At 43.3% G+C, this 72089-nt stretch overlaps 1 long non-coding RNA gene and 2 pseudogenes across 2 annotated transcripts; all 3 read left to right on the top strand.

The window, feature by feature from the left end:
• GTF2IP11 (general transcription factor IIi pseudogene 11) lies at positions 33821–35827 on the top strand (annotated as a pseudogene).
• On the top strand, positions 48242–55150 carry LOC101060224 (uncharacterized). Of its 2 annotated transcripts, none has more exons than XR_931261.3 (3): positions 48242–48422; positions 49295–49359; positions 54850–55150. It is a non-coding gene; the product is annotated as an uncharacterized LOC101060224 (long non-coding RNA). The 2 variants fall into 2 exon arrangements; XR_931262.2 differs by having other exon boundaries at positions 48242–48433.
• A 647-nt stretch (positions 55151–55797) lies between these two features.
• On the top strand, positions 55798–66388 carry LOC124902810 (putative uncharacterized protein FLJ44672; annotated as a pseudogene).
• Positions 66389–72089: the final 5701 nt, after the last annotated feature.

The following is a 72089-nucleotide window of genomic DNA, read 5'->3' as shown; positions in this document are numbered from 1 at the left end:
ACAAAGCCCTGAAGGGACCACCAAATAAAAAGACTCCTAATTCAAGGCAATAGTTTCCTAAAGTGGATGTGTAGGCTAGTGACATCTGAGTCATCTTGAGTACCCTAAAAATACATATTCCTGGGCCCGATTCCAAGCCAACAAAATCAGAATCAGTAATGGTAGGATCAAGAACCTGCATTTAAAACATATTCATCAGATGAAACTAACACAGTATAGGTTTGGTCCTACATATGCAAGAACTTCTCCATTATAGGTGACAGATATCTAATCCCAGCTGGCTTAAACCAAAAAAGGAATCCATCAACCTTAGTAACTGAGAAGCTCAACGAGGAGAATAGGCTTCAGGCACAGCTGGATCCAAAGGCTCAAACAATGACTTCAGAGATTGATTAGCTTCCTTACCTGTCAACTCTGCTTTCTTCTGCATTGGCTTTATTCTTATGCACCACAGAAAGTACAATCATATCAATAATAGAATTCTTACTATGTTTGAGGCACCACACTTTACCTGTATTGTCACATTTAGTTTTTATGAAGATAATATGAGGTAGGAAGTATTATTTCCACTTCAGAAATAATGAAGCAAGCTTAGAGGGGCAACATGATTTATCCAAAGTCACACCATGACCAAAAGAGATGGAAAGAATTGTATCCAAGGCCGATTGGTTGTAGCTCCCACTCTCTTGCCCGTACTTATGTACTCAGAGGTAAAGTAGGCCAAGGATACATAAAATGCTAAAAGAAAAATGAATGTTAGAAGGCAAAAGAAGGGCAAGAGAGTATAATTCAGAGGGAAATCCTTATTTGTGCTTATAGAATGTCCCATATGATCTTTCTGTAAGGCTATAATAGGCCCAGGAATCTGTACTTTGAATGTTTCTTCAGTTGGTCTAACTCACACAAGAACGGTGATTCATCATAGCTCAAGGAGATGTGCTGAAGTGTTTGCATCCATATACAGCGTGCACAGGACTATTGCTGAATTTCATTTTGGTAAAGAAGGTGTGGGGGTATCATCAGCAAAGGGGCAGAGAAAATTGTTCCAGGGCTGCTGGAGGCAGAAGGCTAACAAAATCTTTGTAGTTTCTGGCTGATAGGGGCTGATAAGACAGACTGGTGTTATCACTATAGAGGGGGTAAAGGGAAGACGAATGTAACACACAGAAGCAAGATTTAATAATTAAAAGCATATAAAGCATGAAGACAGCTGTTTATACAAAGCAAATATTAAAAATGGTTATAGGGGGTTGGGTGTGGTGGTTTACACCGTTAATCTCAGCACTTTGGGAGGCTGAGGTGGGCAGATCACCTGAGGTCAGGAGTTCGAGACCAGCCTGGCCAACGTGGTGAAACCCCATCTCTACTAAAAATACAAAAAGTAGCTGGGCGTGGTGGCACATGCTTGTAATCCTAGCTACTCAAGAGGCTGAGGCAGGAGAATTGCTTGAACCTGGGAGGCAGAGGTTGCAGTAAACCAAGATCACACCACTGTACTCCAGCTTGGGCAACAGAGTGAGACTCCAGCTCAAAAAGAAAAAAAGTAGTTTTAGGGGCCAATGAGTTCCAGATTATTTCTAACTCGGCCTGTCATAAGAAACTGTGGTGGACTATGGACCCCATAACCCATGACATCTGGCGTTCCAACTTTGGATTACTCTGAAATTGGACATATGATTTGATTTCATCATGAGACACATCAAATGAGCAGAGACTTGATAAGCACTTGTATATTAAGGAATGTCCTTTTGGAACTCTCCCTCTTGCAGTGTTAACTTGAGACTGCCATGCTGTTAGGAAGTTCAAGTTCACCACATGGAGATGAAATAAGATATCGTGATAAACATCCCCAGCTGATCCCAGCCTCCAGTGATCCGTCAACTACATATATGATCCTAAGTCACATGTGTGACCCCGAGCAAGATCAGCAGAACAATCACTCAGCCAACCCACAGAACCCTGAAAAAATATAAATCATTATAGTTTAAACCACAAGTTTTGGGTAGCTTGTTATGCTGCTATTGATAATTAAAACAAACTGGAATATTTTCATCTAGATGGCAATCTACTCAATTGTTGAATCCTTTGTGTTTCCCTCTTTGCCCTGGTTGGTAAGAATCTCAGAGCTAAGTTGCGTGTTCATTGCTGTGTCTTTCTTCAACCAGGAATTCTCATCACAGTTGTTCCATTTCTCTTTCAGATTTTTGTCTTTTATATTAATTGGTTTGGGTCTTACTATACCTCTGGTTTTCTTTTAAACTGACTAAAATTATTTGGAAAGTAGCCAGGTTACCTGTAAAATAATAAATGAAGGTTTGCAGTGGATGAGTAAAAGAATAATGACTGCTAAAAGGAAAATAATAGTAATTATTAATATGTGACTACAACAAAATATTAATATATTTTTAAGCCAGGCTCTATTGTAAAATATTTTCATGCATCCTATTATTTAATTCATGCAGCAATTATGAACAAGTACTGCTATCCCCCATTTTACAGGTAAAGAAACTGAGGTACAAAGTTGTTGTGGCTTGCCCCAAAGTCTCATAGCTAGTCGGTGGCAGTGCCAGGGTACAATTCAGGTCTGCCCAATGTCAGAGCCCACATTCATGACCATTATGGAACATTTCTTCACAAGGCTTTTCTGTTGTGTTTAGCCTATTTTGCTGTTGTACCACAATTTACAAGACTCATGATTTGGCTCTCTGTTTGTCTGTTATTGGTGTATAAGAATGCTTGTGATTTTTGTACATTGATTTTGTATCCTGAGAATTTGCTGACGTTGCTTATCAGCTTAAGGAGATTTTGGGCTGAGACAATGGGGTTTTCTAGATACACAATCATGTCATGTGCAAATAGGGACAATTTGACTTCCTCTTTTCCTAATTGAATAGCCTTTATTTCCTTCTCCTGCCTAATTGCCCTGGCCAGAACTTCCAACACTATGTTGAATAGGAGTGGTGAAAAAAAAAAAAAAAAAAAAAGACAAGGAATTATCTCCTGTTAACTTTTAAGTATAAAACTTGTCATCGGGTTATTTAGTCTTGTAAAGAAAAGATTCAAAAGTCGGAAATGGAGCAGCTGTTCCTGAATCAGGCAAACATAGCATTCAAAGAAAATTAATTTTCTCCACTTTCATAAAAGAAATGCAAGCCCTAGTTTCTGATGCCACAATCATTGCAGTTAAGAAAGCCATTTTAATAACCTCATTTTGTCCTTTGATAGATGGATATTCTTTCAAATGTGTATTCTCAGAGAAACTAGTCCTTTTGCAAGACTGTCTAAATGCTCTGAAAAAAGTAAACTACTCTCTAAATAAAGGGCGTTATTGTTTGCATGTGATCCTCAAACTGTACAACCAACATATTGAATTTAGCTTTTATGCTTTTATTATTAAATGAGTACAAATTGGAAAGCAAGAGTACTGATTCTAATGATCAAGTGTGTTGAAAATTAATGAAAACCGTAAGTTTGAAAGAAGTTATTAGGCATGCCTAATGCGAACTACTTTTAACCCCAGAAGGATTAATTTTACTCTTAGGTGGTCAATTAAGAAGGAAAGGAACAAAATTTTAAAATGTGTGTTATGGAGCTAGGTCGTTGCATTTTGTATCAAAAAGGTAAAATATAAATCAGAAATTTACAATTTTTAGTTTTTACTTTATGAACAGGAAGTTGGGAATTGCAGCATTCTTTTACTTTATGTCTAACACAAAAATTTGACAGCCTTAATGAGATTCAAAATTACATTTGTCAATTTCAATGTAAGTTCAGCCCTGAACTGTTATTTCATTAAAGTTAAATATGCCTTTTTGAGGGATATCTGCCATAGGATGGTCACTTTTCCAGTGTCTTTTATGTATATCCTGCCCAAAAGCAGGATGCTGGCCAGGTTGACCTCATGAGACTCACTCTGCCTGAAAGATTCCACTCTCCAATCAGTGAGACTGGCTTTCCATTCCCCAAAGTTAATTTGAACTTGAACAGTCCAGAAAAGTGAGGCGTTTCTCTGCCCTGATTTGTTCCTAATAACTATGTTCTCACAGGGCTAGGGCCCCTGCCAATCAGCAACCCCCATTCTGCCCCACACAAGTGCAGATACGAATCTGGCCCTACCTCTCTGGCTTTGTGTAGGCTGCAAGTGAGAGCTTTCACTGCACGAGGACAAAGCTTTCTGTTTCCTTTCAAATTGTCAATGACAAACACGCTGACAAAAATATTTTGGTACAGTTCTTTTAAATGTTCACTCTTAATGTAGTGTGGTAAGCTAATGTTTGCTAAAATAAACAAAGTGCTAAGAAAATTCTATCACTAGCAAAGCCATCACTCTATAGTTAATAATTCATGACTTGACCACCTCATAAATAATTGTTAGCCTTCTAATCTGAATGTGTGAATGGTGTGAAACAGGCCTTTCCCAAATCCCCCTTCGATATTTTGTCATCCCTGCTTGTGTGTTTTCTCCTCAGTATCATTAAATTTCAATCACCATGGATAGGGGGACAAAGTTCTGTTTACAAATTATTTCTTCTTCCCAAGGATAAGATAGTTCATGTAGGGAAAAGAAAGAGAAATCAGACTGTTACTGTGTCTATATAGAAAGGAAAGACATAGGAAAATCCATTTGGATAAAGACCTGTACTTTGAACAATTGCTTTGCTGAGATGTTGTTAATTTGTAGCTTTGCCCCAACCACTTTGCCCCAGCCACTTTGACCCAACCTGGAGCTCACAAAAACATGTGTTGTATAAAATCAAGGTTTAAGGGATGTAGGACTGTGCAGGACGTGCCTTGTTAACAAAATATTTACAAGCAGTATACTTGGTAAAAGTCATCGCTATTCTCTAGTCTCAATAAACCAAGGGCAAAATGCACTGCGGAAAGCCACAGGGACCCCTGCCCTTGAAAGCGGGGTATTGTCCAAGGTTTCTCCCCATGTGATAGTCTGAAATATGGCCTTGTGGGATGAGAAAGACCTGACCACCCCCCAGCCTGACACCCATAAATGGTCTGTGCTGAGGTAGTTTAGTAAAAGAGGAGCCTCTTGCAGTTGAGATAGAGGAAGGCCACTGTCGCCTGCCTGCCCCTGGGAACTGAATATCTCAGCATAAAACCCAATTGTACATTTGTTCAATTCTGAGAGGAGAAAAACCACCCTGTGTTGGGAGGTGAGACATGTTTGTGGCAATGCTGCCTTGCTATTCTTTACTCCACTGAGATGTTTGGGTGGAGAGAAACATAAATCTGGCCTACGTGCACATCCAGGCATAGTACCTTCCCTTGAACTTAATTATGACATAGATTCTTTTGCTCACATGTTTTTTGCTGACCTTCTCCTTATTATCACCCTGCTCTCCTACTACATTCATTTTTGCTGAAATAATGAAAATAATAATCAATAAAAACTGAGGGAGCTCAGAGGCCAGTGCCAGTGCAGGTCCTTGGTGTGCTGAGTGCTGGTCCCTTGGGCCCACTGTTCTTTCTATATACTTTGTCTCTGTGTCTTATTTCTTTTCTCAGTCTCTTGTCTCACCTGACTAGAAATACCCACAAGTGTGTAGGGGCAGGCCACCCCTTCAGTTCAAAGGAAGAGAAATATCACCCTGTCCTTATTTTTTTAAAGTAAGCTCCACTAGTCCCCATGCTGAAGAGAGCAATTTCTTATATTGGTGAAGAACAAATGCAGGAAAAGTTCAGTAATTCTCCAAGGTTGTTGACAGCTTTTGCTCCCATCCTAGAATTCAAACCACAACAAAGAACCACTCCAAAGTTACCAAACTAAAGAGTTCTCAAATTTTAGTTAATAAGGTTTCTGCCTATCCCAAGTCCACCGGGTACCAGAAAATGTTTCTGTAAATGAAAAAAATAACATTTTAAATATATATTCTTCTCCATGCCCCCTAAACTATTATTTACTTTCAACTAAGAGAGAAGAAAAGAGAAAACAAAGATAGACCCCCCCCAGACTTGATCATTTTTCTACATAGATTTGGGAACTGGTAGCTGAATACAGAACAAGATAATTTGTGAAAATTTTGCAGTATAAGTAAAGTCATTGACTAGTCAGTATCTTTTTCTTCTAAAATTATAGCTATTGTTTTCAGGGTAAAGGGCTCAGAAGTGGGTAATGAACTTCTAAAACTGCTATTTGGTGTGACTTGGCTAAACTGTAAAGCTGAGAAAAAAAAAAAATCCATGCAAGCAGGTGCTACTGAAATGAATGCCATAAATGTGAGAGCTTTAAATCATAATGGCAAGAGTAATTAAACAGAAAGGTGACCAACAAACTTAGAAAAGGGCCAGGGATACGATATAAATAATTTGTTTCAGCTGCTAGCTTGCTCTTAGAAGTGATGTGGCATGTGCTATTTTTATCTCCAAAGGGAGAGCTTTTTTTCATCCTGTAATTTTTTTTATCCAAATTGAGTATGAGAGCTTTGAGGTGAAAGGAAAATAAAAACTTGCCAATGACTCTCACAGCTCGATTTTCCTTGTACAGCCACTTCAAATTGGAGGTGTTTCATCTAACCCATCAGGGGCTGCGGGCAAATTTAGAAGTCTAAAATCCAACCATTTTTCTGGAACTAAAAAGCAAAGATACTATTGTTGAGCCACTCTTAGGGGAACAGACATTTTGAATTGGTTGGAAATACAACATAGACATACTTATGTTTGTTGAATCCTCTTTCTTCTCCTACCCCAATCCAGAATCCCCCAGAACCCTTCCACACACACCCTCATTTCCACCCCCAAACCCCACCACCCCTGCTGCAGACTCAGAAAATTGCAGCTGCTACAATGGGTCTCTAGTCACATAGAGAAAGCCATGAAGAAAAATGAAAGGATGTAGCTTTAAATCCCAGTTCTGCCTCCTCTTAGCTCTATAACATTGGAAGAGTCACTTTTTGAGCCTTGGTTTGTTGTTTGGAAAATGAGGAAGCCATAATTTCTAACTTTTGGAGGTGTTGTGAGGATTCAGTCACATGATCCACAGAAAGCTCCTGACATGGGCCTATTAGGTATGAGGAATTTCAGGTTGACTACTGATCCTAGTTCCCATCTCCCCTCATTTCCTAACTCCATTTTTGCCATCCCCAGCAACGCTGAAGTAGAGTTAAGGGAGAGTGTAGAAGAAAAGAAAAGAGAGGAAACAGGAGGGCAGAGCAAGGACACAGGCCCTGGAGCAGTCACCGTTCTTCTCCCTTCTTTTCACCCTCATGTTAACAATAGCAAACAGTAACCACAGCATTAGTGGTAGTTAACACTTTTTGAGCACTTAGTGCATTCCTGACACCACATGCAGTATCTCATTTGATACTCACGAGAAATATTATTGTTTGTTCATCACAGATCACATTAGATTTTTTGCAGCCCTGCCTATTAATTATTCACACTGAGTCTCCCCTCAGTCTAAACCTTGAAGTCTCTTCACTTCTTATACTTGTACAGTTAGTGTTAAGCATGTCTTCTGTATTGTCATTCAAGTCATTCATAAAACAGATCTCTTTCTAAACACTGTCAGCTGGTCTTTGTCCTTGTAGGTGAGTCCTTTTGGATCGCCAGTGGAGTTTGGGGGACAAATTCTATAATATATTCCCACCATTTGTAGCAATTGTCTGGGAACACCAGCTGGTCCACCTCAAGGTTCTGGAGACCTTGAGGCCAAATGGGACTTACAGTTACTCCTTGACAGAAGGGATACCCCAACTCCATTAGAAACCATATGCAGGTGCATCCCCTCCCAATGAGGGTTGAGAGGTCCTCCTCGGGTCCACCTGGTCCTTGCCTGGTCAGCCCAGACTGAGCTCTCACAGCCACATTTAGACAATTATCTAATCTTAAATACTTAAACAAGTTGAATTTCTAATGGTTTTCCTTAGCCCCTTAGAAAGAACTTATTTCTGCTTTCTTCCTTTCCTCCTACCATCACCTGCCTCTCTCTGTCTCTCTCTGTCTCCCCACCCCCTCTCTCTCTCTCTCTCTCTCTCTCTCACACACACACACACGTGCGCGTGCACGCGCTGTCCCTGTGCCTCTCTCACATCTCCATAATAGAGTCGCCTGCTCTGTGTCTCCCTTGGTTTTCCTTCATAAGGGTCTCTCTCTGCTTCTCAGGGATGACAGTGTAAAACCTGCCTCAGCTCTCCCTTTTAAGAAGACTCAGCCAGCTTTCCTTCTCCTTGTTTCCCTCTCTTGCTTTTTCTTTGAACACTCTCTCATCCCTGTGGCTGGTGTAGTTTCCAAACTCCAGACAGATACTAATATTAGGGATTTGGAAATAAGATCAAAATTCTCCAGAATACCCTAAATCATAAATTGTGATTAAAATACTTCCCATATTCCTCATGTACTAGTTCATTAGGAAGATCAAAAAATTGTTCAATAGGTAAGATACATTGGTTTAGTAAGACTATTTACAAAGAATGTAGTCTAGATTGAATATATAAGTACTAGAAAAGTTGAATATTATTGAGTGGCTTTTAAATGATGTAACATTCTAATCTTTTAAGATTAACAGCTCTACACAGAACCATGTGTAGAGATCAATTGAATAACTTATTTTGTTTTCAAAACTTTTTATTTCTTGGAACACCACCCATAGGTTTAGTAGAGAGGATAAAGGATAACATGTGAAGAACCTTAACATTCACTTTAATTGTAAAAATTTACCATTAGTGACAGACAGCATCATGAACGTGCATTTATTACATGGCTACAGCTATGAGCAAAAGTGGTGAGACAGTGATTGTTTCTCCTCTTCTTGCCCCTTTCCCAGTTACTTGAAATGTTGACTTCGACCTTCAACTCTGCATGTCAGCTTTTCCTGCTCTTGCTTTCTTCTTGACGTTACTGCATTCCTTTCAGAAGTAATGTCTCTAAGTTGAATGTTAATCTTTTATTCTCACAAGAGAATTGCAATACTTCCCCCTCTCCATTTTTCTGATTTCTAAAACCCATTTTTCTCAGGATATGGGACTCAGAAAAAAATATACAATTTTCCCAAGAAATGCCAGAAGGGAACCCTCCCATGGAAACTGTTATGATGATGAATATCTATTGTTTTGGCCTAACCAAGAATAATTTCCCCTTCTTTTAGAAGGAGCACTGTGGTTTTTGTTTGTGGAACTTCCCTTTCCCACTCTGTGTGGCTGATAACCTTGGTGCCCCACTTCCGCAAGTAGCAAACAGATCTACCACATCCTTTCTGATGGTTTCATCCCAGTCCATTGACTATGTGTACTATGGCATAGTTACCTGGTCCCTTATTCAGACATGATTCGAGACATTTAGCAGCTATTAGTTGTGGGTATGGAGCTCCAGCTAAGATGTAAAGACAAGGTCAAAGGTACTAGATGCTGAGTCTTCTCATTGGCAAAAAAAGACAAGAAGACAAGATTCTAAAAGTTTCATTGGTTGCTGCTCTGCCCAAATTCCCAGATGTTTGTGGCATTCCAATAAATTGTTCACTTTGCTTGTTAGCAAGTTATTTTGTTTGAACCAGGAAAACCTAACTAATTCCAATGGCTAGGAAAATAGTCTCCAGAACTACTGGCTTGGCCAAGAAAGGTTTGATCAAATGTCCATACTATATCTGCTCAAGACATTAGGCTAATTTTCTCTCTTTCATTTGGACTTGAATCTTTTTGCTCCCTATATACATTTGGCCTAAAACAGATTTATCTTACTAACAGATTAGATATCCAGGATTTTGTTGTGAGACTTCACAGAGTGACTCAAAATGTCCGCCAACCACATAGCTTTGGTAATAGATCCTAGATTAATTTTTAGCTCAAGCAACAGGAAATTTCTCTTAGGCCTTAGGGCCTTACCATGCAGAAATATTTTTGTTGGTGCATATATTAGTCAGGATTGCCCAGAGAAACAGAATCAATAGGAGATGGATAGATACATGATTGATGGATTGAATGATAGAAAGGTAGATAAAAGAGATTATTATAAATCATTGGCTCATGCAATTATGGAGGCAGAGAAGCCCCACATTCTGCCACCTGAAAACTGGAGACCCAGGCAAGCTTTTGATGTACTTCCAAGGCCTGAGAGCAAGAGAGCCAATGGGGAGCCAATCATAATCCCGAAAGGCACAAGCCCCATCACTAGAATCCTGAATGTTGAAATCCCAAGAGATCAAAATCCCCAAAATGTACTTCTGGAGAAAATTAAAATTATCTAAAATATTTATTTACATTTTTAAAGGAGGATTTATCTAAGAAACATAAAAACATGAATGAATACTTCATAGGCCACTTTATGTGATAAAATAAGCAATAATATGCATATGTTTGCAAGTATAAACACTGAGATATGCTAACAACAGTCACATGGGTATAACAGTTATGAGCAGATGTACTGTATTCATAAAGAGGTCAAAAAGGGAAATGTATAAACACATATCACTATGGTTGGTAATTGTGTGCACCTAGCTTTATAACTGAGGTCATCTGAAATACCATGACCAACCACCTAAGTCTTTTGATGGGACCAATCAAAACCATCATTTACACCATACCCCAAAGAGCTAAGATCTTGAGAAATTCTATCTTTCACAATGTAGATGTACAGAAAAGATATCTCTTTATTTATTGAAGAAGTTTCAGTATTTTTATGTATATGCATAATGTTTAAACACAGTCCACATTGTGATAATGTACTTCATGGAATCAAATTTGAAAACGCATAAAAAGTATCAGAACTGTCTAAAAGTTTCTACACCATTTACACCTCCAGTATTGAAAATGATACAAAGATGAAATGCATAGTAAGTTGTAAAAATAGTACAATTTAAAATAGTAAAAAATATACTAAGAAAGAAAACTAAAACTAAAATTTGACATATGAAAAAGTGTATTATTACAAGGACAGATTGTGGGCAATTGCACAGAGACAATCCCTAAGAACTGGCGGACTTTCATGGTCATTAACTATATTTTGAAGTCTTTCATCACAATGAATATCTGCTTTTTTCTTTTAGGGCATGGCTCTCTTCAGATAATATGTTTACGTTCATTTCCTATGTGGCACTGCTCTTTTCAAAATTCTTCCATGATTCTATGTATACTGATATGAGCATTTCCTATTAAAGCTTTCTACCTTCTGTGCCATGCTTCTACGTTGTTTAGGGTTCACAGAAATCCATTTCACGTGCCCTCATAGACAGAACACAAGTTTGGCAGAAACAGTGCTGGTGATCGAACAGCAATGCCATTGTGAACATTACATCTTCTTATCCTACTGTGCACATAATAATTTTTGAACCAGTCAGTAAGCTTTACTGGCTTCTTCAAGCAAATTCAGCTTTAATTCATTAAAACCTCCTGAAATGTCATTAGTAGGAAGGTAAATGATGCATTTTTAAACTGAAGTTTTATTTGTTGCTGTATGCTGTGGCTAATCCACTCATTTGACTTTTCCACCAAATGCAAATAAAGACAATAAGAAGATAATAATTTTGCCTACATGATGTAACTATCCTGCATACAGCTTCCCAGAATTTGGCTTTCAGGATTTCAACATTTGGGATTTTAATCTTTTGGGATTGTGAATTTCACAATTTTAGACATTGGGAATTTTGATCTTTCAGGATTTAAACTTTTGGAATTTTGATCTTTTGGAATTTCACCATTCAGGATTATGGCATTTGGAATTGTGTCTTTCAGGATTATGATCCAAACGCAAGCCACTGATGTAAATTCCAGTCTAGAGCTGAACAGCTGAGACCTAGGAGTATCGAAGGCAGGAGAAGATAAATGTCACAATTCAGGAAGTTAGGCGGAGTTAATTCAAACTTCTACATTCTTGCTCTATTCAGGCCCTCAAAGGGTTAGATGATGCACACTCAACATTAGAGATGGCCATCTGCTTTATTAGTCCACCAGTTCAAATGCTATCTCTTCCAGAAACACCATCACAGACACTCCCAGATATTTTAACCAGGTATTTGGCCCCCTGGGGGCCAGAGAAGTTGACATATAAAATTAAGTATCACAGTGTGCATAGTATTTTTACTTTAAAATGTTGTGAAACTTAGCTTGTTAATTAAAAAGTCTGTGGATTCTACTTTTAAAAAATCTGGATTTCTATTTTCTTTTAAACAGGTAAAAATATCAAGAAATGCTGAGGCCCATGTCCCAGAACAACAGTCCTTTAGGTGGATCACACATTCTCCACTACACCAAGCTCTACTCAGTAAGTTTTGCTTCTTTGCACTTACCTGCCCAGCCCCTGTTGGTGACCAGGTTTGCAACATTTGCTCTGCGTGATCCAGTGGAGCAGAGAACTAGAGTTTGAAACTAAATCCTCATTTACATATACAATTTTCTTGTGCACCTAAAAGGATAATAGATGGCTGGTAAAGAATGGGATTCAAAAATTCAGTATTCTGGGTCCAGGTCAACTTCTAATTTTTCCTCAGATCCGTTAGGCATGTGATGCATGCTGTAGGTAGCTCCTCTCCACTAAATTACCCGAGCATCCATGGGTGGATACTTCTTCCTTCTTCCTTCTCCCATGGTGCTCTGTCACCCTCCAGTGTGTTTCTCACCTACCTAGGTAAGAATGGTTCACACTATGTATCCAAGTTCCTGTTCATGGTGAGGAGGAAAGAGAGAAAGTAAAGAGGAAACAAATTGTATTTAAGGAGGTGGCTCAGCAGGTCTGCCTGTCACTTCCACTCTTGCTCCATTGGTGAGAGCTTAGTCACAAAGCATCGCTTAGCTCCTGGGAAGCATTTCTAATATTTCTAATAGGCAGCCATGTGACCTGCCAAAAAGCAGTGAGGGGCTATCACTCAAAGGAGAAAAGAGCAAATGCAAACTGGAGAATAATTGCTGTTCCCTGCTTTAATGGTCCTTTAGGGGGAAAAAAGGGGAGACAGGCCTTTTTTTCTCAGCAAACCCTTGAACATATATACACACACACACACACGCACACACACGCACGCACACACACACACACACACACACACACACACACATAACCACCACAGCCAACAACATCTATCTATATGCCCTGAATATTCACCATTTTTTTTAAACCAAACTGCAACAAACAGTGAAATTATGAGGAAATTATTTTCTTATTAACTTCATTGGACAAGAAACTCTGGCTTTCAATGCCTCTTTACAGTTCTTCCTTTTATTTATTCACATAATGGGTAAGACTTCTAATTTAATCAGTATGAAAATTAGACGTTTCCTGAAATGTTTGGAGTTGAAGAAGTCCCTCCTCATTCAATGTTTATATTTAAAAAAGAACTGACCTTAAAAAAAACCCATAAAGCTCTAGTCTATAGATAAGTACCCATGTTTGTGTATTTAAATAGAGCCTGTCATATCCATTACATCCATCAGAAAAGATGAGAGAGAAAAGCATAGTCAGGCAGTGATCTTTAATTGTTTCTTCAAATCTTTGATTAGAATTGCCTAAAATCCTTTCTCACCCAATACCATACCTGCATACAACATTTATTTATTTATTTATTTATTTATTTATTTATTTATTTATGAATCCCTAGTTTTCAGGGAAACTCAGACAAACATATAAATATGAGTAAGCACTGTGATAAGTGCTGTGTATGGAATACTGTTGAATTAGGGTAAGGGAATGAATAATTAATTTGTCTGGGTGAACATTCCATTGTACCATAATTTATTTTTAATTAATTATTTATTTATTTATTTAGTTTATTATTATTATACTTTAAGTTTTAGGGTACATGTGCACAACGTGCAGGTTTGTTACATATGTATACATGTGCCATGTTGGTGTGCTGCACCCTTTAACTCGTCATTTAGCATTAGGTATATCTCCTAATGGTATCCCTCCCCTCTCCCCCAACCCCACAACAGTCCCCAGTGTGTGATGTTCCCCTTCCTGTGTCCATGTGTTCTCATTGTTCAATTCCCACCTATGACTGAGAACATGCGGTGTTTGGTATTTTGTCCTTGCGAGAGTTTGCTGGGAATGATGGTTTCCAGTTTCATCCATGTCCCTACAAAGGACATGAACTCATCATGTTTTATGGCTGTGTAGTATTCCATGGTGTATATGTGCCACATTTTCTTAATCCAGTCTATTGTTGTTGGACATTTGGGTTGGTTCCAAGTCTTTGCTGTTGTGAATAGTGCCACTATAAAAAATTAATTCAAGATGGATTAAAGGCTTACATGTTAGACCTAAAGCCATAAAAACCCTAGAAGAAAACCTAGGCAATACCATTCAGGACATAGGCATGGGAAAGGACTTCATGTCTAAAACACCAAAAGCAATGGCAACAAAAGCCAAAATTGACAAATGGGATCTAATTAAACTAAAGAGCTTCTGCACAGCAAAAGAAAATAGCATCAGAGTGAACAGGCAACCTACAGAATGGGAGAAAGTTTTTGCAACCTACTCATCTGACAAAGGGCTAATATCCAGGATCTACAATGAACTCAGATAAATTTACAAGAAAAAAACAAACAACCCCATCAAAAAGTGGGCAAAGGATATGAATAGACACTTCTCAAAAGAAGACATTTATGCAGCCAAGAAACACATAAAAAAACATTTATTTTTGAAAACATACAAGCTACCACCTATGATTTTTATTCCACTGGAAACTTTTAAGGAAATTTTACATTTAAAGCCAGTTTTTTTTTTTTGTTATACTTTAAGTTTTAGGGTATATGTGCACATTGTGCAGGTTAGTTACATATGTATACATGTGCCATGCTGGTGCGCTGCACCCACTAACTCGTCATCTAGCATTAGGTATATCTCCCAATGCTATCCCTCCCCCCCTCCCTCCACCCCACCACAGTCCCCAGAGTGTGATTTTCCCCTTCCTGTGTCCATGTGATCTCATTGTTCAATTCCCACCTATGAGTGAGAATATGCGGTGTTTGGTTTTTTGTTCTTGCGATAGTTTACTGAGAATGATGATTTCCAATTTCATCCATGTCCCTACAAAGGACAAGAACTCATCATTTTTTATGGCTGCATAGTATTCCATGGTGTATATGTGCCACATTTTCTTAATCCAGTCTATCATTGTTGGACATTTGGGTTGGTTCCAAGTCTTTGCTATTGTGAATAGTGCCGCAATAAACATACGTGTGCATGTGTCTTTATAGCAGCATGATTTATAGTCCTTTGGTTATATACCCAGTAATGGGATGGCTGGGTCAAATGGTATTTCTAGTTCTAGATCCCTGAGGAATCGCCACACTGACTTCCACAATGGTTGAACTAGTTTACAGTCCCACCAACAGTGTAAAAGTGTTCCTATTTCTCCACATCCTCTCCAGCACCTGTTGTTTCCTGACTTTAAAGCCAGTTTTTTAAGATGACTCAAAGAACATCTTTATTTCCTCTTCACAAGGAGCCATCGCATGCACACTATTTTCAAGCTTTGTGCGGGTCCCAGAAATCTCATTTTCAGAGCCACAGTGTATAATACAGAGTCACTGATGCTCTGGTTAAAGCAGGGGTTGTCAACCTGGAGCTCTGACCACTGAACATCTCTGTCACCTGACAAAGAAGTCCCTGCAACCTCTTTGAGGAGTCCCCTGACCCTCTGTGAGCATGTCTGAATCCATGCTGCATTGACTCTTTATTCCTGGATTGAGTAAAAGGGAGAAAACAATCAGGAAAACTTATAAATTTTCTATGTAACACCAATGCAACTTTCCATTCTGTTATTTCAATGTAATAGGAAGAAATCAACCAGATCAAGCTTTACACAGACAAAGCAATGATGTGCTAGGAGACGTGTGGAGTTTCGTGTTTCCACTGGACTTGCTAATCTCGTATAGTCACAGCCCTCTTCTGACCTGTATCTGGTTATATGTGAAGCAGAGGCTGTGTTGAGATGTAGTGAGATCATCATCTTTTATTAAATAAGAGGCTTTGGAAGCTTGGTTTCCCCATGTGCAGACAGGGCAATCCCAGTGCTTTCTTGGCCTGGGCATAGGACTCATTCCCTTGCTTGCTCACCCTTACCAGAGAGACATCTCTGTCCACCCTATTTAAATTGCACCCACCTTTCCTTCTGGCATCCTCTGTCTTTTTTATATAGTTATATATATCATATTTTTATGTTTATATATATAAACATTTTTGAGACAGGTTAGCTCTGCCACCCGGGCTGGAGTCCAGTGGTGTGATTACATTTCACTACAGCCACAACCTCTCTGGCTCAAGCAATCTTCCCAAGGCAGCCTCCTAAGTAGGTGGGACTATAGGTGTATGCTACCACATCCAGCTAATTTTTTAAAGTTTTTTGTAGAGACGGGGTCTCACTATGTTGCCCAGGCTGGTTTTGAACTCCTGGGTTCATGTGATCCTCCTGCCTCAACCTCCCAAAGTGCTGGGATTACAGATGTAAGCCTCCCTTTGACATTCTCTATCCTTATCCTGCTTCATTTTTCTCCATACGGCTTCTCATCACTTGATGCTGTATATATTTATTTGTTTATCATCTCTCTCTCATCAGAATTCAACATCATAAGAACAGAAACTTTATTTCATTTTGTTTGCTACTATCTCCCTGGAGCTGAGAAGACTTTCTGTCATGTAGTAAGTGGGCAATAAAGTAAGTTAGTTGTTGAGCGAACCATGAGATCATTGTGGAAAACCTGAGAATATGTATAAAATGTTCCACACGGTACATGGCACAAAGACCCTTGACACAAATTAGTTATTTTTGTTACTGTCATCACTTTTAGACAGATACTCTAAGAATGATGACTATGATCTCATCCAGGTCTTCATGGCTTAGTGGATCTCTTTAATACACTCCCTAAGTTACAACTGCGATTCCCAGAACAGTAAAAGGAAGTAGGTGTAGCATTCTACAATTCTGGAGTCAGCACATGAGGTAAGAAAAAAATCACATATATTATGAATTGTCATTGAAGGTTATTTAGGAAGACACTACATAAAAGTTCAATGTGCCATTTTTCTCTAAACCCAACCCAAACAGGTTTTCTTCCTTCATCATAAGAGTAATATGTTTAAACACCAGTGTTTTTCAAGAGGGTGAGATGCTCATACAGTAGGTGCTGAGATGAAATGTGAGGGGTGAAGAATCAAGTGTCTTCTAAGTCACTCTGGCTAAGTCACTTCATAGATGTGAAGATGGGCCAGCATTATCATCATTGCTTCATTTATGGGTTTATTCTGTCTTGGTCTTGGGCTCTCTCTCTTCTCCCTTCCACTCCACCTACTCCTTCTCTTTTTGCCAGGCATGCAGTTGAAATAGTCTGAGTTAAATGTGTGTGTTTATAGACTCAGAAGCAGTGTCATATAAGACTGTTTTGCTCAGATCATTTTCTGGTTGGAAGGACCTTTAGAAGACATCAGACCATTTTATTTTACACAAGATCCACAAGAAAAGTGGAGATAATTTGTCTAAGTCACACAGTGAGAGAGAGTTCCAGTGCTAGAAGCCAGTTCTGTGGCTCCCTAATCTGAGGAATTTTCTTCATCTTTCTCAGCTGCCTTCTAATGTGTCCCATGTAACACTGTCATTCCCCTTTCACTCTTTCCCCTTTCCAAACCATTCAACCATTCACCAAAGGGAGTGCTATGGCCTTTAGTTCTTCTCCACTTTGCTCAGGACCGAAGCATCCTCCAATGAAGGCAGCATCCTCTGCTTCTCCCTGTAACTTCTTCCGGCTCTTCCCCCTTCCTCACTGCCTCAGGAATCAGTTGTATTTCCACACAGCCTCCTGAAACTGACTCACTGCTCTGTAATCGGGCCAGTGCCTGCCTACTGCATCCTTTGGCAGCTGCTGTCATTCTTCGTGGGAGACATCATTCATGATGCCCCTGGCACATCATGACAAAACTCCAATGAGTCTATTATTTTCTTTTTGAGTCATGTTGAACAGGGGCAACTTCCTCACACAAAGATCAGGAAACACATCCAGACAGACAGCACTAATGGATAGTGCAGAGGACTTAGAAACTCCAACCATATAAACAAATCTGCATTTCTGAAATAATAAGCATTCACATATAATGCCAGATGTGTGGATTCATCTTACAGAGTTAAACCTTTCTTTTGATTCAGCTGATTGAAGACACTGTTTTTCTAGAATCTGCAAATGGACATTTGAAAGCCCTTTGAAACCTATGGGTAGAAACAGAGTATCCCTAGAAAAAACTAGAAAGTGGCTATGTGTGAAACTGCTTTGTGATATGTGGATTCATCTCACAGAATTAAACCTTTCTTTTGATTCAACAGGTTGGAAACACTCATTTTGTAGAATCTGCGAATTTACATGTGGGAGCCCATTGAGGCCTTTGGGGAAAATCTGAATATACACAAATAAAAACTAGAACAAAACTGTCTGTGAAACTGTTTTGTGATGTGTCGATTAATCTCACAGATTTAAAGATTTCTTTTAATTCAGCAGGTTGGAAAAACAGTTTTTGTAGTATTTGTGGAAGGACATTTGGGAGCCCTTTGTGGTCTATGGGAAAAACACAATATCCCAAAATAAAAACTAGAAAAAAGCTATCTGTGAAACTGCTTTGTAATGTGTGGATTAACCTCAAGGGTTAAGCCTTTCTTTTGATTCAGCAGGTTGGAAACACTCTTTTTATAGAACTTGCAAAGGGACGTTTGGGAGCCTGTTGAATCCTATGTGGAAAAAGTGAATATCCCCAGATAAAAGCTAGAAAGAAGCTATCTGTGAAACTCCTTGGTGATGTGTGGACTCATCTCACAGAGTTAAATGTTTCTTTTGATTCAGCAGGTTGGAAACACTCTTTTTGTAAGATCTGCAAAGGGATGTTTGGGAGGCCATTGATGTCTATGGGGAGAGAGTGAATTTCCCCAGATAGAAACTGGAAAGAAGCCTCTGTGAAAGTGCTTGTTGATGTGTGTATTCATCTCACAGATTTAAGCATTTCCTTTGATTCAGCAGGTTGGAAACTCTCTTTTTGTCAAATCTGTGAAGAAACTTTTGGGATCCCAATGAGGTCTACAAGAAAAAACAAATATCCACAGATGAAAACTAGAAAGAAGCTGTGAAACTGCTTGGTGATGTGCAGATTCATCTCGCAGTGTTAAATCTTTCTTTTCATTCAGCAGGTTGGAGACACGCTTTTTGCAGAATATGTGAAGGAACATTTTGGAACCCATTGAGGACTATGTGGAAAAACCAAATATCCCTAGAAAAAAACAAGTAAGAAGCTATCTGTGAAATGGCCTGGTCATGTGTGGATTCATTTCACAGAGTTAACTTTTCTTTTGATTCAGCAGTTTGGAGACACTTTTATATATATATATATATATATATATATATATATATATATATATATATATATATATATATATAATCTGTGAAGGGACATTTTGGAGCCCATTGAGGCCTATAGGGAAAAACAGAATATCCGCAGAAAAAAAAACTTCAAATAAGGGATCAGTGAAACTACTTGTGATGTGTGGATTCATCTCACAGAATTAAACCTTTCTTTTGATTCAACAGCTGGAAACAGTCTTTTTGTAGAATCTGCAAAGGGACATTTGAAGGCCCATTGAGGCCTGGGGTTAAAACAAATATCATCAGATAGAAACTAGAAAGAAGCTATCTGTGAAACTGCTTTGTTGTGTGTGGATTCATCTCATAAAGTTAAACCTTTCTTTTGTTTCACCAGGTTGGAAAGACTCGTTTTGTAGAATCTGTGAAGGGAAAATCAAACCCCTTTGAGGCCTATGGGGAAAAACCAAATATCTCCAGATAAAAACTAGAAAGAAGCTATCTGTGAAACTGCTTTGTGATGTGTGGATTCATCTCACAGAATTAAACCTTTCTTTTGATTCAACAGGTTGGAAACACTCATTTTGTAGAATCTGCCAATGGACATTTGGGAGTCCATTGAGGCCTATGGGGAAAAACAAAATATCCTCAGATAAAAACTAGAAAGAAGTTATCTGGGAAACTGATTTGTGATGTGTGGAATCATCTCACAGTGTTAAACTTTTCTTTTGATTCAGCACATTGGAACCACTCTTTTTGTAGAATCTGCAAAGGGACATTTGGGAGCCCTTTGAGTCCTATGGGGTAAAACAGAATATCCTCGGATAAAAACTAGAAAGGAGCCATCTGTGAAACTGCCTGGTGATGTGTGGATTCATCTGACAGAGTTAAAACTTTCTTTTGATTCAGCAGGTTGGAAACACTCTTTTTGTAGAATCTGCAAAGAGACATTTCAGAGCTTGTCAAGGCCTGTCGGGAAAAAATGAATATCCTCAGATAAAAGTAGAAAGAAACTATATGTGAAGCTCCTTTGTGGCGTGTGCATTCCTCTCACAGAGTTAATCCTTCCTTTTGTTTCAGCAGGTTGGAAACACTCGTTTTGTAGAATCTGTGAGGAGACATTTGGGAGGCCATTTTGACCCATGGGGAAAAACCAAATATCCCCAGGTAAAAACTAGAAGGGAGAAATCTGTGAAACTACTTGGTGATGTGTGGATACATCTCACAGAGTTAAATCTTTCTTTTGATTTAGCAGGTTGGAACACTCTTTTTGTAGAATCTGTGAAGGTACATTTGGGAGTTCATTGTGTCCAATGGAAAAAAACTGAATATTCCCAGATAAAAGCTATAATGAAGCTATTAGTGAAACTGCTTTTTGGTGTGTGGATTAATCTTAGAGAGTTAAACTTTTCTTTGAATTCGGCAGATTGGAAACAGTTTTTTTGTAGAATTTGCAAAATGGCATTTGGGAGCCCATTGAGACCTATGGGAAAAACCCAAATGTCCCCAGATAAAAACTAGAAGGAAGCTATCTGTAAAACTGCTGGGTGACTTGTGGATTCACCTCACAGAATTACATCCTTCTTTTTACTCAGCAGCGTGGAAACATTCTTTTTGTAGAATCTGTGAAGGGTCATTTGGGAGCCCATTGAAACCTACAGGGAAAAACCGAATAGGCCCAGATAAAAAGTAGAAAGAAGCTATCTGTGAAACTGCTTGGTGATATGTGGATTCAGCCCACAGAGTTAAACCTTTATTTTGATTCAACAGGTTGGAAACACTCTTTTTGTAGATTCTGTAAAGGGATATTTGGGATTCCATTGAAGCCTATGGGGAAAAAACGATTATCCCGTATAAAAACTAGAAAGAAGCTATGTGTGATACTGCTTTGTGATGTGTGGATCCATCTCAAAGTGTTAAACTTTACTTTTTATTAAGCAAGTTGGAAACACTCTTTTTGTAAAATCTGAGAAGGAAATTTTCAAAACCCATCAAAACCTATGAGGAAAAACTGAATATTTTCAGATAAAAACAAGAAAGAAGTTATCTGTGAAACTGCTTAGCAATGAGTGGATTCATCACACAGAGTTAAAACTTTCTATTGATTAGTAGATTGGGAACACTCTTTTTGTAGATTGTGTGAAGGGATTTTTAGGAGCCTGACGAGGCTTATGGGGAAAAACTGAATGCCCCAGATAAAAACTAGAAAAAAAGCTATCTGTGAAAGTGCTTTGTGATTTGTCATTTCATCTCACAGAGTTATACCTTTATTTTGATTCAGAAGATTGTAGGCACTTTTTTTTGTAGAATCTCTGAAAGGGATTTGGGGGACAATTTAGGCCTATGGAGAAAAACCAAATATCCCAAAATAAAAATTGGAAAGAAGTTATCTGTGAAACTGCTTTGTGATGTGTGGATTCATCTCACATAATTAAACCTTTCTTTTGATTCAGCAGGTTGGTAACAGACATTTTGTAGGATCTGCGAAGAGACATTTGGGAACCCATTGAGGCCTATGGGGAAAAATGGAAAATGCCCAGCTAAAAACTAGAAAGAAGCCCTATGTGAAGCTGCTTTGTGATGTGTGGATTTATCTCACAAAGTTAAGCCTTTCTTTTGATTAAGCAGGTTGGAAACACTCTTTTTGTAGCATAAGTGAAGTGACATTTTAAAGCCCATTGAATCCTACAAGGAAAAACCGAATATCCTGAGATAAAAAATAGAAAGAAGCTATCTGTGAAACAGCTTTGTGATGTGTGGATTCATTAACAGAGTTAAACCTTCCTTTTGATTTAGCAGGTTGGAAACACTCTCTTTGTAGAATATGTGAAGAAACATTTGGGAGCCAATTGAGGCCTATAGTGAAAAACCGAATATCTGCAGATAAACACTAGAAAGAAGCTATATGTGAAACTCCTTGGTGATGTGTGGATTCATCTCACAGAGTTTAACCTTTCCTTTGGTTCACTAGGTTGAAAACACTCTTTTTGTAGAATTTGTGAAGGAACATTTGGGAGCCCATTCATGCTTATGGAAAAAAAAAACCAAATATCCCCAGATAAAAACTAGAAGGAAGCTATCTGTGAAACTGCTAGGTGATGTGTGGATTCATGTCACAGAGTTAAAACTTCCTTTTGACTCAGCAGTTTGGAAATATTTTTTTGTAGAATCTGTGAAGGGACATTTTGGAGTCCATTGATGCCTGTGGGAAAAAATCAAATATCCCCAGATAGAAACTTGAATGAAGCTATCTGTGAAACTGATTTGTGATGTGTGGATTTATCTAACAGAGTTAAAACTTTCCTTTGATTAACCAGGTTGAAAACACTCTCTTTGTAGAATCTGCGAAGGAACATTTCGGAGCCCATTGAAGCATTAAGAATAATCTGAATATCCTGAGATAAAAACTAGAAAGGAGCTATCTGTGAAACTGCTTGGTGATGCGTGGATTCAACTCAATAGTTAAACCTTTCTTTTTATTCAGCAGGTGGTAAGCACTGTTTTTGTAGTATCTTCAAAGGGACATTTGGGAGCACATTGATGCCTATGGGGAATAACTGAATATCTCAAAATAAAAATTAAAAAGAAGCTATCTGTGAAACTGTTGGATGATGTGTGGATTCACCTCACAGAGTTAAACCTTTGTTTTGATTTAGCAGGTTGGAAACACTCTTTTAATAGAATCTGCAAAGGGGCATTTCAGAGCTTATTGAGGTCTATGGGGAGAAACCAATTATCCCCAGATAAAAATTGGAAAGAAGCTGTCTGTGAAACTGCTTGGTGAGTGTGGATTCACCTCATAGAGTTAAAACTTCCTTTTGATTCAGCATTTTGGAAACACTCTTTATGAAGAATATGCAGAAGAATATTTAGTATCCCATTAAGGCCTATGGGTAAAAAAATGAATATCCCCAGATAAAAAATAGATAGAAGCTATCTGTGAAACTGCTTGGTGATGTGTGGATTCATCTAACAGAGTTAAAACTTTGTCTTGACTTGGCAGGTTAGAAACACTCTTATTGAAGAATCTGCAAAGGGACTTTTGGGAACCCATTGATGCTTAAGGGAAAAAAACGAATATCCTCAGATAAAAACTAAAAAAAATGCTATGTGAAACTGCCTTGTGATATGTGGATTCAACTCACAGAGGTAAACCTTTATTTTGATTCAGCAGGTTGGAAATACTATTTTTGTAGAATCTGCAAAGGGACATTTGGGAGCCCTTTGTGTCCTATGGGGTAAAACAGAATAGCCTTGGATAAAAACTAGAAAGAAGCCATCTGTGAAACTGCTTGGTGATGTGTGGATTCATCTGACAGAGTTAAAACTGGAGTTTCACCCTTGTTGCCCAGGCTGGAGTGCAGTGGTGCGATCTCAGCTCACTGCAACCTCTGCCTCCCGGGTTCAATCGATTCTGCCTCAGCCTGCCGAGGAGCTGAGATTCCAGGCATGCAGCACCATGCCTGGCTGATTTTTTTTTTTTTTTTGTATTTTTAGTAAAGTCAGGGTTTTACCATGTTGACCAGGCTAGTCTTGATCTCCTGACCTTGGGTGATCCACCTGTCTTGGCCTCCCAAAATGCTGGGATTACAGGAGTGAACCTAAGCTGCTTAGCTCACATTCTGTCTTGTGCTTTTTTTGGAGGGGGTTCAAATATACACAAAAGAAATATGATGAACCTCCATGTATCCAACCCCCAGATTAAGCAGTTATCTCCATTTTGCCAGATTTATTTCATCTTATTCAATCTCCCTAAAAATTTGTTTGTAGAGGAAAAACTGGATACATACTGAATTCTCCACCCTACCTCCCATTTTAAGTCACTTTTCAGAATAAGGAGTTAGTGACCTAGTAACCTCTACTCTAGTGACCAATAGTTTTTTTTTTTTCCTGAATATCATTGTGAATTCATAGATTATTGTTTGCATTTGATATATTTTAGACCATTGCAGTTATTATTTATTAATTGTTTTGGATGCATACCTTGTCTCATCTAGGTAAATAATTATCTCTTCAAGTTGTCTCTCATGTCTTTTTGACGTGATCTTGTTGGACTTTGATGGCTTCATTGCTTTCTGGCATAAAAGATGTTCCATGATCTATATACTGCACCATACAAGAAGTCAGCCATTTCTGTAGGAAGCCTTGATTCCTTTTAGTAGAGAATACAGTTTGGGCTCTTGGTCTGAATTACTTTTGTGAACCTCCCCTCCTGAGACTACAGCATGCATCCCTGCTTATAGCCAGTATGGAGCTCTTGCTGGGAACGAACTGATCTCCTAAAACTACTATGTAGCTCTGCCTCACTCTTAAAAAGATTCATCTCTTGAGAGTTTTCTGCTCTACCCGCAGATGTGGTCTTGTTCTGAAGCTTTTGCTTCAATCACCCTGAATTTCACCAGCCCTATGCATGCCGTGCCTTGGATTGCAAACCTGCCCTCACTGGAGCCAATTTATCTGGTTAGAATCGTTGCCCCAACCCATGCCTAATACTCTAGTAAACAAGGTCCTACCTGGGCTTAGGTTAATGGTCACACAGGACTGTGCTTATACTTCATGATATCAAATGGGAGATCCAGTAATTTATAGCCTATTATTTCTGGATTCTGGGGATGGCTCTGCCTAAGCTTCACTGAAGCAGATTTTATTACATTAGAAGAGATTGTAGCTGGCTGCATCCAGCACTGGAAGCTTTTAGATGCTAATAAGGAGGTCATGTAAATGTCATGGAATAACTCTGGAATCCATTCCCCTCCTCACCAAGCAAGAATAATGACATTCTAGGTTGGCCTCTTTTTATTTCCCTTTGATTTTGAGTAGTAAATTCCCTCCTCACTTTCCAGCTGAATAGTCTGGGAGTCTGTATTCCCTAGAAGGACTCTGGTCACATACCCATCAGATTAAATTAGGTGAAAACTCTTTGGCTTTAATGAATGTTGAAGGATTTCAAAGGGCTAATGGAAATTCTTCTAGAAGGAACAATTTCCATTCTATTGGTGAAATCATCCTGAGCAAATTCCGTGAATCTCTTAGATTATTTTATACAGCAAACCAGCCAGCATTGGGTTTTCTTTGCTAATAGGTGACAAGGAGAATGTAGACACTTGGAATCTATGGAGAATCCCTAAGTTGCATTTTAGCCTGCGTGTTATGTCTCTTTTCCTAACCCTTTTACCAGAGCCAATCACAAGAAACAGCATGATAGATTTGTATGACTTATCTTCCTGCCTCCTCCCTTCATTCTTATAGAAAGTTGTAAGTGGCTGCCTGCCAGGTAAAATCTTCGTGGCAAAATCCAAAGTCAGATTCATAGTTATAAGCATAGCCCCCACAAAAGTAACTTCCAAAGAAAAGAAAGAGGCTGGGTGCAGTAGCTTACGCCTGTAATCCCAGAACTTTGGGAGGCTGAGGCAGGCAGATCACCAGGTCAGGAGTTCAAAACCAGCCTGGCCAACATGGTGAAATCTTGTCTCTACTAAAAATACAAAAATTAGCCCGTATGGTGGTGCGTGCCTGTAATCCCAGCTACTCGGGAGACTGAGGCAGCAGAATTGCTTGAACCCAGGAGGTGGAAATTTCAGTGAGCTGAGATCACACCACTGCACTCCAGCCTGGGTGACAGAGCAAGACTGTGTCTCGGGAAAAAAAAAGAAAAGAAAACAAAGAGTGTTGTGCAAAACCTTGCTTCATTGCCTTTAAAATGGTTACTTACTGAGTTATTGCATTAGATTTCTGCTTTGTGGTAGTTGTTGTACTACTGTTGAATGATTTCATTCTCCATTCATGGAATACCAACAGTGTTCCTGGTACTGTGCTGACCACCTGAGATCAAAAGATAAACAGGAGTTGGTCCTTGCCACTTAGACCTCAGTCTACCACTGGAAGAGTGTGGGAAGGTGTGATAAGAGCTGTAGTGATCTTGCCACTTAATTTGCATTTGTATCTTAAAGCCAGTGGGGAGCCATCAAAATATTTTAAGCAGGAGAGTGACATGATTCAATGATTCATTTGTATTTTACTTTTTCTTTTATTTTTCTTTTCAGATGGAGTCTCAATCTGCCACCCAGGCTCCCAGGCTGGAGTATAGTGACACAATCTCGGCTCACTGCAATCTCTGCCTCCTGAGTTCAAGTGATTCTCCTGCCTCAGCCTCTGAAGTACTTGGGACTACAGGCATGTACCACCATATTTAGCTAATTTTTGTATGTTTGGTAGAGATGGGGTTTCCCTATATTGGCCAGTCTGGTCTCAACTCCTGATGTCAGGTGATCCACCTGCCTCGGCCTCCTAAAGTGTTGGGATTACAGGCATGAGCTACCACTCCCAGCCCACTTTTTTCTCTTTTTTTGAGACAGAGTCTTGTTCTGTTGCCCAGGCATGAATGCAGTGTCACAATCATAGCTCACTGTAACCTCAGACTCTTGGGCTCAGTGATCCTCTTGCCTCAGCCACTCAAGTAGCAGGGACTACAGGTGTGTACCACCACACAATGGTAATTTTTTTTTTTTTTTTTTTGAGACAGGGTTTTACTCTGTTTCCTATGCTAGACTGCAGTGGCATGATCATGGCTCACTGCAGCCTCACCCTCCTAGATTCAGGAGATCCTCCTGCCTTAGGCTCCCAATGTGCTGCAATTACAGGTGTGAGCCATTGTATTTGGCCCCATTTGTATTTTTGAAAGATGACTAGTGGTAGTGAAGATACCAGTGAGTTGAAGGGAGTGAAACTAGGGGCAATAACAGTTCAGATAACAGATATTTTTTGAGCCCCTGCTAAGTGCCAGGCACATATCTAGGTCCTGGGAACTAGGGGAGAATGAGTAACTCAGTCTCTATTCTCGGGGAGGTTCCATTCTTGTGGTGGTGTGGTGGTGGGGAAGCAGGCTATATACATGCAACAAATGATATTTTTTTCAGATGGTGATAAGTAATTTGAAGAAAATAAATAGAGCTATGGGAGTTAGAATGTTTGGGCATTGGAATGGGTACTGACCTATTGGGGTGGGCAGTGAAGACCTCTCTGACATTTGAGCTGAGGCAGCTTGAAGAAGATCTGGTCAAGATCTGGTCTGGTCCTGCTGGGTAGAATGTCAAGTGCAGCGACCTGAGATGTAAACAGACTTGACATAGTGTTTAAGCACCATAAAGCTGGTCAGGGTGGCTGGAGCATAGTGGAGCCTAGAGGAGCAAGTAATATTCAGATGAGGATGGAGCACCTTCTAGGCCATGGAAAGGAATCTGGATTAAATCCAATGGAGTAAGAAGCATTGCAATTAAATCAGGGGTTGGCAAACTACGGCCCATGGGTCTAATCTGTCCTGCTGCCTATTTTAATGAATAAACCATATTGGAACACAGTCTCACCCATGGGTTTACATATTGTCCAGGGCTGTTTTTAATGTTACAAGAGCAGAGTTGAGTAGTTTCAACAGAAACATATGACCCAGAAACCTAAAATATTCACTGTCTTGTTTTTATAGAAAAAGTTTACTGACCCCTGAATTAAATGATCTAATTTAAGTTTTGAGGAGGAGACACTCTGGGTATTGTTTAGGGAATGAATGGTAAGAGGCAAGAGTACAGCTGAATAGTTCAGATAAGAAATAACTAGATGTTGGCTTGGTACCATGGCTCATGCTTGTAATCCTAGCACTTTGGGAGGCTAAGGTTGGTGGATCACAAGGTCAGAAGTTTAAGACCAGCCTGGTCAACATGGTAAAATCCCATTTCTACTAAAAATAGAAAAATTAGCTGGGTGTGGTGGTGGGCACCTGTAATCCCAGCTACTTGCTGAGGCAGGAGAATTGCTTGAATCTGGAAGGCAAAAGTTGCAGTGAACTGAGATCACGCCACTGTACTCCAGCCTGGGCAACAGAGCAAGACTCCATCTCAGAAAAAAAAAAAAAAGAAAAAAGTAACTAGATGTTAAGCCACTAGAAAACAAAGATCACACTGTTTTTATTCTCTTTTAAAACACCTAGCTATGCTTTATACTCATTAAATATTGTTTATTGAGTGATGAGATGCTGAATAGGGGGTGCCAGTGAATATGAAGGGGAAGTGAGGTTTTAAGAGATATTTAGGAGGTAAAATATCAGGACAGCTTATTGCTGACACAGTGAATAGAAACAGGAGGTGGGCAGAAGGAGGACTGGAGGATGCCCTTCAGGTTTCTGGCTCAGGTATCTTGGTGCATGGCAGTGTAATTAACTGAGACAGGGAAAGTGGAGAAACAAAGAACATATGTTGTTGGGGAGAAGGAATTAATCTTTGGACATAGGATGCTCAGGACATCCAGGTAAAGATGTCTAAAAGATAGTTGGAAAGACAGAGCTCTATCTAGCATGATATCTAGATTTATGTTAACCAGAATTCTAGGGTCATCAGCTTGTGTGGGCTCTCCTAGAAAGGGTGTGTGAAAAGGAGGGCAGGGATAGATCTCATATGGCATTCGTTTCCAGTACATTTTGGATCTAGAGAGGAGGCAAAGATAAACTAGCTGTGTGGACAGTTTGCATCAGTCCGTCAGGTCATCCCATGACCATGGAATATTTTTTCTGCAGAAGCTGATGGGCTCAAATGAAGGCTTGCCTTACCTATTTCTCTGGCCGCCAACCTCTTTCTCTTAGTTGGGTTGACTGGGGCAGCTGTGGAGGCTTCTTCCCTCCTAGGCTCCCTGCTAACATTGGAACATTTGTGGCCTTTTAACTCTGTAGGTGATTCACGTTTGCATTTATCTTTTTATTTTTTAAGAGATAAGGTCTCATCCTGTTGTCTGGGCTGGAGTGCAATGGCACAATCATAGATCACTGCAGCCTCAACCTTCTAGGCTCCAGTGATCCTCCCACCTCAGCCTCCCAAGTAGGTGGGATTGCGGGTACATGCCACCAAGCCCAGCTAGTATTTTAATTTTTGTAGAGACGGTGTTTCCCTATGTTGCCCAGGCTACTCTCAAATTCCTGGGCTCAACAGATCTTATCTTGGCTTTCCAAAGTGCTGGGATTGCTGGGCATGGTGAGCCTGTAATACCAGCACTTTGGGAGGCTGAGACAGGCAGATCGCCTGAGCTCAGGAGCTCGACACCAGCCTGGACAACACAGTGAAACCTCTTCTCTACTAAAAATACAAAAAATGAGCCAGGCGTGGTGGCATACTCCTGTAGTCCCAGCTACTCAGGAGGTTAAGGCAGGTAAATCACTTGAACCCAGGAGGCAGAGGTTGCAGTGAGCCGGGATCACACCACTGCACTCCAGCCTGAGTGACAGAGGGAGACTCCAGCTCAAAAAAAACAAAAAACAAAAAAAAACTAACAAAGTGCTGGGATTACAGGCATGAGCCAACATGTTTGCATTTATCTAGTTGAGGCTACAGGGAGGTAGGAGGGCCTAGTTGTCCTTGGTGTTTTGTTACAGCAATAATTCTCAGATGCAAGGGCTAGACAATGGATTAATTTTATTAAGTAATGTTAAATATTAATAAATTTATCAAATCCATTAAGTATTGTTAAATATTAATAAATGTATTAAATGCTGTTAAATATTAATAAATTTATTAAATATTATTAAATTTACTAAGTATTATGGGTTCTTTTATGCCACAAAGCTAGATAAACCCCTTACTGGCCCTGAACAATAGCTTCCCCTTTCCTTTTTGTTTTTTTTTTTCCTTTTTGTATGGGGAAGGGGAACCACAGAAGTATTTAATAAAAAAGCACTTGTGGCCAGGCGCGGTGGCTCATGCCTGTAATCCTAGCATTTTGGGAGGCTAAGGCAGGTGGATCGCCTGAGGTCAGGAGTTTGAGACCAGCCTGGCTAACATGATGAAACCCAGTATCTACTAAAAATACAAAAAATTAGCCAGGCGTCATGGCAGGTGCCTGTAGTTCCAACTGCTCAGGAGGCTGAGGCAGGAGAATCACTTGAACCTGGGAGGCAGAGGTCGCATTGAGCCGAGATTGTACCGTTGCATTCCAGCCTGGGTGACAGAGTGAGACTCCATCTGAAAAATTAAACAAAAATAGCACTTGTGCTGAAAGTGGTCTTAAAATAGTTGTACCCAGGTGGGGCACAGTGGCTCTTGCTTATAATCCCAGCACTTTTGGAGGCCGAGGGAGGTGGACCACTTGAGGTCAGGGGTTCAAGACTACCCTGGCTAACATGGTGAAACCCCATCTCTTCAAAAAATACATAAATTAGCTGGGCATGGTTGTGGGCACCTGTAATCTCAGCTGCTTTGAAGGCTGAGGCAGGAGAATTGCTTAAGCCCAGGAGGCAGAGGTTACAGTGAGCCAAGATTGCACCACTACATTCCAGCCTGGGTGATAGAGTGAGACTCTATCTCAACAAACAAAAAAACAAAAACCTATACTTGTAATCCTAGACCTGGATGCAAATCTCCCCTCTTTACAAATGTCCATTATGAAAAGCCAAGGATGAAATCAAACTGTAAAGGCAGCAGGGAAGGAGGACCACTGTCTTGATTGTCCACTCCCCTCATAGATTTTTTTAGCATATTATCACACCTATGCTGTTCATACTTTTTTTTTTTTTTTTTTGAGATGGAGTCTCACTCTGTCACCCAGGCTGGAGTGCAGTGGAGCGATCTTTGCTCACTGCAAGCTCTGCCTCCCAGGTTCATGCCATTCTCCTGCCTCAGCCTCCAGAGTAGCTGGGACTACAGGCGCCCTCCCCCACGCCTGGCTAATTTTTTGTATTTTTTAGTAGAGACGGGATTTCACCGTGTTAGCCGGGATGGTCTTGATCTCCTGACCTCGTGATCTGCCCGCCTCAGCCTCCCAAAGTGCTGAGATTACCGGTCATACATTTTTTAGATGTGTTTTAAACATATTTTAACCCAGTCTTGCATATAACGTTCAAATTTTAGGGGGGCACCTGTTTTATCAGTTTTTCCTCTTTTTTTTGAGACAGAGTCTCGCTCTGTCGCCCAGGCTCTAGTGCAGTGGTGTGATCTCAGATCACTGCAACCTGTGCCTTACAGATTCCAGCCATTCTCCTGCTTCAGCCTCCCGGGTAGCTGGGATTACAGGCGCTCACCATCATACCCGGCTAATTTTGTATTTCTAGTAGAGATGAGATTTCACCATGTTGGCCTGGCTGGTCTCGATCTCCTGACTTCTTGATCCGCCCACCTCTGCCTCGCAAAGTGCTGGGATTTCAGGTGTGAGCCACCTCTCCCAGCCAATCATGATTTTAAAAAACCACCATGGCCTAGTTAATGTTTATTAGCTCATTGCCACTAATCATTATGCACACTCACTTGCTATATCAGAGGCCCGAAACCACCCGATTTCTTTTTTGAGATGGAGCCTTGCTCTGTTGCCCAGGCTGGAACACAGTGGCACAATCTCGGCTCACTGAAACTTCTGCCTCCTGGGCTCAAGGGATTTTTGTGCCTCAGCCTCCCGAGCAGCTGGGATTACAGGTGTCCACCACCATGCTCAGCTAATTATTGTGTTTTTTAATAGAGACAGGGTTTTACCATGTTGCCTGGGCTGGTCTCAAACTCCTGACCTCAAGTGGTACAACCGTCTTGGCCTCCCAAAGTGCTGGGATTACAGGGGTGAGCCACCGTGCCCAGCCTGAACTGCCCAATTTTAAAGGGATAATTGGGAAAACATTTGTTTAAAAAGGAAATGAAGGAGTTACCATAACTGTGGTTAGCGGTGTGAAGACCCTAGAAAACCTGTGTGAACCCCTGGCAGTTCACAGTCTACTGCCTGGTCAAGAGCCTTAGAAAACTTATATGTACATGTTAGGAGACCAAGTCTGAAAGCTTCCCAGGATTGTATAAACTTCTACATTAAGTTCCATGATGCCCAATGAGTAGTCCCACATTTTCACAGCAGACATGCTATTGCTGCCTCCTTCCTTATCATGAAATGAGCAGAAGATGCAGATGATACCTGAAGCAGGAAGACAAAGGGGAGACACTGAAATTGTCACCCACCTTTGGATGCCCCTCATGCCTTGTGTTTCCCATTGAGCCTCACTTATCAGTGACACAGGGAATGGTTTCTTTTCTCTCCACTTTCCCTGTGGCTGCCTGGAAGTAGGGGAGGCACTTGCTGACATTATATTGCTGTGGATTAGTTGGAGGGACAGGAACAGGACATTTTCCTGGTGGTGTATGTGTCACTGGCATTCACAGGGGAACTTTTTAATCTCACTGGCCTCTGTGATTCTGTGACCCTGGTTATTACATGTTCAGAAAGTGTCAGTTTATTTGAAAGGGATACTCTTATTTCTATTTAAACATTGCCAAAGACCATCACACCTTTTTTTTAATTGAAACATTTTTGTATTTTTTATTTTTTGGAGACAAAAGTCTCACTCTTTCATATGAACATGAAGGGACTCATAGTCCCTTCCCCTACAGTATGTCTTTAATAACATATCAATGAAGGGTCATATCTGAATGAATTATAGAATTTCAGGACCTAAAAAGAAGGTCCCAAAAGCCAGGCTTTGGTGTATTTCTACTACTACGCTTGCTATTGAAACCAAGCAGACAACTTCATTTCTCTTGGATTCGGCTTTCTCATGTGTCAGAATGGGAGAGGAAGGGAGGCATTGGGATGTCATTCCACTGTCTGTATTTCTAATCTGGCTGACACCCGTGTGGCAAATACTTAGATTTGTTGACAGCAGTTTCCTGGAATGCTGTCTTGAATGATTCTGAGGAGGCTCAGCAAGAAAGTGTGTTTCAGTTGATTGGGCGTGTCTGTCATGGAGAAAGGAGCAAAGAGTGGGGAGCACTCATAGCATTCCCAGGGCATTTCTGTCCACTATCTCGATACCTGGTGTTGATGTTTCCTATCCCTTATCAGAAATCCTGACTACTCTGCATCTGATGACTCGAACTTACTGAGCGCTGCTTAGTTGCATCATAGAAACCACCTGTCTTCGAACAGCTACCCTGCCTCTTGATGAGAATGCAAAGGCTACCAGGGGCCACTGCTGTATGGAATGGCCTTTGGTAGTTTCTCCTTAGAACACAGAGGTCATTTTGATTAATAACATAACTCTCCTTTTGATTGAAAGTGTTAAAATGGGCTGGGTGCAGTGGTTCATGCCTGTAATCCCAGCACTTTGGGAGGCCAAGGTGGGCAGATCACAAGGTCAGGAGATAGAGACCAACCTGGCTAACTAACATAGTAAAACCCCCTCTCTACTAAAAATAGAAAAAAATTAGCTGGGTGTGGTGGTGTGTGCCTGTAGTTCCAGCTACTTGGGAAGCTGAGGCTGGAGGTGGAGATTGCAGTGAGGTGAGATCAAGCCACTGCACTCCACTCCAACCTGGGTGACAGAGCAAGACTCCAGCTGAAAAAAAAAAGTGTTAAATGTTTCTTTTAAAAGTACTTTAGGCTTGTTCTTCAGATTTGCCCAGTAACCTAAGTGAAATGCCTTCAATATGAAGTGGATATTGCTCAATTGTAGGGAACTTGTCCATAATGTACTTGAGAATGCAGATACAAATAAAAGAATGTCTGTGTCAAATTTTATCTTCCACAAATTGTCTTCTCTTCCACTTTCAGCTCAAGCTCTTGGACTCATTGAGGCAGTAAAAGTACCATATTCTGTGTTTCAATCAAACCCCGAGTTCCTATGTGTAGAAGGCTTGCCAGAGGGGATTCCCTTTCGAAGCCCTACCTGCTTTGGAATTCCATGACTTGAAGGTATCATCCGTGGGAGTAATAAAATGAAGTTTGTTGTTAAAAAGTAAGTTCTAAGCTGGGCATGGTGGCTCACACCTGTAATCCCAGCACTTTGGGAGGCTGAGGAGGGCAGATCACCTGAGGTCAGGAGTTCAAGACCAGCCTGGCCAACATGGTGAAACCCCGTCTCTACTAAAAATATAAAAAATTAGCTGGGCATCATGGCTGGCACCTGTAAACCCAGCTACTCAGGAGGCTGAAGCAGGAGAATCACTTGAAGCTGGGAAGCAGAGGCTGCTATGAACTGAGATCACAGCACTGCACTCCAGCCTGGGCAACAGAGTGAGACTCTGCCTCAACAGCAACAACAACAACAACAAAAAAGTAAGTTCTATTTGCCACTGTAGTCATTTCTGGAATTAAAACAGTAAAATGACATTTCTACTAAAATGTTTTTCTAGCTAGAGGTGACAGGCTTGGCTGTAAGTCCTTGATGAAAAAGCCTGGCTCTGAACTGCAGTCCTGGCACTCTCCATAGCCCCTGCAGTCTCCCATCCTGTACTTAGCCGTCTTCATCAGTGCAAGAATAGTGACCACCGCCTCCACAGTGTTGAGAGGCACTATGTTGGCTCACAGTAGGCCTAAGTACTTGAATGTAGTTTAATTTGCTGGGTTTTATCTACTCTGTTATTCCTGGGTCAATCTTGTGAGTGATTAAATATTGATGATTGAGTTTCTTTTCTTTTTTTGTTTTTTTGAGACAGAGTTTCACCCTTGTTGCCCAGGCTAGAGTCCAATGGCACAATCTCCACTCACTGCAACCTCTGCCTCCCGGGTTCAAGCGATTCTCCTGCCTCAGCCTCCTGAGTAGCTGGGATCACAGGCATGCACCACCATGCCTGGCTAATTTTTGTGTTTTTAGTAGAGACAGGGTTTCACCAAGTTAGTCAGGCTGGTCTCAAACTCCTGAACTTAGGTAACCCAACCACCTCGGCCTTTCAATGTGCTGGGATTACAGGTGTGAGCCACCACACTGGGCCTGATGTGATGATTGAGTTTCTTACTATATCTACGTTTCTGCAGAATTTTAGTGGCTGAAGAAAGTACACTAGTGTTAATTTTCTTTTTCATGAAGTAATTTACTCTTCATATAATTACTTACCAGTCATGGGAAGGAAAAATCAGGGTTTTTGTCCACAATAATAGGAATTATTGTCACATTGCAGGGTGACCCTGTGAACTCCTTTTGGAAAAATCCCTCATCATATCACAACTGTTTTACTAGCTGTGAGACCACTATTGTACTGGCTACTGTAACATTTTTTTGGTTTTCTTTCTTGACTTGAACTAATTATTTCCTACTTGCCTCCTGTAATGGCTAGTAAAATAAACACTAAAGGTAAGAGATTACATGTACTTCCTATGATATTTCACTGCATTAAGACATACTTTATCAGCATTTTTTAAATCATACAGAATCATTGGCCAATATCTTTGTGGGACTTGCAGTTAGTTTTTTGGCTTTTTAAGGTATTTTATTTAATGGACCTCTTTTTCTTTTTTTTTTTTTTTTAAAAAAAAAAACAGCATTTGATTGGAAATGTCACATTTGCAATCCCACTTTATTCATGTTTCCATGGCTTTTTTGAGCCACCTGTGGAGGATTCCACTACAAGTTTAATTCTGCAGGTTTGTTTGAAAAGAGTCAAACTGTATGAATGTTAATACTCTTATAAAGCATCTTCTTCTGTATTTTTTTCCTACAATATATTAAGGTAATTCTGTGCTCATTTTACAACTTTCAGTCCCCAAAAAGATGATGAAGCCCTGAGAGTAATTAAAAGATTCCTGAAATTGAGGTCACTGTGGAAGGTAAGGGCCAGTCCTTGGCATGTTTCTGTTGATTCTCCAGTTTAATAGTTATGTCAGTTTACTAGCTATGTGTTTATACAGATGAAGTTAACCAAACTAGTTTTACATGTGAACAGCTACCTTTGGTAAAGCTAAATTTTTGAATGTTTTTAATTAAAATTTTCCAAATCATTAACAGAAAATAAATAACTTGGATCACATCATAAACTGCACTCAAGAAAATCCCTAAAATGCTTTTCCTTTATTACAACAAATAAGAGTGCAGAGGATGACATGGAATGTTTCTTGATCTTTTGCCCTCTTTGTTTTTTCTGTTCTTTTAAGGAAAGAAAGTTTGGGGGTAGTTTAAACAGCAGTGCCTGGAATGAAAGTATTTCCTACAACACCCTCTAATGTACTTCCTTTTCTCTATGCCCATAGGGTCTCCAGGATTCTCACCTTTCATGTTTACAATATTAAAATACTTCACACAATACCAAATACAGTTCCCAACCAACTGTCAAATATGGATATTTCTTCCATTTCCTCATGAATGCAAAAGGAAATACCTGCATTAGGATCATCTTTTTTTTTGGGGGGGGGGGTGGGTGTAGAGATTAGGGCTGTAGGAATAATGTTAACCAGGAATAACTTGACGATTGTTTGCTGCTGCAGCCAGTGTGATTTTCCAAATAGGGAGATGCCTGTTTTTCTCACATAAAATTAATTGTGCTGGTAGGCTGAGGCTGACATTGGTTCAGTTGCTCAAACATGGCAAGACTGGCTTCCCTGTGCTTCTCTTCACTTTCCTTTCTGGTGCACGGTGGTGGAGGGAGCTCCTGTCATCATGTCTCCATCCAAACAGGACGTAAATAAGTAAAGAAAATGCAGCGTGAGCCCTGCCTGCACCCATGGTCAGGGCTTTTTTTGAATCCTAGCACAATTTTGCATAAGTCTCTTGGTTTTAAAAAAAGATGAATTTAAAATAATAAAATGAAGCACAAACTCTGAGGCCAAAGTGATAGGATTTAAATCTGCACTCTGCCACTTGGGAAAATTACTTAAATTCTCTGTTCTTCAGGTTGCACACCTGTAAAATGGGAGGGAGGAAAATAATATTTGACTCATGGTTTTTAAAAATAGATTTTTTTTTTTTTTCTGTCTGAGACAGAGTTTTGCTCTTGTTGCCCAGGCTGGAGTGCAGTGGTGCGTTCTCGGCTCACTGCAACCTCCGCCTCCCAGGTTCAAGTGATTCTCCTGCCTCAGCCTCTCGAGTAGCTGGGATTAAGTCACTCACTACCATACCCAGCTAATTTTTTGTATTTTGAGTAGAGGCGGGGGTTTCACCATGTTGGCCAGGCTGTTCTCAAACTCCTGACCTCAGGTAATCTGCCCGCCTCAGCCTCCCAAAGTGCTAGGATTACAGATGTGAGCCACCGCACCTGGCTGAGATGTTATTTCTTTAATAAACAACTGCTATCATTTCAGACCACTTGCTATTTAGGCACTTGGGAATTTTTTCACTAGAAGTCATGTAAAGAAAGAAGATGGGCATTTGTAATGGATTTAGCATTCATCATTTGACTGCATGACTGACCCCCAGAGCTATGATTTTACTAATGAATTTTTCAGAAACCACTTAGCTAGGAACAGAGCCTAACCAGCCACCCACCCTCACCATTCAGTGCTCTTTTGTTGTTCTGTTTCTCCTCAAACTTTGTTACTCTCACAAAGTGATAAAAACTTGCATTTCTTTTCTTTCCTTTTTAGAGACAGGGTCTTGCTCTGTCACTCGGGCTGCAGTGCAGTGGTGTGATCATGGCTTGCTGTAGCTTCAAACTCCTGGGCTCAAGCAATACTCCCACCTCAGCCTCCCAAGGAGCTGGGACTACAGATGTACAAGAGCATGAAAAGCTAATTTTATTTTATTTTATTTTATTTTTTTATTATTTATTTTTGAGATGGAGCTTTTTTGTTTGTTTGTTTTAGAGATGGCCTCACTGTGCTTCCCAGGCTGCTCTCAAACTCCTGGCGTCAAGAAATCCTCATGCCTTGGCTTTCCAAATTGCTGGAATTATAAGTAGGAGCTACCATGCCTGGCATCTGCTAGTCCTGTGTTCTCTAGTGTTCTCTTTACTTTTTGGTAGCCCATCTCTCATTATGCTGTTGCCCTGTTATAATAATTTTTTTATTTTAAATTTTACCACTTTAAACTTTTGAGTGGTTTATATCCCCCGATTGGGCTCCTACAAATACAGAATTGATGCTAGGAAGGGTCCCAGGAGCTAGACCCACACACATGGGATTTGGGCATAGGTTTGGTTATCCAAGGGGCAGTGCTGAGCTCCTTACCAATGGGAAATGTGATGCTGGTGATTTCCAGAAAGTGACCTCACAATGACTCAAGCTATCACTTACTGTTGATTGTGATTAAATGCCAGCTGAGGCATATGCCTTGGGAGCTAAGTGGTTGCTGCATTTGACCACTATGAAGACTGGTGTGGGAAGGGTCCTTTTGGATGCACTTGAACAGGGCCCCCTAATCCCTGGATGACAGGCCTGTATTGGGCCACACAGCAGGTGAGCAGCAGATGGGTGAGTGAAGCTTCATCTGTATTTACAGCCACTCCCCACATTACTGTCTGATCTCTGTCTCCTGTCAGGTCAGTGGCAGCTTTAGATTCTCATAGGAGCACGAATCCTATTGTGAACTGTGCATGTGAGGGATCTAGCTTGCTCTGTCCTTATGAGAATCTAATGCCTGATAATCTGTCACTGTTTCCCATCACCCCCAGATGGGACTGTCTCGTTGCAGAAAAACAAGCTCAGGACTCCCACTGATTCTACATTATGGTGAGTTATATAATTATTTCATTATATACTACAATGTAATAATAATAGAAATAAAGTACACAATAAATGTACGTTGCTTGAAACATTCCAAAAACTGACCCACTTCCCCCAGTCTGTGGAAAAATTTTCTTCCACAAAACTGGTCCCTGGTGCCAAAAAAATTGGGGACCGCTGCACTTGAGCACTTACAGAGAGAAAAACAAAAAGCTCAAGTCTTTACCTCTTAGCGTAAGTCATGGTCTAGGATCCAGAGAGCTTCCAGGATAGCCCGAACACATTCCTTATTTCTTGTATCTGTAGGGCTGATATTATTGAAAATCAAACACAAACTTAAATGTGTAGATTGCTGAATTGCAATGACAGTTGAATTCATTGTGTCACCAAGGTACTTATGAGAACATTAGGGCAGTAATAGGTGAAGAATGGGATTTTTTTTTTTTTTTGAGACAGTCTCCTTCTGTTGCCCAAGCTGGAGCTCAGTTGTGTGATCTCAGCTCACTGCAGTCTAAACCTCCCAGGCTCAAGCTATCCCCCCACCTCAGCCTCTGGGGTAGCTGGGACCACAGGTATAAGCTACCACACCCAGCTAATTTTTGTGTTTTTTGTAGAGATGTGGTTTCACCACATTGCTCAGGCTGGTATCAAACTCCTGGGATCAAGCTGTCCACCCCCCTTGGACTTCCAAAGTTTTGAGATTACAGGCAGGAGCCACCATGCCTGGCCTTATTCTCTTTTACACTGGTTTATTGTAAGGGCCTCCAGTTGTCTTCCTGACTTCTAGGCTTGCTCACTTCAGCCTGTTCACTGAAGCCAGAGGAATTCTCCTAAAAGGCAAATTTGGGTCAAAATGGTCCTTGATTAAAACCTGCTGCTGACTTCCCATTGCCTTTAAGGCAAAGTCCAAATTAATTTGGCCACAGGACCTGGTAAGAGCTGGCTTCCACTCACCTTCCCAGTTTTATCCTGCACCACCCTCCCCATATCCCTACCCTGCAGCCACATGGAATGTCAGTTTCCTTGGGGGACTTTATTGGTCCTTCAGGAAACCCTTTCCCTACCCCCGTCATCACTCTTTAACTCTCATTTTTGCTCATCTTTGGCCTCAGCTGAGATGTCTCACCCCACTCTATGATGCAACAAGAAACCCCTTGGGAGCGTTTCAGTCCCACTCTATACTTATGTCATTGTGCTCATCACAGTCTGGTAAATGTTAGCATAGGACTCCTATATTAGTCCATTTTCCATTGTTATAAGGAAACACCTGAGGCTGGGTAGTTTATAAAGAAAAAGGTTCATTTGGCTCACAGTTCTGCAGACTATACAAGTAGCAAGGTTCCAGGCCAGGCGCAGTGGCCCACACCTGTAACCCCAGCACGCCGAGACGCTGAGGCAAAAGGATTGCTTGATCCCAGAAGTTTGAAACAAGCCTGGGAAACATGGTGAGACCGTGTCTCTACTAAAAATAAAAAAAAAAAAATAGCCAGGTATGATGGTACACTAATGCATGCCTGTGGTCCCAGCTACTTTGGAGGCCAAAGTAGAAAGATCTGGGAAAGTGCTGGGGTTACAGGCATGAGCCACCACATCTGGCCAGTTTATTTTCTATTACTGGCTCAATGTAAAGGCTGCATCTCAGGAACAGCCAATGAAAGAGATGCACAGGGTAAGGTAAGTGGGGAGGGGCACTTCCATTCCCTCTGTTTGGCACCCTACCCTCCCAGCACCTCCTTGTGTTCAGCAACCTGGAAGCTCTCCAAACCCTATTGTTTAGGGTTTTTATGGAGGCATGATTGATAAAATCATTGGCCATTGGTGGTTAAATTAATCTCCAGCCCCTTTTGCCTCCTGGAGTTCAGTGGGTGAGGCTGAAAGTTCCAAGCCTCAAAAAATGTGGTTGGGGCTGGACGCAATGTCTCAGCCTGTAATCCCAGAACTTTGGGAGGCCAAGGTGGGTGGATCACTTGAGGTCAGGGGTTCATGACCAGCCTGACCAACATGGTGAAACCCCGTCTCTACTAAAAAACAAAAATTAGCTTGGTGTGGTGGCAGGCGCCTGTATGTAGTCCCAGCTACTCTGGAGGCTGAGGCAGGAGAATGGCTTGAACCCAGGAGGCAGAAAAATTAGCCAGGTGTTGTGGCATGCACCTGTAGTCTCAGCTCCTAGGCAGGCCAAGGCAGGAGGATTGTTTAAGCCTGAGAGGTTGAGATTGCTGTGAGCTATGATTGCACCACTGTACTCCATCCTGGTCAATAGAGCAAGACCCTGTTTCAAAAAGATAGAAAGAAATGAGCATGATGGGAATGGGGACAGATGGCAATGTTAAGTAGAGTGGTAATAAATGAAAACTGAGCAAAAGTTTGAAGCAGGTGATGGAGCTGGCCAGGGTGGTGAGGGAAGAGCATTGTAGGCTGAATCAACAGGATAAAGGCATTAGGAGGAAACTCCCTGGTGTGTATGAGGCTCTGGAAGGAGGCCAGTGGAGCAAAGAGATAGAGGGAGAGAGGTAGCGTAGGAGCCAGGGCTGGGCTGGGATCAGTACAGATCACATAAGCCCTGGGAGGCTATTGGTGTGGCTTTGGCTTTTACTCTGACTAAAATGGGAACCGCAGAGTGGTTCTGAGCAGAGAGACAACATGATCTGTCTCCTGATTTAAAAGCACCCCCTGGCTGCTGAGTTGAGAAAGACTGTGGGAAGATTTGGGTAGAAGCATGGGGGCCAAGCTGTGGCAGCATCCAGGTGGGAGATGGTATTGGTCCTGACCAGGGTCATGGTGGTGGTGAGAGATGGTCAGAGCCTGAATACACGTTGAAGTCAGTCAACAGGATTTCCTGGCAGACTGGATGTGAACTGTGAGAGAATGCAGGAGTCAAGGTTGAGTTTGAGTCTAATTGAATTATTAAGTAATTAAAAAAAAAAACATTACTGCCTTTCCCAGTCCTACCAAGTAAAGGATGCAAGACTAAAGAAATCTCAAGTCAGGCCAGGTGCAGTGGCTCACACCTATAGTTCCAACAGCTTGACAGGCAGAGATGGGAGTATGTTTAAGGCCATGAGTTGGAGAGCAACCTGGGCAACATAGCAAGACCTCCTCTCTACAAAAATAAAAGAAAGAAATTTAATAAAATTTCTTTTTATTAAAGGAATAAATAGGAAGTTACTCAGGAGGCTGAGGTAGGCAGATCTCTTGAGGCTAGGAGTTTGAGGCCAGCTTGGGCAACATAGCAAGAGTTCTCTCTCTACCAAAGTAAAAAAAAAAAAAAAAAATGGCACTACATGATAGTACTTGCCTGTATTCCCAGGTTCTGGGGCATCTGAGGCAGGAGCATCTCTTGAGCCCAGTTGGTCAAGGCTGCAGTTAGCTATGATTATATCACTGCACTCCAGCCTGGGTGACAGAGTGGGACCCTGTCTCAAAATACAAATACAAATGAAATGAAATCTCAAGTCAGACCAATCCCTTCTAGGCTATGCAGACCTTGCAACTGCATAGCCACATGATCGAGTTTATGTGGCTGTGGATGAGGAGACCTCTGTCCAGTTGTTGTTGGCTATATAATCAGTTTATTTTTAAATATAGTAATTCAGTATATTTCCTCATATTTGATCATCTCAGATATGTGTGGATTTTTAAATTCTCCTTGGAAGAGGTTGTAACATCTTATTGGCTCCATCATTCCATAATTTTTTTATCTGATCAGTTTTTAATAAGATCACAATTGATATTACACTACCTAATCAGTTTTAATTAAAGAGAAAATGAAATTGTGTTGTTTGCACTTTATCCAAGATTGGTGTCATATTGGCTAAATCAAATCAACACAAATGCAAAATTAGAGCTTCTTTATCATGAAACACTATGTCATTCTTGAAGAAGATGCCATTTCTTCTTCTTCTTCTTTTTTTTTTTTTTTTAGATGGAGTCTTGCTTTTGTCACCCAGGCTGGAGTGCAATGGTGTGATTTTGGCTCACTGCAACCTCCGGCTGCTGGGCTCAAGCAGTTCTCCTGCCTCAGCCTCTTGAGTAGCTGGGATTGCAGCCACATGCGACCACACCCAGCTAATTTTTGTATTTTTAGTAAATACGGGGTTTCACCATGTTGGCCAGGCTGGTCTCGAACTGTTGACCTAAGGTGAACTGCCTGCCTCGGCCTCCCAAAATGTAGAGATTACAGGTGTGAGCCACCATGCCCAGCCTCCTTTTCTTTTTTGTAGTCTTTAATAAACAGCTGCTATAGTTGCAGACTTGCTGTTCAGGCTCTTAGGAATTTTTCACTAGAAGGCATGTAAAGAAAGACCATGAGCATTTGTAATGAATTTAGCATTCATTCTTTGACTGTGTGGTTATCCCCAGAGCTGTAACTTTACTAATAAATTTTTTAGAAGCTGATTAGCTAGCAAATGAGCCTAACCAGCCACTCACCTTCATTATTCAGTGCCCTTTTATTCTTGTCTATTTCCCCGCAAACTTGGCTACACTCACAAAGTGATAAAAACTTGCATTTCTCTTCTTTCCTTTTTAGAGACAGGGTCTTGTTCTGTCACCCAGGCTGCAGTACAGTGACATGATCATGAGTCACTGTAGCTTCAAACTCCTGGGCTCAAGCAATCCTCCCATGTCAGTCTCCCAAGTAGCTGGGACTACAGACATGTGCCACCATGCCCAGCTAATTTTTTATTTTTTTTTATCATAGAGACAGGATCTTGCTAGATTGCTCAGACTGGGCTCAAACTTCTGACCTCAAGTGATCCTCCTGCTTCAGCCTCCCAAACTGCTGGGATTACAGGCAGGCATGACCACCTGTGCCCAGCCCCTTATTATTATTATTTAAAATAGTAGCTTTATTAAAATATGATTCACATACCGTTCACTTTATTTATTGAAATCTGAAATTCAGTAGGTTTTAGAGTATTCCCAGAGCTGTGCATCAATCACCACAGTCACTTTTAGAATCTTTCATTACCCTATAGAGAAAACCACACTCCTTATCCACTACCTCCTACTCCCCCCCACCTGCCTTGGCCCCCAGTCTTTGGAAACGATTGATTCATTTTTTTGTCACTATAGACTTGTCTAATCTGGACAAATAGATTTGTATAATATGTGATCTTTTGTGGCTTTTTTCCCTCTTAGCACAATGTTTTCAAAGTTCCTTTATGTCATAGTGTGTATCAATATTTCATTCCTTCTATGGCCGAATAATATTCCATGGTAGAGACACACTGCATTTTGTTTATCTGTTCATCAGTTGGTGGACATTTGGGTTGTTTCCATGTATTGGCCATTACAAATAATGCTGCTATGAGGATTGCTGTACAAGTTTTTGTGTGGACATATATTTTTATTTCTCTGGGATATATGTCTTGGAGTGAAATTGTTGCATTATATAATGACTGTACATTTAGACTTTTGAGAAACTGCCAGACTGTTTTCTAAAGTGGCTACACCAGTTGGGTGTGATGGTTCACACCTGTAATCCCAGCTACTCAGGAGGCTTAGTTGGGAGGATGGCTTGAACCCATGAGTTCAATACCAGCCTGGGCAAGATAATGACACTCTGTCTTGATTTAAAAAAATCCAATAAAAATGACAAGAAAAGAAATACCCAAAGTGGTTACACGATTTTATGTTCCCACCAGTAATGTATGTGGGTTCCAATTCCTCCACATCTTCACTGACATTATTTTTTTTTCTAGATAGGGGCTTGCTCTGTCTCTCAGGCTGCAGCACAGTGATGCCATCACAGTTCACTATAGCCTTGACCTCCCAGGCACAAGTGATTCTCTCACGTCAGCCTCCTGAGTAGCTGGGAATTACAGGTGCATGCCACCATGCCTGGCTAATTTTTTTACTTTTTTGTACTCATGGGTTTTACAATGTTGGCTAGGCTGGTCTCATACTCCTGGCCTCAAGTGATCTGTCCACCTCACCCTCCCAAAGTTCTGGAAACTAGGCTGAGCCACTGTGCCCGGCCTTCACCATTTGTTATCTTTTTGTTTTCTTTATACCTTAAAGCAGTATAAGAACAAGTGTCTTCAATTATTCTAAACAAAAATATAATCCCAGGACATTGGGAGGGTGAGATAGGAAGATCTCTTGATGCCAGGAGTTTTTTGTTTTTTTTTTTTGTTTTTTTGTTTTTTGAGACAGAGTCTCACTCTGTCGCCCAGGGTAGAGTGCAGTGGCACAATCTGGGCTCACTGCAACCTCTGCCTCCCAGGTTCAAGTGAATCTTCTGCCTCAGCCTCCTGAGTAGCTGAGATTACAGGCACATGCCACTACTGCCTAGCTAATTATTGTACTTTCAGTGCACATGGGGTTTCACCATGTTGGTCAGACTGGTCTGAAACTCCTGTCCTCAGGTGATCTGCCTGCCTTGACCTCCCAAAGTGCTGGGATTACAGTCATGAGCCCTCATCCCCAGCCTGATGCCAGGAGTTTTAGACCAGCCTTGGCAACTTAGCAAGACTTCATCTCTACAGAATATTGAAATATTAGCCAGATGTGGTGATGCCTGCCTATGGTCTCTCTTGTTTTTTTTTTTTTTTTTAAAGCTTTTGAGACATGTTCTGTCTCTGTCACCCAGGCTGGAGTGCAGTGGTGTGATCATGGCTCACTGAAGCCTGAAACTCCTGGGATCCAGTGATCAATCCTCCCACCTCATCCTACCAAGTAGCAGGGACCACAGGGGCATGCCACCTGGGTCTTGCTATGTTGCCCAGGCTGGTCTTGAGCTCCTGGCCTCAAGCAATCCTCTCACCTTGGCCTCCCAAAGTGCAAGGATTAGAGGTATGAGCCACCATGCCTGGCCCCTACCCTGCCTATTTGAGAACCGAAAGGAGGATCCAAATTCTCCTTAGCTCAACTCGAGCCATTTCCCGATTGCTTCATCAGCAAGGAACTGGTTATTGGGCTGTCCAGGCCTCCCAAGCCACACAGAAATGAGGTGAGGGAGTTTTCCTGCTGCTCCACTCTGTGAGGAGTTAGGGGATGATGTTTACTCATTTGCAGAGAGAGATGCTTTGTAGGCACCTTAGTATGGAGGGAATCCTGATTCCAATGTCCTGGTTTCTTTTAGAAACAGGACCTTGCTGTGTCACTCAGGATGGAGTTCAGTGGTCCTATCATGGCTCATTGTAGCCTCAAACTCCCAGGCTCAAGTGATCCTACCACTTCAACCTTCCCAATAGCTGGGACTACAGGTAAGCACCGTGACACTCAGTGAATTTTTCTTTTTTTTTTTTTTTGGTAGACATGGGGCCTCACTATATTGTCAGGGCTGGCCTTGAACTCCTGCACTCAGGGGAATTTCCTGCCTTGGCCTCCAAAAGTGTTGGTATTACAGGCATGAGCCATTGTACCCGCCGTCTCTGGTTCTTAACCTTCTGCCTCCCTCTTCCACATTTAAAGAAAGCTTGATATTACATGGGCTCTTCCAGATACTCCAGGATAATCTTGTTTTAAGATCAGCTGATTAGCAACATTAATTCCTTCTGTACTCTTAATTCCCCCTTCCTATGTAATTGTGCTGTGTAACATAGGACATGAGCAATTGGTGGGGGGTGGGGGGTGGGGTCATTACTTTGGCCACCACAGTAACTGTTTTGTGCCAGGTACTGAGCTAAGAACTGTTGAATTAAACATGAATAACCCATAATCCCTAATCTCCATCCATTCATGGGAGGAGCACCTCACCTCTCATGCTCCTGAGAATCTGGAGAGTCAAGGAAGGCTTCCAGGAGGGGGTGATGCCAAAGCAGACAAGTGACAGAGGACCCAAAGCTATCCAGGAAGAGAGTAGAGGTTTAAGGGGAAGTGTATTCTAAGCAGAGGGTATCACTCACTTCAGAGACTCCCAGAGGAGAAAGAGTGTGGATTTCATAAGAGCAGGATTCAGCTCATTATGAGAATCTAATGCCTGATTCATGGGGCACATGAGGCTCAGTTGGACTCCACAGCAGGTAAAATGGAGAGGGGCAAGCAGTGAGGCTGCCTTGCAAGGCAGGGCAGAACAGGGGCTGTTAAGAAGTTTGGATTTAATCCCCAAGACAAGGAGAAGTGATGTAAACTTTGGAGTAACGTGATGAGATTAATGGATTAGAGACATGGCTCAGGCTGCTGTGTGGAGAAGGCACCAGGGGGAGCAGATGGCTCAGTGGGTGTGCTGGGACCTAAAGCAGGGGACACACTGAGTTTAGGGAGAGGTTTTTAAAATAGAAGAAGTTTGAGTAATTTAAATGATAGTGGGAAGGGGCTAAAAGCAGGGGATAGTTTAAAGATACAGGGAAGTGGGAGGAAGAACTGACAAGTGAGGTTCCAGAGAGGGGAGGAGAAGAGGAGATCCCCATAGGGGGATTAGCACTTTCTTTTCTTTTCTTTTTCTTTCTAAGACAGGGTCTCTGTCACCCAAGCTGGAGTGCAGTGGCATGATTTTGGCTCACTGTAGCCTAGACTTCCCAGACTCAAGGGATCCTTCCACCCTAGATGCCCAAGTAGCTGGAACTACAGATGTGCACCACCACCACACCTGGCTAAATTTTTTTTCTTTTTTTGGTAGACACAGGGTCTCACTATGTTGCTCAGACTGGTCTCCAACTCCTGGCCTCAAGCGATCCTCCTGCCTAGGCTTCCCAAATTGCTGGGATTACAGGCATGAGACACCATGCCTGGCCTCTGCTAGTTCTGTATTCTCTAGAGTTGTCTTTACTTTGTGCTAGTGTGTCCCTCATTATGCTGATCCTCTGTTAAAATTAATACTTTTTTTTGAGATGGAGTTTCACTCGTTGCCCAGGCTGAAGTGCAATCGCACGATCTTGGCTCACCGCAACCTCCACCTGCTGGGTTCAAGCGATTCTCCTGCCTCAGCCACCCGAGTAGCTGGGATTACAGGTATGTGCCATCACGCCCAGCTAATTTTGTGTTTTTAGTAGAGACGTGGTTTCTCCATGTTGGTCAGGCTGGTCTCGAACTCCTGACCTCAGGTGATCCACCCACCTCTACTTCCCAAAGCGCTGGGATTACAGACATGAGCCACCGCACCTGGCCAAAATTAATACTTTTTATATTAAATTTACATATATATTTTTTCTTTCTTTTTTCTTTTTTTTTATTTTTGGATACCAGGTCTCATGCTGTCAGCCAGGCTGGAGTGCAGTGGCACAATCTCTGCTCACTGCAACCTCCACCTGCCAGGCTCAAGAAGTTCTCCTGCCTCAGCCTCCCGAGTAGGTGGGACTATAGATATGTACCACCACACCTGGCTAATTTTTGTGTTTTTTTGTAGAAATGGGGTTTCACCATGTTTCCCAAGCTGGTCTCAAACTCCTGAGCTCAAAGTGATCCACCCGCGTTGGCCTCCCAAAGTGCTGGGATGACAAGTGTGAGCCACTTTGCTCATTCTAGTTTAAACTTTTGAGTGGTTTGTGTCTCCTGATTGGACTCCTACAAATACAGAATTTATGCTAGGAAGGGTCCCAGGAGATAGACCCACACAGATGGAATTTGGGCATAGGTTCGGTTATCCAAGGAGCAGTGCTAAGCTCCTTGTCAATGGGACATGGGATGCTGGTAATTTCCAGGAAGTGACCTCACAATGACTCAAGCTATCACTTACTGTTGATTGTGATGAAATGCCAGGTGAGGCATAAGCCCTGTGAGCTTAGAGTTGCTACACTTGACCACTGTGGCAGTCAAGATGACTCTGAAGAATGGCATGGGATGGATCCTTTTGAATGCACTTGAGCAGGGAACTCCAACCACAGGGTCACAGAGCCGGAGGTGAGCAACAGGTGAATGAGGGGAAACTTCTTCTGTATTTCTAGCCCTCCCATCACTTGCATGACCACCTAAGCACCATGTCCTGTCAGATCAGCAGCAGCATTAGATTCTCCTAGGAGCATGAACCCTGTTATGTGCATGTGAGGGATCTAGGTTTCACTCTCCTTATGAGAATCTAATGCCTGATGATCTGTCACTGTCTCCCATCACCCTAGATGGACAGTCTAGCTGCAGGAAAACAAGCTCAGAGATCCCACTGAGTCTGCATTATAGTGAGTTGTAGAATTATTTCATTATATATTACAGTGTAGTAATAATAGAAATAAAGTACACAATATATGTAATGTACTTGAATCGTCCTGAAATCATTTCCTTCACCCCCAGTCTGTGGAAAAATTGTCTTCCACACAGTCACTCAGTTTTTTTTTTTTTTTTGGTAGAGACAGGGCCTTAATATGTTGCCCAGGCTGATCTCAAACTGCTAGCATCGAGTAATATATCCCTCTCAGCCTCCCAAAGTGTTGAGATTATAGGCATAAGCCACCATGCTCAACCAAGACTGAATTTTTTAAACCAAATAAAAATTAAGTGAGATTACCTGAGCCCAGGTGGTTGACGCTGCAGTGAGCCCTGATTGCACCACTGCACTCCAGCCTAGGTGACAGAATGAGACTCTGTCTCAAAAAATTAAAATAAAATAAAATAAAATACAAATTAATCCTTTATGACATTCCCAGTAACTTTCCCTCCTAAGTGTTCCCCCAAGCCTTTTAATTTTGTTAAATTTTCACATACCATTTAAAACGTTTAAGAACGTATGTCTGTCTGTGTCATCCCTCTATTTCAAAAGAATGTCTTTTTGTCACTCTCAGCTGGATCTACCATGAAAGACTTCAGAGTCCAGGAAGAGAGACTGACTGGGCAACATGTTATTCAGGTACAAAAAGGCTTGGAATATGACTCAAAAATGATCAAATAATAGTGCATGCATCATATGCAATGGGAAGCTTTTCTGGAGTGTGAGAGAAGCTTCTAGTTAAGGTGACCTTTGAAGCCAAGTCCTGAAAGGTGAGGAAGAGTTGTATAAGAGTGGGTATGAGAGTGGGGAGGGAAGGGGGAAGTGGAGGGATGGGATGGAGTGAGCTGCCCAGGCAGGGAAACCAGCACTGTAAAGACCTGAACAATGAAGATGGCACTTTTTTTCAGGAAATGGTGAATTAAGTTTGACAGGAATGCTTTGTAGAGACAGTAATTTGCTTGTATGGAATTTTGCCTGAGAGACCCCACTACAGTTTCTAATCTTTTGATGTTATCATCCATCACTGTCCTTGTCAAATGATTTAGAATAGGTATAATGATCACAATAACACCAAGCGTAATATCTTATTAATTCTCACAAAATCACAGGTAGGTGCCACAGTTATCCCCATTTTATGAATGAAATGATGAAGACTTAGGGATAATGAGTGATTTGCGCAAGCTCACTTGGATATTATGACTGAGTCAAATGGTGGATCTCTTCTGACTTCAATGCTTGCTTTGTTCATGAGCACCACATATTGCCTCTCCTATGCAGTTAAGCAGGTAGACAGGTGAAAGAAAAGTCCATGTTTGTCTCTACTTACACATTTCTGATTGAACGTGTGTACCGAATTCTCCAGTGTTCTGGATATTAACTGGGTATTCCACAATTTTATTCTGACACTACCTAGAGTTAACACAGACCCCACAGGCTAGGAGCTCAGTCTCATAAGACTATCCTCACTTCAGATGCCAATGGCAAGTCCTAGGTTGTCACCTGTACTTTTGACCAACCTGTTACAAATCAGGGGTTCCCATGACCCTCTTCTTGGGTTTAATAATTTGCTAGAACAGTTTACAGAACTCAGAACAACAGTTTATTTTCTTTTTCTCTGAGAGACAGGTTCTCATTTTGTTGCACAGGCTGGGTGTGCAATGGTGAAGTTATAGCTCACTGCAGCATCAACTGTCTGGGCTCCAGTGGTCCTCCCACCTCAGCTTCCCTAGTAGCTGAGACTACATGCCTCTACCACCACATCTGGCTAATTTCTTTTATTTTTTGTAGAGATGGGGTCTTGTTGTGTTGCCCAGTCTGGCCACAAATTCCTGGGCTCAAGTGATCCTCCCACCTCAGCCTCTTAAAGTGCTGGGATTACAGATGTGAGCCACCGTATCTGGCCGTTCATTTCTTATTACTGGTTCATTGTAAAGGATACATCTCAGAAATAGTCAATGAAAGACACATACTTGCTGAATGTGGTGGTTCATGCCTGTAATTCCAGCACTTTGGGAGGCCAAGGTGAGGGGATTACTTAAACTCAGGAGTTTGAGACCAGCCTGGGAAACATGGTGAAAACCTGTCTCTACAAAAAATTTAAAAAAAAATAAAAATAAATAACCAGGTGCAATGTTGTGCACCTATTATTCCAGCTACTAGGAAAGCTGAGCCGAGAGGATGCCTTGAGCTGGGGACTGGGGAGGCTTAGGTTGCAGTGAGCTGAGATTGTGCTACTGCACTCCAGCCTGGACAAAAGAGCCAGACCCTGTCTCAAAAGAAAAGAAAGATGCCCAGGGCAAGGTAAGTTAGGAGGGGCACAGATCTCCCATGCCCTCTGTTGAACATGCCACCTTCCCAGCATCTCCTGTGTTCAGCAAGCCCAGAAGCTCTGCAAACCCCATTCAGGGTGTTTATGGAGGCTGTATTATGCAAGCATGATGATTGATAACATCTTTGGCCATTGGTGATTAAGTCAATCTTCAGCCTCTCTTCCTCCTGGAGTTCAGTGCATAAGGCTGAAAGTTCCAAGCATCTAATCATGTGGTTGCCCCCAAAGTTCTTAGAGGCTCTTGTGTTAGAAACCTGGGACCAAGATTAAATATTAAAAACAAAAGATGCTCCTATCATGTCTATCACTGAGGTCTTTGTAAGAGCTTTAGAAGCTCTGTGCCAGGAACCAGGGACAGAGATTAAATATGTATTTCTTTTCTTTTCTTTTTTTGAGACAGAATCTCCCTGTGTCATCCAGGAGGTCATATGATCTCAGGAGGTCATAGCTCACTATAGCTTTGACCTCCTGAGATCAAGCCATTCTCCCACCTCAGCCTCCCAAGTAGCTGGGACTACACATGCATGTTACCCATGACCAGCTCATTTTCATAGAGATGAGATTTAGTTATGTCGCCCAGGCTGATCTCAAACTCCTGGGCTAAAGTGATCATCTCACCTCAGCCTCTCAAGTAGCTGGAACTACAGATGCACACCACCATGTCCGGCTAATATTTATTCTTATTTTTTTTCTAGAGGTGGGGTCTCACTATGTTGTTCAGGCTAGTTTCAAACTTTGGGCTTCAAGTGTTTCTCCTGTCTTGACCTCCCAGTGTTGGGATTATGGGTGGGAGCCACCATGCCCAGCAATCACAAGGATCTTTATAAAAGAAAGAGGGTCAGAGAATCAGAATTGGAGCAGGAGATGTGGTGATGGAAGCAGAGGTCAGAGAGGGAGATTTGAAGATGCATCACTTCTGGCTTTGAAGATGGAGTCAGGGGCCATGATCCAAGAATGTGGGTGGCTTCTAGAAGCTGGAAAAGCTAAGGGAAGACTTTAGAGTCTCCAGAAGGAATGCAGCCCTGCTGACACCTTGACTTTAGCCTTAATAGACCTATTTTGGGCTTCTGGCCCCCAGAACTGTAAGATGGTAGATTTGTGGTGTTTTAAGCCACTAAATATAGGAAACTACAAACTGTTGCAGCAGCAAGAAAAAATGAACACGTAGCCAGTTATGGTGGCTAATGCCAGTAATCCCAGCACTTCAGGAATTTAGACAGGAGGATCACTTGAGGCCAGGAGTTCAAGACCAGCCTGGGCAACATGGAGAGACCTTGTCTGTATGAAAAATAAAAAAATTGGCTGGGCACGGTGGCTCATGCCTGAAATTTCAGCACTTTGGGAGGCCAAGGTGGGTGGATCACCCCTGAGGTCAGGAGTTTGAGAGCAGCCTGGCCAACATTGTGAAACCTTGTCTCTACTAGATATACAAAAACTAGCCAGTCGTGGTGACACACACCTGTAATTCCAGCTACTTGGGAGGCTGAGGCAGGAGAATCACTTGAATCCAGGAGATGGAGGTTGCAGTAAGCTGGGATTGCACCATTGCACTCCAGCCTGGGCAAGAAGAGTGAAGCTCCATCTCAAAATTAAAATAAAATAAAATAAAAAAATAAAATACTAAAATAATGAGCCAGGAATGATAGCATGCACTTGTAGTCCCAGCTACTAGGGAGGCTGAGGTGGGAGGACCACTTGAGCCTGGGAATTTGAGGTTACAGTGAGCTGTGATTGTGCCACTGCACTCCAGTCTTGGTGACAGAGTGAGATCTTGTGAAAGACAGAAAGAATGAGAGAGAGAGACCAACAGACAGAAAGAAAGAAAAAGAAAGAGAAAGAAACAAAAAAAAATAAAGAAAAAGAAGACATGAGCATGGTAGGCATGGGGACAGATGGCAATGTTAAATAGAATGGTCAGGGGTCACCTCCTAAGTGAAAATTGAGCAAAGACTTGAAGGAGGGGAAGGAGTTGGCCAAGGTGCTGAGGGAAGAGGATTATAGGCAGAAACAACAGAATAAAGTGTCTGAGGTGTGTCTGAGGCTCTGGAAGGAGGCCAGTGGAGCAGAAGGATAGAGGGAGAGAATTAGAGGACGGAATCAGTACACATCGCATAAGCCCTGGGAGGTTATTGCTGGGGCTTTGGCTTTTACTCTGACTGAGATGGGAACTGTGGGAGGGTTCTGAGCAGAGAGGTGACATGATCTGTCTCCCGATTTAAAAGCATTCTCTGGCTGCTGAGTTGAGAAAGACTGTGGGAAGATTTGGGTAGAAGCATGGGGGCCAAGCTGTGACAACATCCAGGTGGGAGATGATAGTGGTCCTGACTAGGGTCATGGTGGTGGTGAGAGATGGTCAGAGGAGAGAAGTAGGGGAGAAGGCCAGGGAGTTGCTGGGGGGGATCTTCAGTACATGTTGAAGACAGTCAACAGGATTTCCTGACAGACTGGATGTGAGGTGTGAGAGAAGGCAGAGGTCAAGGTTGAGTTTGATTCTTACTGAATTATTAAGTAATTTTAAAAAACACTACTGCCTTTCTCAATCCTACCGAGTATGGGATGCTAGATTAAAGAAATCTCTTCATTCTCAGTGCAGTGGCTCATGCCTGTAGTCCCAGTTGTTTGGGAAGCAGAGATGGGAGTTTATTTTAAGAGCTGGAGTTCAAGACAAGCATGGACAACATAGCAAGACCTCCTCTCTACAAAAATGTTTTTCAAAATTTAATAAAATAAATGTAGCTAGCATGGTGATGTGTACTTGTAGTCCCAGCTACTCAGGAGGGTGAGATGGGCAGATCTCTTGAGGTCAAGAGTTTGAGGCCAGCTTGGGCAATATAGCAAGACCACTCACTCTACAAAAAATTTAAAAAATAGCCAGGTATGGTGGCACTCAACTGTAGTACCAGCTACTGGGGAGCTGAGACAGGAAGATGGCTTGAGCCCAGGAGATTGAGGCTGCAGTGAGCTATAAGTACACAACTGCACTCCAGCCTGGAGGACAGAGCAGGACCTGTCTCACAGTACAAATAGAAATACAAGTAAAAAAATGAAATCTGAAGTCAGAGCCTTTTGTCTCTGCAGCCGTTGCAACCCTGGAGCCATGGAGTAGGGTTTGTGTCTCTGGGAATGAGGAGACCCCTGCCCAGTGTTGTTGCCTGACTAATTGGTGTTTCTAAAAATGTATTAATTGGGGTGGGTGTGGTGGCTTATGCCTGTAATCCCGGTACTTTGGGAGACCCAAGTGGGTGGATCACCTGAGGTCAAGGGTTCTAGACCAGCCTGGCCAACATGGTGAAACCCCATTTCTACTAAAAAAAAAATACAAAAATTAGCCGGGCATGGTGGTGGGCACCTGTAATCCCAGCTACTTGGGTGGCAGAGGCAGGAGAATCACTTGAGCCCAGGGGGCGGAGGTTGCAGAGAGCCGAGATTGTGCCACTTCACTCCAGCCTGGGGAAAGAGCGAGACTCCGTCTCAAAAAAAAAAGTATTAACGTAATGATTTTATTATTAGTATGTAATGAATATTAAATACTTTTAAAATTTTGTATTATATCAACATGTAATGGTTTTATAATATTTATAAAATTTATAATATTTTTAAAATTTTGTCATATTTTCTAATTTTAATACATTTGTATAAAGAAACAGTCTTAGGGATCTTCAATAAAGTTAAAAAATGTAAAGGGGTGCTAGACCCCAAAAGATAGACCCCAAAAGACTGAGAACTTCTAGTTTAGAAATATTCAGAGTAAGCCACATACAACTTGTTACTTAATCTATTTTCTTTCTTTTTTCTTTTAGGAGATGGCGTCTCACCCTGTCACCCAGGCTGGAGTGCAGTGGTGCCATCACAGCTCACTGCAGCCTTGAACTGCTGGGCTAAGGATCCTCCTGCCTCATCCTCCCGAGTAGCTGGGACTGTAGGTATACATGATGACACCTGGCTAATTTTTAAATTATTTTGTAGACATGGGGTCTCACTTTATTGGTCAGGCTGGTGTCAAACTCTTGGCCTCAGGTGACCCTTCCAACTCTGCCTCCCATCCTAGAGGTATGAGCCACCACAACGAGCACTTGTTCAATTTTCTAAAAAAATAAAAAATTTCTAAAAGCTGTGGGATGATGGCAGGAAAAGTAGAAAAACAGAAAAGTAAGTTCAAATAACTTATTCACACATATTCTTTCGACAGCAAGAGGAACTTTTAGTATATATGTTCCTTACAAACAAACAAAAGGCAAATAAACAATGTTGTATAGGAACTTCAACGCACACTGTACAATATTCCCACTTTGCTGACATCAGTTATGGAAATTCTTTGTGGTTTACTTCACTATCGCTATCAGTATTTTGCTTCTCTGATCATTTTTATCAACTTCCTCATCTGTTAACTTCTCTCCAAGGTGTGTCATATCGTGACAAACTGCTGCTGCACAAACATGGCCAGCGTCTTCTTATTAAACATATAGAATGCTTCCCTAATTTCTTTTTTTACCATATATCTCTGTGTTTTGCATTTTTCTTACCTTTATTGTCAGAGACTCTAGAAAGTCTGTTGTACTAATTTATCATGATTTGCTTCATTAATACATACTTTGCTTATATGGAATTTAGCCCAACAGACCTCATTAGAATTTCTAACTTTTTTGTTTGTTTGTTTGTTTGTTTGTTTCCAAGACAAAGTCTTGCTCTGTTGTCCAGGGTGGAGTGTAGTGGTGCTATCACAGCTTACTGCGATCTCAACCTCCCAGGCTCAAGCTATTCTCCCACCTCAGCCCCCGAAGTGGCTGAGACTATAGGTGCTTGCCGCTATACCCAACTCATATTTGGATTTTTCCTATATGTGGGTTCCAAAGGGGTGACTGCAAAATGTGAGTATGCATGGATTTTGGTATATGCAGAGATAGGTGGCTGGAACTAATCCTCTCTGTATAGCAAGGGATGACTGTATGTGTTTTTACAATTATGCTGTAGGACACATATTTTTCCATAGCCTTTAAAATAATAATTTGTAATGACAGATAATTTTTAATAGAGTGGAATAATAATAATGTTGATAAAAGTAGCAGCTGGCCAAGTGTGGTGGTTCACACCATTAATCACAACACTTTAGGAGGCTGAGGCAGGAGGATGGCTTGAGGCCAAGAGTTTGAGACAGGTCATGGAAACAAAGGGAGTCACCATCCCTGCAGAAAAATACATGAATTAGCCTAGTGTGGTGATGTGTTCCTATAGTCCCAGCTACTTGGGAGACTGAGGTAGGAGGATCACTTGAGCTCAGGGAAGCTGAGACTGCAGTGAGTCATGATCAGGCCTCTGCACTCCAGCCTGGGTGGCAGAGTGAGACCCTGTCTTAAAAAAGTACCAGGTAACATCAAGTGACCTTTTACCAGGTGCCTATAAATATCATAGTTTAATTTCTTATAACTGTTTCTTATTTCACTTAACTACTCTGTCTTCAATTACTCCTAGATTTTCACTGTGTTTGTACAGTTGACATTTTGTTTAGATTGAATTGTCTCCCCAAGGTATTTCCAGAAGTAAGATTACTGTGAGTCATGGTGAATGGACATTCTCATTGCCCTTGATGTAAATGGTCAAGGTTTTGGGTGCCTCTCAGCTATAATCCCAGCCCTTTGGAAGCTAAGGCAGGAGGATTGCTTGAGGCCAAGAGTTGGAGGACGCAGTAGGTGAGATTGTGTCTCTATTATTTAAAAAAATTGCCAAGCTTTACCCTGGAAGGCTTATGTACAATTTAAACACCACTCATAGTATAAGAAAGTGTCCATTTCACTGCACCTTTGCCAGCACAGGGTATTATAATTTAATACTTTTTTCATTATTTTAAATAGATAAAAGACCTCATATTACTTTATCTGTCACATTTCAACATCTTTCCTTAGCTTATTATCTCTATTTCTTTTCTGTCTGTAAATGGTTGTTGTTGTTTTGTTGTTGTTGTTTTGTTCTTTGAGATGGGGTCTTGCTCTGTCACCCAGGCTTGATGACTGTAATGGCATAATCATCACTCACTGCAGCCTTGACCTCCCAGGCTCAAACTACCCTCCCACATCAGCTTCCCGAGTAGCTGGGACTACAAGTGTGCACCACCACTCCCAGCTAATTTTTTTTTCTTTTTTTTGGATAGAGACAGGGTCTTGCTGTGTTGTCCAGGCCGGTCTCTAGCTCCTGGCCTCAAGCAATCCTCCTGCGTTGGCTTCTGAAATTGCAGGAATTTCAGGCATGAGCCACAATGCCTGGCCTGGGCTAGTCCTATATTCTCTAGAGTTCTCTTTACTTTGTGCTAGCCAGTCTCTCATTATGCTGTTCCCCTGTTATAATGAATAATTCTCTGTATTAAATTTTACCACTTTAAACTTTTGAGTGGTTTATGTCTCCTGATTGGACTCTGACTAATATGCTAGGAAGGGTCCCAGGAGATAAACCCACACAGATAGGATTTGGGCATAGGCTTGGTTATCCAAGGGGCAGTGCTGAGCTCCTTGCCAATGGGAAATGAGATGCTGGTGATTTCCAGGTAGTGACTTCACAATGACTCAAGCTACCACTTACTGTTGATAGTGATGAAATGCCAGCTGAGTCACAAGCCTTGGGAGTTAAGTGGTTGCTGCACTTGACCACTATGAAGACTGGTGTGGGAAGGGTCCTTTTGGATGCACTTGAGCAGGGGTCCCCAACCCCTGAGCCATGGAGATGTAAGGAGCCACACAGCAGGAGGTGAGTGGTGTCGAGTGAGGGAAGTTTCATCTGTATTTACAGCCACTCCCATTTGCTCACATTCCTGCCTGAGCTCCACCTTCTCTCAGATCAGCAGCACCATTAGATTCTCACAGGAGCTCATACCCTATTGCGAACCGTACATGTGAGGGATCTAGGTTGCGCTGTCCCTATGAGAATCTAATGCCTGATTATCACTTTCTCCCATCACGCTCAGAGGATGGGACCATCTAGTCACAGGAAAACAAGGTTAACACGCCCACTGATTCTACATTATGATGAATTCTATATTTCATTATATCTTACAACAGAATAGTGGAAATAAAGTACCTAATAAATGTAATGTGCTTGAATCTTTTGGTCCAGCTCCCGCCTCCCAGCAGCCTCTTCAGGCCCAGAACTTTCTCCAATTGGCCTCTACAGACCAAGCTCATGGCTCCCAATGGCCTATTTAGGCCCATACCCTACCTCATGACAGTCTCCGCAGATGAGGCTACTGTATCACGGCAGCCTCCACAGGCCCAACTCCATCATTACAACAGCCTCTTTTGGCCCAGCTCCTGCCTCCCAGCCTTCTCTCCAGGCCCAGAGCTTTCTCAAGTTGACCCCAGCTCCTGCCTCTCATCGGCCTCCCAAGGGCTGGCTTTTGCCTCATGGCCACCTTCCAAGACCCAGCTCCTCCTCTTGAGGTGCACCTTCTGCCTCCCACCAGTCTGTACAGGCCAGCTCTTCTTGAGGCCCACCTTCTGCCTCCCAACAGCCTGTACAGGCCCAGCTCCTGCCTTACAACAGCCTGTTTAGTCCCAGCTCCTGCCTCTGGGTGGCCTATCCAGGCCCAAAATGTCCACAAGTCAACCTCTCAAGGCCCAACTCCTGCCTTCTGTCAGCCTCTCCAGGCCCAGCTGCTGCTTCCAGGTGGCCTCTACAGGCCAAGCTCTTTCTTCTGGCTGTGACTGGGGGCCCAACTTCTGCCTCACAATAACCTCTTTTGGCTCAGCTCCTGCCCAGCTCCTAGTGGCCTTTGTAGGCCCAAAACTGCCTCAAGTCAAGCTTTCCAGGCCCACTTTCTGCCTCCCAATATCCCGGACAGGCCCAGCTCCTGCGTGACAACGGCCTCTCCAGGCCCAGCTCTTGCCTCCCAGCAGACTCTCCAGGCCCAGCTTTTGCCTCATGGATGTCTTCCCCGAACAATTTCCTACCTGCCTCCCAGCAGCCTTGACAGGCCCAGATCCTACCTCACACTAACATCATTAGGCCCAGCTTATGCCTCACGGTGGCCTTTCCAGGCCTAGCTCCTGCCCCCCCACAGCTGTCCATGCCCAAAACTTCCTCAAGTCAGCCTCTTCAGGCACAACTCCTGCTGAACACTGGCCTCTTTAGGCACAGCTCATGCCTCTCAGTGGCCTCTCCAGGCCCAGTTCCTGCATCTCAGCGGCCTCTCCAGACCAAGAACTTTCTCAAGTCCGCCATTCCAGGCCCAACTCCTGCCTCCCATCGGCCTCTACAGGTTCAACTCTGCCTCACAGCAGACTCTCGAGGCCCAGCCTGTGCCTCACCGCAGCCCTGCAGGCCAATCTGCTGCCTTTCAGCAGCCTCAACAGGCCCAGCTCCTGCCTCCCAATGACCTCTTTATACCAAGTTCATGCCTCACATGGCCATTCTGGCCCAGCTTTTGCCTTTTAGCAGCCTCTCCAGGCCCAGAACTTCCTCAAGTGGGACTCTCCAGGCCCAGCTCTTCCTCCTGGCTGCATCTCCAGGTCCACCTCCTGCCTCACAACAACCTCTTTCCACTCAGCTCCTGCCCAGCTCCTGGCGGCCTTTGTAAGCCCAAAATTTCCTCACATCAAGTTCTCTAGCACAACCTTCTGTCTCCCGGTGGCCTGAACAGGTCCACCTCCTGCATGACAGCAGCCTCTACAGGCTCAGCTCTTGCCTCATGGAGGTCATCTCTGGCCAAGTTCCTGCCTGCCTCCCAGCATCCTCAACAGGCCCAGTTCCTGCCTCACACTGTCTTCAATTAGGCCCAGCTCATGCCTCATGGTGGCCTCTCCAGGCCCAGCTCCTGCCTTTGACAGGCTCTCCAGGCCAAAATCTTCCTCAAGTCGGCCTCTCCAGGCTGATCTCTTGCCTCACACTGGCTTATTTAGGCCCAGCTCTTGCTTCTTGGCAGCCTCTCCAGGCCCAGCTCCTGCATCTTGGTGGCCTCTCCAGGCCCAGCTCCTGCCTTCTGTTGGCCTCTACAGGCCCAACATCGACCTCACAGCAGATTCTTCAGGCCCACTATCTACCTCACCGTGTCCCCCCCAAGCCAAGCTACAGTGTTTCAGCAGCCTCTACAGGCCCAGCTCCTGCCACTCAGTGGCCTCTTTAGGCCAAGCTCATGCACCACAAGGACCTTACCAGGCCCAACTTTTGTCTCATGGCAGCCTTCCCTGGCCAGGTTCCTACCTGTCTCCCAGCAGCCTGGACAGGCCCAGGTCCTACCTCACACTGGCCTCTCTACACCCAGCTCATGCCTCATGGTGGCCTCTCCAGGCCCAGTTCCAGTCCTAGGATGTCATCTCCAGGCCCACAACTTCCTAAATTCAGCCTCTCTAGTCCCAACTACTGCCCCCCTTGGCAGCCTCTGAAGGCCCAAAACTCCTCAAGTTGGCCTCTCCAGGCCCAGTTCCTGCCTTCTATTGGCCTCTACAGGCCCAGCCTCTGCCTCATGGTGGCTTCTCCAGGCCCAGCTCTTCCTCCTGGCTGAGTTTACAGGCACAACTGTTGCCTCACAACAACCTCTTTTGGCCCAGTTCCTGCACAGCCCACGGCGGCTGCCATAGGCCCAAAACTTCCTCATGTCAAACTCTCCAGACCCACCTTCTACTTCCTGGTGGCATGTACAGGCCCAGCTTTGACTTGAGAACAACCTCTGCAGGCCCTGCTCTTGCATCACAGGGGCCTCTCCAGGCACAGCTCTTTCCTCATGGCAGCTGCCCTAGGCCAAGTTTCTGCCTGCCTGGCAGCAGCCTCGACAGGCACAGGTCCTCCCTCACACTGGGCTGTTTAGGCCCAACTCATGCCGGTCATTGCCTATCCAGGTCCAGTTCCTGCCTCCTGGCATACTCTCAGAGCTGCAAACTTACTCAAATCAGCAGTTTCAGGCCCAGCTCCTGCCTACTGTTGGCCTCTACAGGCCCAGCCTCTACCTCACAGTGGAACCTCCAAACCCAGCTCATGTCTCACTGTAGCATCCTCAGGCCAAGCAGCTGCCTTTCAGCAACCTCTACAGACCCAGCTCCTGCCTCAAAATGGCCTCTTTAGGCCAAGCTCATGCCCCAGGGTGACTTTTCCAGGCACAGATTTTACCTTTTGCAGCCTCTCCAGGCCTAGAATGTCCTCAATTCAGCATCTCCAGGATGAGCTCATCCTCCCGGCTGTGTCTACGGGCCCATTTCCTGCCTCACAACAACCTCCTTTGGCCCAACTCCTGCCGAGTTGCTGGCAGCCTGTTTAGGCCACAGAATTCTTAAAGTCAGGCTTTCCAGGCCCACCTTCAGCCTCCCGGCAGCCTCTACAGGTCCAGCTATTCGCTCACGGTGGCCTCCAAAAGCCGAGTTTCTGTCTGCCTCATGGCATCCTCCAAAAAGAGCCTTTGCCTCACGGTGACCTCCCCAGGCCACAAATCGGCCTGCCTCCCAGCAGTCTCGACAAGTCCAGGTGCTGCCTCACAATGGCTCCTATAGGCCCAGCTCATGCCAAGAGGAGGAATCTCCAGGCACAGCTCTTGCTTCCTGGCAGCCTCTGTAGGCCCAAATTGTTCAAAAGACGGCTCCTCCCAGCCCAACTCTTGCCTCACATCGGCCTACACAGGCCCACACTCTACCTCACAGTAGACCCTCAAGGCCCACAACTTGCCTCATCATGGCCTCCTCATGCCAAACTCCTGCCTTTCAGCAGCCTTTACAGGCCCAGCTCCTCCCTCTCAATGTCCTTTATAGGCAAGGCTCGGGCCTCCTGGTGGTCTTTTCTCGCCAAGATTTTGCTTTTTGACATCCACTCCAGGCCCAAAACTTCCTCCAGTCAGCATGTCCAGGCCAAGCTCTTCCTCCCAACGGTGTCTGCAGCCCAAAATTGTCCAGAAATCAGCCTCTACAGGCTCATCTCCTGCATCGCAGTGGACTCTGTAGACCAAACTCATGCCTCTCGACACCCTTTCCAAGCTTAGCGTTTGCTTCTTTGCATCCTCTACAGGCCCTGAACTTCCTCTAGTTGGCCTCTCCCGGCCCAGCTCTTCCTCCCAGCGGACTCTGCAGGCCAAAATAGTCCTCATCTCGGCCTCTCGAGGGCCAGCCTCCTGTCTCCTCATGGCTGCTGCAGGCCCAAATTGTCCTGAAGTCTGCCTCTCCAGGCCCAGCTCTTGCCTCTCAATGAACTCTCCAGGTGCAAAACTTCCTCAAATCAGCCTCTACAGGACAAGTTCCTGTCACCCGATGGCCTTGTTAGGCCCAGCACACTCCTCACAATGGCCTTTCCAGGCACAGTTTGTTCCTTTTGGTGGCCTCTCCAGGCCCAGAACCACCTCAAGTCGGCCTCCCCAGACCCAGCTGCAGCCTCCCGGTGGACTCTGCAGGCCCAAGTTGTCCTCAAGTTGTCCTCCCCTGTCCCAGCTCTTGCCTCTCAGTGGCCTCTCCAGGTGCACAACTTCCTCCAGTCAGCCGCTCCAGACCCAGCTCCTCCTGCCTCCCAATCGCCTCTTTAGGCCCAGCCCAGCTCATGCCTCTCGGCAGCCTTCCCAGGCCCTGCTTTTGACTTTTGGTGGCCTCTTCAGGCCCAGAACTTGACCTCCAGTCGGCATCTCCAGGCCCAGCCTCCTGCCTCCCGAGGGCCTGTATACAGGCCCAGCTCTTGGCCTCACTGCGGCCACCCCAGTCCAAAGCTCCTGCCTTCTGGCACCTTTGACAGGCCCAGCTCCTGCCTCCTGATGGCCTCTTTAGGCCCAGCTCACTCCTCTCAATGGCCTTTCCAGGCCCAGTTTGTCCACTTTGGCAGCATCTCCAGGCCCAGAACCTCCTCAAGTCTGCCTCTCCAGACCCAGCTGCAGCCTCCCGGCATCCTCTCTAGGCCCAGCTCTTCCTCCCGGCTGTGTCTACAGGCCTGGCTCCTGCCTCACAGCAACCTCTTTGGACTCAGCTCCTGCCCAGCTCCTGGCAGCCTTTGTAGGCCCAAAACTTCCCCAAACCAAGCTCTCCAGGCCCAGCTCAGGCCTCACAGTGGCCTCTCCAGGCTCAGCTCCTGCCCTCCGATGGTGTCTTCGAGCCCCCAAACTTCCTCCAGTCAGCTTCTCTAGGTCCAGCTTGGGCCTCCCGGCAGCCTCTGTAGGCCCAAATCATCCTGAAGTCAGCCTCTCTAGGCCCATCTCTGGCCTCCCGGCAGCCTCTCCAGGCACAACACATCCTCAAGTGGGCCCCTTCAGGGCCAGCTCCTGCCTCCCATTGGCCTCTAGAGGCCCAGCCTCTGCCTCCCTCCTGGCAACCTCTCCAGGCCCAGCTCTTCCTCTTCCTCCTGGCTGAGTCAACAGGCCCAACTCCTGCCTCACAACAAACAACCTCTTTGGGCTCAGCTCCTGCCCAGCTCCCACCAGCCTTTGTAGGCCCAAACCTTTCTCCAGCCAAAATTCTGTAGGCCCACTTTCTGCCTCCCTGTGGCCTTCACAGACCCAGCTCTGACTGGAGTGCAACCTCTGCAGGCCCCGCTCTTGCCTCCCAGGGGCCTCTCCAGGCCCAGCTCTTTCCTCATGGCAGCTTCCTGGGACCAAGTTCCTGCCTGCCTCCCAGCAGACTCAACAGGCCCAGCTCCTCCCTCACAGCGGCCTGTTTCAGCCCAACTCATACCTCTTGCAACCCACCCAGAGGTGTGAGCTCCTGCCTCACACTGGCCTCTCTGGGCTGAGGTCTTCCCCCACACTGGCCTGTTGAGGCCCAGCTCATGCCTCTCGTGGCCTCTCCAGGCCCAGCCCCTGCCTGTTGGCGCCCTCTCCAGGCCCAGCCTCCACCTTGCAGTAGGCCCTCCAGGCCCACCTCTTGCCTCGCTGTGGCATCCTCGGGCCAAGCTCCTGCCCTTCCACAGCCTCTGAAGGCCCAGCTCCTGCCTCCCAGTGGCCTCCGTAGGTCAAGCTCATGTCTCAATGGTGGCCTTTCCAGGCCTAGCATTTGCTCCTTTGCATCCTTTCCAGTTCCTGAACTTACTCCAGTTGGCCTCTCCAGGCCCAGCTCTTCCTCCTGGTGGCCTCTGCAGGCCCAATTTGCCCTCAAGTCAGCCTCTCCAGGGCCAGCTCCTGCCTCCCGGTGGCCTCTGCAGGCCCAAATCGTCCTCAAGTCGGCCTCCCCCAGCCCAGCTCTTGCCTCTCAGCAGCCTCTCCAGGTGCACAACTTCCTCTAGTCAGCCTCTCCAGGCCCAGCTCCTCCTGCCTCCCAATCGCCTCTTTAGGCCCAGCCCAGTTCATGCCTCTCTGTGGCCTTCCCAGGACCCACTTTTGACTTGTGGTAGCCTCTTCAGGCCCAGAACTTGACCTCCAGTCGGCCTCTCCAGGCCTAGCCTCCTGCCTCCCAAGGGCCCTTATACAGGCCCAGCCTCTGCCTCACAGCAGACTCTCCATGCCCAGCTCTTGGCCTCACTGTGGCCACACCAGTCCAAAGCTCCTGCCTTCTGGCACCTTCGACAGGCCCAGCTCCTGCCTCCCGATGGCCTCTTTAGGCCCAGCTCACTCCTCACAGTGGTCTTTCCAGGCCCAGTTTGTCCCCTTTGGCGGCCTCTTCAGGCCCAGAACCTCCTCAAGTTGGCCTCTCCAGGACCAGCTACAGCCTCCTGGCATCCTCTCCAGGCCCAGCTCTTCTTCCCAGCTGCGTCGACAGGCCCAACTCCTGCCTCAGAGCAACCTCTTTGGACTCAGCTCCTGCCCAGCTCCTGGTGGCCTTTATAGGCCCAAAACTTCTTCAAGTGAAGCTCTCTGGGTCCAGCTCAAGCCACATGGTGGCCTCTCCAGGCTCAACTCCTGCCCTCTGATGGTGTCTCTGGGCCCCCATACTTCCTCTAGTCAGCTCCTCTAGGCCCAGCTTGGGCATCCTGGCATCCTCTGCAGGCCCAAATCGTCCTGAAGTCTGCCTCTCCAGGCCCAGCTCCGGCCTCCCGGCAACCTCTCCAGGTGCAATGCATCCTCAAGTGGGCCCCTTCAGGGCCAGCTCCTGCCTCCCATTGGCCTCTAGAGGCCCAGCCTCTGCCTCCCTCCTGGCGGCCTCTCCAGGCCCAGCTCTTCCTCTTCCTTCTGGCTTCATCGACAGGCCCAACTCCTGCCTCACAACAAACAACCTCTTTGGGCTCAGCTCCTGCCCAGCTCCTGCCAGCCTTTGTGGGCCCTCCATGCCCACCTTTTGCCTCGTAGGCCCAAATCTTCCTCAAGTCTCCAGTCTCGGCTCCAGCCTTTTGTGGGTCTCTTGTCACAAAACTTCCTCATGTCGGCCTCTCTACGTTTAGCTTTTGCCTCCCGTTGACCTTTTTAGGACCAAAGCTTCCTCAAGCCGGCCTCTCCAAGCCCAGCTCCTGCCTCCCGTCTGCCTCTACAGGTGAAAAACTTTCTCCATCAGCTTCTCCAGGCCCAGCTCCTGTCTTTGAGTGTTTTTTTTTTAGACCCAAGCCACCTCATGCTTTTACCTTTCAAATGCCTGTAGTGGCCCAGCCTCTGCCTAACAGCGCACTCTCCATGCCCAGCTCTTGCCTCACTGTGGCCTTCCCAATCCAAAACTCCTGCCTTTCAGCAGCTTCGACAGCCCCAGCTGCTGCCTTCAAATGAGCTCTTCAGTCCCACCTCATTACTCTCAATGGTCTTTCCAGGCCGAGTTTTTTCCTTTTGGCCACCTCTGTGGACCCAGGATTTTCTCAAGTCTGCCTCTCCAGTCCCAGTTGCTGCCTCCCAGTGTCCTCTTCTGGCCCATCTGTTCTTCCCAGGTGCATCTACCAGTTCAGCTTTTGCCTCACAACAACCTCTTTGGACTCCGCTCCTGTCCAGCTCCTGGCAGCCTTTGTAGACCCAAAACTTTCTCAAGTCCAGCCCTCCAGTTTCACTGCCTTCCTTGTGGCAGCCTGAACAGGCCCAGCTTTTGCCTGACAATGGCTTCTTAAGGCTGCCTCAATAGACCCAGCTTCTGCCTCACACTGGCCTCTCTAGGCCCAGCTACTGCCTCTCACTATCCTCACCTGGCCCATCTCTTTCCTCACGTCTGCCTCCCAAGTCCCAGCTCCTGTCTCACTGTGGTCTCAGTTATACCAGCTCCTGTCTCACGATGGCCTCTTCTGGCCCATCTTTGGCCTCATAGTGGCCACTCGAATCCATCTTCTGCCTCCTAGTGTCCTCTTCTGGCTTTGCTCTTGCCTCACAGTCACCTCTTCTGGATCCAGCTTTTTAGTCTTTGATGGTCAACAGCATCAAGGAGCCTAAAGCTTCCCTGGACTCTTATTTGTTGGTAACTTCAGAGCAGATTGCCTTAGCAAAACACCTGTCTCTTCTTTTAATCTTGACAGTGGATTTCTGACAAACTTATAATAAATTCTGCCTGTGTGCTTTCATAGTGATTTTTGTTTTATTTAGTGTCTCATCTTTTTTTGTCTTCTTTGGGTGGCAATGGGAATGAGCCTTTGCTTGGGCCCTTTTTCTTCACTCTGGACATGGCAGCTTCTCACTTCATGTCTTCTATATTTATATTTTTTACAGTTATCTTTTTTGTTTTGTTAGGGTCTTGCTCTGTCACCCAGGCTAGAGTGTAGTCGTGTGATCATGGCTTACTGCAGCCTTGGGCTTTTGGCCTGAAGTGATTCTCCCAACCCAGCATCTTGAGTAGCTGATACTACAGGCACAAGCCACCATGCCTGGCTAATTTCTGATTTTTTTCTGAGAGGTTGGTTCTCACTATATTGCCCAGGCTGTTCCAAGACTTTTGGACAAAAGTAATCCTTTTGCCTGAGCCTCCCAAATTGCTGCGATTACAAGCATGAGCCACTGTGCCTGGCCTGCTATTTGCCTGTCATGAACTATTAAGAATTTATTTTTTGATTAATATAGTATTTCTGTATAGATTTATGTATATATAGATATTTTAAATTTTTCATGGATACCAATTTTTTCCCTTTTTTTGAGGCAAGGTACCACTTTTTCAGGATGGAGTGTGGTGTTATTATCCCAGCTCACTGCAACCTCTTCTTTCTTGGCTTAAGTGATCCTCCCACCTCAGCCTGCTGAGTAGCTGGGACCCCAGGTATGAGCCACCATGCCCAGGTAATTTTTATATTTCTTGTAGAGAGGGGGTCTCACCATGTTTCCCAGGCTGGTTTCAAACTCCTGGGCTCAAGCCATCCTCCCCCCTCAGCCTCTTGCAGTGCTGGGATTACAGGTGGGAGGCACGATATCTGGCCTACCATTTTCTTTTCATGGATTATTAAGAATTTCCTTTATGCCAGCACCGTGGCTCATGCCTGTAATCCCAGCACTTTAGGAGGATGAGGTGGGTGGATTACATAGTCAGGAGTTCAAGACCAGCCTGGTCAATATGATGAAACCCCGTCTTTACTAAAAATACAAAAATTAGCCAGGTGTGGTGGCAGGCATCTGTAATCCCAGATACTCCGGAGGGTGATGCGGGAGAATTGCTTGAACCTGGGAGGCGGAGGTGGCAGTGAGCTGAGATCATGCCACTGCACTCCAGCCTGGGTGACAGATTGAGACTCCATCTTAAAAAGAAAAAAAAAGAATTTACTTTTTTATTAGTATAGTGTAAATATATAAATATGTGTATACATTCATATGTGAATATATGTGTGTATGTATTTTCATAGCACACACACACATACATTGTGAAAGAGATATTTGAATACCTAGACATTGATAAGCTTCTTCCAGGTTTCAAAACCACCCTTAGCACAAACACAAAAGTACAAACTGTCATTATTAATGACCATGGACCAAGATGACCATGAGTCAATAGTACTTTGCACCTCAACCACCTTCCAGCAGAGCATCTCAAAGGGCTGGATATATCTGAACACCACACCCTTTCACATAGACTTTGATGGTTTGTAATTATTACTTCTTTTAAGACCTCAGTGTGATCCTTGTCAGGGTGAAATCAAACTATTTCTCAAATCGTAGATACTGAATAACAGCTTTGGTCAGGAAATAGGTATTACATTTGGTTTGTCATGACAAGCTCCTGGCCTAGGCAGATGGAATATAGCAGAAATCTGTGTGTGTGTGAACATTCTTGTGCACCGATGTTGGGGTGGAAGTGGGGGGCTGTTGAATTTGATAAAACCAGCAGGGGGCAGGCTGCTGGGAAGAGGGAACTTATTTTGGCAGCTGCTGTGTAACTCTAGAATTAACAAATGCTTGTAATCCACAGTTTCATCTCCTGGAAAATAAAGATTATAATTCCTGCCTTGATATGTGGGCTAGGTGATCCGCTCTATGCAAAATATCTAGTATATAATAGGTGCTGAATTAATACTACTTTCTGTGCCTCATTCTTAATTACTGCTTAATTTTAAAAAGTTTAGAATGGCTACTGCTTTTGTAAAAATTATTTGTAATTATTATATAAAATCTAAGTCCTATAAAATTATACAGCATGCTGGGTGCTATAGCTCACACCTGTAATCCCAGCACTTTGGGAAGGCAGGGTAGAAAGATTGCTGAAGGCCAGGAGTATGAGACCAGCATGAGGAATATAGCAAGATTTCATCTCCATAAAAACTTAAAAACCAGTTATGGTAATGTGCACCCTTAGTCCCAGCTACTCGGGAGGCTGAGGCAGGTGGATCACGGAACCCAGGAGTTTGAGACTGCAGCCTGGGTAACAGAGTGAGATCCTGTCAGAGAGAGGGAGTGGGAGAGAGGGAGAGAAACAAGTACAAACAAGCAAGTAATAAATAATAATGGAATTTTCAACCACCAAGAAATAACTCAACATTATGTGGTATGTCCAGGCCTCATAGCTCATGCCTGGCTGAGACACGAGAATCGCTTGAGCCTTGGAGACAGAGGTTTCAGTGAGCCAAGATTACACAATTCCAACTCCAGCCTGGGCAACAGAAAGAGATTCTGTCTCGAAAAAAAAAAAAAAAAGGTGATAATTCATACCTCTTTTTGTGCAAATAGGTAGTTAGGTAAGTAGATGTATTAATGGATTAAAAATAACTTTGCCTGGTGCTGTGGCTCACATCTGTAATCCCAGCACTTTCAGAGGCCGAGGCAGGCAGATCACGAGGTCAGGAGATTGAGACAATCCTGGCCAACATGATGAAAACCTGTCTCTACTAAAAATACAAAAATTAGCTGGGCGTGGTGGCAAGTGCCTGTAATCCCAGCTACTTGGGAGGGTGAGGCAGGAGAATCGCTTGAACCTGGGAGGTGTAGGTTGCAGTGAGCTGAGATCGTGCCACTGCACTGCAGCCTGGCAACCAAGCGACACTGTCTCAAAAAAATAGATAACTTTATGTGTTTTATATGTGTTTTAGTTTAAACATATATAATTTTCATTTTGCTTGATACAACAGAAGCTGAAGAAACTAAAGTAAGGTGGGACAATTTCTGAACTTCAGATATGTGAAAGTTATATCTTTTTATTCAACATTCATTAAAATTATGAAAAGAGATAATAAAAGTATCATGATTCTTTTTAACCTGCAGTTTCTATTTTCACCCACAGCAGCTGTATTTTTGGAACTGATTCATGTTTGAGAGTTTCTGTTTAATGCATTTATACTTGGATAACTATTCTTTTTTTTTTTTTTTTTTTTTTTTTTTTTTTTTTTTTGAGACAGAGTCTTGCTCTGTCACCCAGGCTGGAGTGCAGTGGTGCAATCTCAGCTCACTGCAACTTCCACCTCCCAAGTTCAAGCAATTCTCCCACCTCAGCCTCCTGAGTACCTTGGATTATAGGTGTACGCTACCATGCCCAGCTAATTTTTGTATTTTTAGTAGAGACGGGGTTTCACCATCTTGGCCAGGCTGGTCTCAAACTCCTGACTTCAGGTGATCCACCCACCTCAGCCCCCCAAAGTGCTGGGATTACAGGCGTGAACCACCGCACCTGGCCTGGGAGAATATTCTTGATTCATTTTCCTTTTCTTCAGTTCTTCCTTTAAGTTCTGGCTTTATTGTCATCTAGCTCTGGCTGGGGTTATGGAAGGCTCTGAGGCTGGCTGGAGGTTATTCTCACACGCACTTACGTTTTCCTGCCCAAAGGCCATGGGAATACTTTGTTTATCATTGAAATTCAATAGCTTAGCCAGGGTTGGATGGAGGCCAGCGATTCCGTATTAGTTTTTCCAGGTATATGATGTGCCCTTAGACTACTGACTATGTACTTCTCTATCGCTCCATGCAATCTTCTCTTTCTTTTCCCTTTTCTTTTCTTTTCTTTCTTTTTTCTTTCTTTCTCTTTCTCTTTCTTTCTCTCTCTTCTTTCTTTCTTTTTCCTTCTTTCCTTCCTTCATTCCTTCCTTCTTGTCTTTCTTTCATTTTTTTCTCTCTCTCAATAGGAAAAAAAGTCTAATAATCTGATTTTAACATGGGCAAAAGATCAGAATACACATTTCTCGAAAGAAGACATAAATGATAAATGGGTATATGAAAATGTGCTCAACATCATTGATCATCAAAGAAACAGAAATCAAAACTACAATGAGCTATCATCCCACCCCAGTTAAAATGGCTTATATCCAAAAGACAGGCAATAACAAATGCTATTCAGGATGTGGAGAAAAGGGAACCCTGGTACACTGTTGGTGGGAATGTAAATTAGTACAACCACTATGAAGAACGGTTTGGAGGGTCCTCAAAAAGCTAAAAATAGAGCTAATTCATAATCCAGTAATCCTACTGCTAAGTGTATACCCCAAAGAAAGAAAATCAGTATATCGAAGAAATATCTGCATTTCTATATTTATTGCAACACTATTAACAATAGCCAAGATTTGGAAGCAATCTAAGTGTCCATCAACAGGTGAATAAATAGAGAAAATGTGGTACATATACACAATGGAATATTATTCAGCCATGAGAAAGAATAGAATCCTGTTATTTGCAACAACATGGGTAGAACTGGAGATCACTATGTTAACTAAAATAAGCCAGACACAGAAAGGCAAATTTTGCATGTTCCCAGGCATTTGTGGGTGCTAAAAAAACAATTGAACTCATGAAGATAGAGAGTAGAATGATAGTTACCAGAGGCTGGGAACTGCAGTGGGCTGGAGGGGGTGCACAGGAATGATTAATGCGTACAAAAATACAGTTAGAACGAATACAATGTAGTATTTGGTAGTACAACAGGGTGACTGTAGTAAACAATAATTTATATTTAAAAATAGCTAAAAGAGGCCAGATGTGGTGGCTTATGTTTGTAATCCCTGCACTTTGGGAGGCTGAGGCAGGTGGATCACCTGAGGTCAGGAGTTCGAGACCAGCCTGACAAACATGGCAAAACCCTGTCTCTACTAAAAATACAAAAATTGGCCAGGTGTGGTGGCACACACCTGTAATCCCAGCTACTCAAGAGGCTGAGGCAGGAGAATTGCTTGAACCTGGGGGAGGGGGGTGGAGGTTGCAGTGAGCCAAGATCACACTACTGCACTCTGACTCAGGCGACAGAGCTAGACTCCATCTCAAAAAAAAAAAAAAAAAAAAAAGGCGATAAGAGCACAATTGGATTGTTTGTAAAACAAAGAAAGGACAAATGCTTAAGGTGATGGGTATCCCATTAACCCTCATGTGATTATTACACATTATATGCCTGTACCAAAACATCTCATGCACCCCATAAATATATACACCTACTATGTACCCACAAAAATTAAAAGTGAAGCATTTTCTAAACTCCCTATCTTTGCCAGATATGGTGGCACACACCTGTAATTCCAGTGTTTTTTGAGGCCAGGATGGGAGGATCACTTGAGTCTGGGAGTTTGAGCCCCACATAGGCAACATAGGAAGACTCCTCTCTCTAATAATAAAAAACTTAGCCAGGCATGGTGGGGCTCATTCCTATAGTCCCAGCTACTTGGGAGGCTGAGATGGCAGGATCCCTTGAACCCAGGAGGTTGAGACTGCAGTGAGCTATGATTGCCCCACTGCACTCCAGCCTGGGTGGCAGAGTGAGACCATGTCTCTTAAAAAAAAAAACCAGTCCTAGCATGATCTGACCCTGCCTGCCACCCTCTGTTCTTTTCCTCTTGCTCATTGTGCATCAGGCATCTGGGCTTCTTTTCTGCTCCT

This window comes from Homo sapiens, chromosome 11 (genome assembly GCF_000001405.40).
Source record: "Homo sapiens chromosome 11, GRCh38.p14 Primary Assembly".
Classification (NCBI taxonomy): domain Eukaryota; kingdom Metazoa; phylum Chordata; class Mammalia; order Primates; family Hominidae; genus Homo; species Homo sapiens.
The sequence above is the reverse complement of the archived record's forward strand: the minus strand, read 5'-3'. Positions and strand labels throughout refer to the sequence as shown.